Source organism: Talpa occidentalis, unplaced genomic scaffold, assembly GCF_014898055.3.
Source record: "Talpa occidentalis isolate TD23 unplaced genomic scaffold, MPIMG_talOcc4v2.1 talOcc4.14, whole genome shotgun sequence".
Classification (NCBI taxonomy): domain Eukaryota; kingdom Metazoa; phylum Chordata; class Mammalia; order Eulipotyphla; family Talpidae; genus Talpa; species Talpa occidentalis.
In genome coordinates this window covers 28,243,027-28,313,811 of record NW_023601433.1, presented here as the reverse complement: position 1 = coordinate 28,313,811, position 70,785 = coordinate 28,243,027, and the positions used below count along the sequence as shown (strand labels likewise).

The 70,785-nt window shown below is 48.8% G+C and overlaps 1 protein-coding gene, 1 pseudogene and 5 gene segments (V, D, J or C); all 7 read right to left on the bottom strand.

Moving 5' to 3' along the window:
• Nucleotides 1-3,480: 3,480 nt before the first annotated feature.
• On the bottom strand, nucleotides 3,481-8,981 carry LOC119244096 (uncharacterized). The gene is given in 4 exon segments (XM_037509806.1): nucleotides 3,481-3,777; nucleotides 7,335-7,653; nucleotides 7,655-8,298; nucleotides 8,976-8,981. Coding segments are annotated over 4 exon segments (1,266 nt in total).
• Nucleotides 8,982-19,936: 10,955 nt separating this feature from the next.
• Nucleotides 19,937-20,511, bottom strand: LOC119244095 (immunoglobulin lambda variable 4-3-like; annotated as a pseudogene).
• Nucleotides 20,512-27,245: 6,734 nt separating this feature from the next.
• On the bottom strand, nucleotides 27,246-27,969 carry LOC119244478 (immunoglobulin lambda variable 3-21-like). The segment is given in 2 exon segments: nucleotides 27,246-27,550; nucleotides 27,924-27,969. Coding segments are annotated over 2 exon segments (351 nt in total).
• A 13,173-nt stretch (nucleotides 27,970-41,142) lies between these two features.
• LOC119244094 (immunoglobulin lambda variable 4-3-like) lies at nucleotides 41,143-42,713 on the bottom strand. The segment is given in 3 exon segments: nucleotides 41,143-41,186; nucleotides 42,265-42,552; nucleotides 42,668-42,713. Coding segments are annotated over 3 exon segments (378 nt in total).
• Nucleotides 42,714-53,105: 10,392 nt separating this feature from the next.
• LOC119244093 (immunoglobulin lambda variable 3-25-like) lies at nucleotides 53,106-53,818 on the bottom strand. The segment is given in 2 exon segments: nucleotides 53,106-53,413; nucleotides 53,773-53,818. Coding segments are annotated over 2 exon segments (354 nt in total).
• Nucleotides 53,819-61,940: 8,122 nt separating this feature from the next.
• LOC119245230 (immunoglobulin lambda variable 4-3-like) lies at nucleotides 61,941-62,397 on the bottom strand. The segment is given in 2 exon segments: nucleotides 61,941-62,263; nucleotides 62,352-62,397. Coding segments are annotated over 2 exon segments (369 nt in total).
• Nucleotides 62,398-67,513: 5,116 nt separating this feature from the next.
• LOC119244092 (immunoglobulin lambda variable 3-9-like) lies at nucleotides 67,514-68,228 on the bottom strand. The segment is given in 2 exon segments: nucleotides 67,514-67,821; nucleotides 68,183-68,228. Coding segments are annotated over 2 exon segments (354 nt in total).
• Between the last annotated feature and the right edge of the window lie 2,557 nt (nucleotides 68,229-70,785).

Sequence of the window (70,785 nt, the reverse complement as noted above, 5' to 3'; positions counted from 1 at the left end):
CTTTGGGGTGCTGTGTCTGCCTTGTGCCCCACTCGTGGGGATCCCACTCCCTGAATTTCATGCTCCAGGTCTCAGTTCCAGAGCCCTCAGGTCCAGGACACGGGCTGTAGCCCAGTTCAGTGTTCCCAGAAATGGCACCTTTTGCACCCCAGTCCCGTGTCCAGGCGCCTGGTTTATGATTACTCAGTGAGGGACATTCACCTCAGTGAGGGCCCCCGTGCGTCTCCCCACAAGCCTAGGTCGCAGGCGCGGGGACCTGGGCAGCCGCGATCCGCGTATCCTTTTCAAGTGTGCAGCTTTTCTGCAGAAGCTGACCAGCTGGCCTGGGGCTGTGTGTAGGTCTCCGGGAGTCTTTATTTTTCTCTAATGGCACATGGTGCCTTTCGCTCACCTCCGCAGCGAATCCTGCAGGGTTCTCCACAGTTCCAGTTCATGGGGTGTGGTGGCTGAAATAGTTCCTTTCCACTCACAGTCCCGCTTGATGCGTAGTTTGTTCTTGTTGGTTCTTTTAGTTTTTTTTTGTTTTTTCCTCCTTTCTGTTGGTCAGAGAGTGCTGACTTTGTGGGTGGGGGAGGATAGCAGGGTTCTGAGCTTAATGTTGTACCCAACGTCAACCAGTGCAGCCCCCAAGGACACAGACAGCTGATGCAAGAGCATAAAAGAGTTTATTATGGGCTTGAGTCCAGGCTCACGACACATACTGATACAGCAGCAGAGGTCGAGAGCCCAGAACAGAGGAAGCAGGGGTGTATTATAGGGTCATGAGCCGCGGAAATTTTGAAAGAAGCTGGCAATTACTCATTGGCTACTACAAAGGCATTTTGGCACTGACGGTAATAGTTTCAAACTGATTGGGCGGTTAGTGATGCTGTCCCATTTATGGATGGGACTGCCCTCATGGCGGCTTGGGTGGTCTGCTTTGTCGTCACCAAGTGGAGTGAGGGTTGTGACTGCTGAAACTATCTCCGGAATGGGGCTGTACAAGGACTAACATATCAAGGCAGAGGATATACAAAATGGCGAAACCTTGGCTAAGCTTGGTTCCACATTCCCCCATTTTTTTTTTTTTTTGAAAAACAGCTAGTCAGCTAAGAAAATAACACAGCTACCAAGCCTTTTATCAGTTAGTCAGTCTCAGAATTATGGTTAAGTTCAGCCGCATAATGTGTCATTTTTTGTTCATTCACAGGTTTATAGGCCCAGCAAAGCTGAAAAATTGCCATCCGTATATAAAACATTGACTTTTTCTGGGTCATCTCAGACCACAACCTCCGAAAATCAGATGCTAAACCATCCACTTAGTCAGCAAGAGGTATTATCCTCAGCCACAAATGAGAATTACTCTGCTCAAACAAGAGATTTCTCTTTAGTTAGCTAGCCACAGAACAATTCATCTGGTCACTAAATATCAGCTATTGAAAAAAACAGGCTGCCGTCCACCAGTCTTAATGTTAACCCCTTCTCATTTTCTCCTTGCATAAGTGAATCTGCTGCCCTAATTAAAACATTCTCCGTTATTACTTGAAGGAAACAAAGGCCAACGTTAACACATTTCTTTCGTTGTTTTTATCTCTGAAGCCTTCCTAAACTGCTTAGCGGTCCTCTTTTGCACTGTCCCTAAAACTTGCTTAATCACCCTAACTTGCCCTATGTCTCATTCCTCCCCTTCTGCGAATGGAGCCCCTAACTGCAGTCAGGGAAAGGGGCATCGTTCTGATCAGTAACTGCTTCCTGCTAAAAGTGGGCGATGAGGGGATATAGTCAGGGCTCCGCTCCTCTGTATTGGGAGGGGTCTTGTTGCAGGGGTTGCAGGGGTGAGTCATATTGGCGTAAGGGGGCATATTGGGAGCGCAGGACCATTAACTGGACCGTGTTTACCTGTTGTCTAGTAAAGGCCACGAGTAGATTAATGACACAGGGCCCGATGGACAGAATTAAGAGGAGGGTAACAACTGGGCCCAGAAGAGGCAAGAGATAGGGCAGCCATCCTCCTAAGCCTTCCCAAAGAAATGTATTGCTGTCTTCTAGCTTTTTTCTCCAGTGTTGTAGTTCCTCTTATAATTGCTTAATTTTATTTCTAACTATTCCTGACTTGTTAGCATAGAAGCAACATTCTTCCCGCAGGTAGAGACAGATGCCTCCTTCCTTTGCTGTGAGAAGATCCAGCCAGCGACTGTTTTGCAGGACCACTGAGGCCAAAGAGTCTAACTGAGACTGTAACTCTAAAGTCGTGTCTGCTAGCTGCCCAGTGTCCCCCACCAGCTGAGCTGAAATTTTTTTGTAAAGGTTGACAGAGGTCCCAATTCCAGCAACTCCGGTACCTACTCCGGCTGCCACCCCCAGGCCAAGCAGTAGTGGGGCAATCACAGCCCAATTATGTACGGCAGGCACAGACTGGGTGAGCTGTATGGGAAGGCTTTGGTTGCCTGGGACCACTCCCACATAAGGCATGAGATATATTAAAATTCACATGCCCTACCGGTCAGTAGGGAGTATGGGGTAGGCTGTGGTGCCACAGAAGATAACAGTGCCCAGCGCCAGCAGGCACATAGAGGCAGAGCCATTAAAACTGGGTACCGTAGCTGCACTGACTACTGAACTGCAGAGCCCCTTATTTACTTGACCCACTCTTAAGGTCCCATTGTGACCAAGGCATGGCATCTGAGCAACTGTTGGGGAGAGCTTGACATTATTGATGGACAAGGTCAGGTTACACTTATGGGGTGGGCCCTCTAGGTTCATCCAATTGGTCCAGTTGTACACAGCAGGGATCGCTGTGTAACGGGGGGGTCCTTCTCTTAGACATAACCAGCAATCGCTGGCCAGGGTTGGGTTGGTCTTGTTTAAAAATTGTAGGGCTGAGTCTAACATGGCCTGTACTGTCTTTCCCAATTTAAGGGAACCCACCTGGCCTGGGATGTGTATCGGCTTGAACCACTGATCGTGTGTTTGGGCAACTTGTTCAAAAACCCTTTGAACTTCCTGCTTCTGTGCGTGCTCTTGCACCCCCCCCCATCTGTCATTCCCCAATGGGTTTGCAGAGTCCAACAAAAGGGTTTTCCTGCTTTAACAGGGCATACATATCCTGCATTATTTCCTAAGGATATGCCAGTCCAGAAAGTTCGATTGGACTCTGTGCACTGATAAAGAGTAGACCTTTCATAGCACTGTGAATGAACAAAGGTATAGGCTGAAAAACTGCCCCCTGCTTTACAATGATTGCAACTTTCATTTTTAGGCGGCATGTGATTTAAATGCTTCCAACAGACCACCCTCCCCACTATACCTGAACATCCATGGGTGGTGCCCTTAATCAGGGTCGCTGCAAACAGAGGAACTCCCTCAAGGCTGCAAGCACGCTTGCTAGCATAGCACTTGCTCTGAATATGACTGAATATGCCTTCGGTGGTGCACCATTGGCAGGGATCCCAGTCAGCCCTGACAAGGAAAAAACAAAGGAAGGACAGTAGGTAGCCAACATTACAGTTTGTTGTCATTTTTCACGGCGTGGGCAGTGGTCTGGGAGCGATGGGTTGCAGCCGGGATCGCCTGAAGAGTCAGCTTGAGTGGATTGGTGGGATGCTTCCGGGCTCGCCACTGCAGCTGGGAGTCATCAGTTGGTGCTGTCTTGACGTGCGAGTGATGAACCCAGGCCGCAATGCCGTCCACTTTGAGTGCGGTGGGTGTGGTCAGGAGGACGATGTATGGACCCTTCCACCGGGGCTGGAGGCCACGACCATCAGCCTTGTGTCGGTAGACAAGGACCAGATCTCCAGGCTGAAATTTGTGGGCTCTCTGAGAAGGTCCTCCCCTTCATAGAGCGCTCTGAGGTGGGGCCACACCTCCTGGTGAGCCTGCTGTACAGCCCATACAGAAAGAGAAAGTTCACAATCAGAAGGCAAGTCACAAGTTAACCGAGCACTGTGTGGTGTGGTTGTGGGGGGGCAGTTCCATAGATAATCTCGAACGGAGACAGATCCAGATGATAAGGGGAATTGTGAGCCCAGAAGAGGGCATAGGGGAGAGTCACCCAGTCCCCACAAGACCCCAAAGTTAATTTAGTTAAAGTTTCCTTTAAAGTTCTGTTCATTCTCTCCACCTGCCCTGAACTCCGATAGGCACAATGGAGCTTCCACTCTGCAACCAGGGCAGAAGCCACAGATTTTGATACCTGAGAGACAAAGGCTGGTCCACTGTCTGACCCAATGGTCACTGGAAACCCAAACCTAGGAAAAATGTTTTCCAACAGGATTTTGGCTACCACTCGAGCCAACTCACTGTCTTGTCGGGAACACCTCCGGCCATCCGGAAAACATGTCCACCGGGACCAGCAGGTATCGATAGCCAAATTTACCTGGTGTTACCTTGGTGAAGTTTATTTCCCAATGGACCCCTGTGCGCGTTCCTCGTGGCCTCATTCCTGGTTCACTGGTCATCTTGGTGGTGTTTACCATGGCGCACAACTGGCAGGATGCCACTACTCATCACACGGTACAGGTTGCGTCCCAGCCATGGAGGTTCCATTGCCTAATTAGATTAAGAATTTTTTTCTCTCCCAAATGCGTGGCTCGGTGCAAGCACTGAATGAGATCAGTGGCCACGTGTGCTGGCAAGATGGCCTTAGTTTCTTGGGTGTACCACCAGTGACCAAAAGGAAAAGCACCCGGTAGAGACTGTATGTAGTCAAAGTCCACAGTACTATACTCCGGGTCTGTCGGCAGCTGTGGGTCTCCTGGGTCTGGGAGTTTTACCGGCAGGGCATCCATCGGCATCAGAGCTGCCTCATCCGCCCGCTTATTACCTTGAGTTGGAGTCGAGGAGTCCTTTTGATGACCAGGATGATGCACTATAGCCAGCTTACTCGGTAGCCACAGCGCTGCCAGAAGATCCAGAATTTCTTGAGAGTTTTTAATGCCTTTGCTGTCAGCGGTTAAGAGCCCGCTCTCTCAATATATGGCCCCGTGTACATGGGCCGTGGCAAATGCGTATCTGCTGTCAGTTAAATCTTTTCCAGAGGCCAAGGTGAGAGCTTTGGTTAGGGCAATTAGCTCAGCCTTTTGAGTGGACGTCCCGGATGGCAAAAGTTCAGCCCATGTGACTTTCTGCATGGACACCACTGCCGCCCCTGCCGCTCTTCGCCCCTCGTGGATAAAACTGCTCCCATCCGTAAACCAAACCAGTCTGTCCGGCAGACGGTTATCTCTCAGATCAGGGAGTAGCCCTTGGACCTGGGCCAAGATATCAACACAGTCCAGATGGGCGTCCAGGTCAGGGGCAGGCAGGTGGGAGGCAGAGTTTAACCCCGTGGGTGGCGAAAAATTGACCCTCTCTGGGTTGAGCAATAGGATCTGGTAATTCGTGATTCGGGCATTACTCATCTAATTCTCTGGCGGCTGCTTGAGGACTCCTTCCACCACATGGGGGGTGGTTATGGAAGTAACTTGTCCCAGAGACAGCTTTTGGGAGTCCTTGAAAAGGAGGGCAGCCACTGCCATCATGCGTAAGCACGGTGGCCAGCCAGATGCCACCGGGTCTAACTTCTTAGATAAGCCACAGGACGCCTCCAGGGCCCAAGGACTGAGTGAGCACCCCTTTAGCCATGCCCTTTGCCTCGTCTATGAACAAATGGAAAGGTTTTGTAATGTCCGGAAGACCCAGGGCTGGTGAGGACAGTAAAGCCCTTTTTAAGGACTCAAAGGACTGCTGCATCTGGGGAGTCCACTGAAAAGTCACTTTTTCCCGGGTAACCTCATACAAGGGTTGGGCCAGGTCTGTGAATCCAGGTATCCATAGCCTGCAAAACCCAGTGGATCCCAGGAACTCATGTACCTTCCTTTTGGTGGTGGGTGTCGGCAACTGTAAGACAGTAGCTTCTCTGGCTTCCGTCAGCCACCTTTAGCCGTTTTTGAGGCGGTAGCCCAGATAGATTACCTTGGGCAGGCAATTTTATGCGGTATCCCATCTGGCCCAGTTCCATCAGTAATTCGGCTGTTCCTGTTTGGCAGGCATACTCAATTTCCGCTGCAAGTAACAGATCATCAACATACTGGAGCAAAGTTAGTTCGGGAAATCGGCTGCAGAGTTCTCGTAAATCCTCATGAAGGGCCTCTTCAAAAAGGGTGGGAGAGTTTTTAGACCCTTGAGGCAACCTTGTCCAAGTTAATTGTCCACTGATGCCCCGTTCCGCATCCTGCCATTCAAAGGCAAACATTTCCTGGCTTTGGGGTGCTAGTGGTAGACTAAAGAAGGCATCCTTTAAGTCCAATACTGTGTCCCACACATGAGTAGGTGGCAAGGCACTCAGCAAGGTATAAGAGTTTGGGATTGTGGGGTGGGTATCTATGACCCGTTTATTTACTTCCCTGAGGTCCTGTACCGGCCTGAAGTCTTGTGAATGTGGTTTTCGCACCGGTAACAAAGGGGTGTTCCATGAAGAATGGCATGTTTTAAGGATACTACTGTCCAATAGCCTCCGAATATGAGGCGTTATTCCTGCCTTGGCTCCTGCAGGCATAGGGTACTGTTTTACCCGAATGGGTTCAACCCCGGGCTTTAGCTGGACTATAATGGGTGGTCTGTGGGACGCCAGGCCAACGCCCACGGTTTCTGCCCAAACATGGGAGAAAGATTTCATCCACCACCTGGAAAGGGGTGGATGACCTGGCGCCACCAACAGGCGGTACTCGTCTTGAAGGGAAATTGTGAGGATGCGTAGGGGAGAGCCCTTAAAGTCCTTGATTTCGACACCTTCCTGTCCAAATGAGATTTGTGCTCCTACCTTGGTTAAAAGGTCTCTTCCAATTAATGGGTACGGGCATTCAGGGATTACAACAAAGGTGTGTGAGACCTGACCTTTCCCCAGGTCTACAGATCTTTTTGTGGTCCAGGAATACTGCTTGCATCCTGTAGGCCCTTGCACCCAAGACGTTCTGCTGGACAGTTTACCCAAGGGTTCCGTGAGGACTGAATGCTGTGCCCCTGTGTCCACAAGGAAATTAACGGGTCTCCCCTCCACTTTTAAGGTTAGCCGGGGCTCGGGGATGGTCGAGCTCTGACGGTCCTAGTCACTGTCATTTCTTGTGCCCCCGAGCACCAGGACAGGAGTGTCAGAAACGGCGGGGTTGTTTGAGGTTATTCCCTGTTTCTTTGGGCAATGTTTGGCCCAGTGTCCTTTTTGAGTGCAATATGCACATTGATCACACTGTAGGGTCCTGGTGTCCCTGCGGAGCTGGGGCGGCGGGAGGGGAGTAGCTTACCCGGGTCGTCTTTTTGAGTGACTGGAACAGGATTCTGGCCGTATCCCGAGTGTGGCGTGCGTTTTCAGCCGCCCTTACCTTCCGTTCTTCCTGGCGGATGCGGTCTCCCCTTTGCTCAGGAGTTTCATGGCGATTGTACACTTTTCCTGCCACCTCAATAAGATCTCGAATAGTTTTTTCTCCCAGCCTCTTTATTCTTTGTAGTTTTTGTTTAATGTCGGGAGCCGCCTGGTTAACAACGGCCATTACCACTGTGGCCTTGTTTTCCGCCGCCTCCGGATCCATAGGAGTGTATTGCCACAAAGCTTCCATGAGGCGCTCTAGAAAAGCTGCGGGGGTCTCCTCCCTTCCCTGCTGCACATCCCCTACCTTGGCCAAATGGGTGGGCTTGCGGGCTGCCGCGCAACCCTGCCATTAGAGTCTGGTGGTACACCCGGAGTCTCTCCTTACCTTCAGCCTGGTTAAAATCCCAGTCAGGTCGGGTCAAGGGAAACACTAAGTCTATGTGGGCCGCGTTCATGGTGGGCATGCCATCCTCTCCAGGGACTAACTTCCTGGTGTCCGTCAGTATACGATCTCTCTCCTCAGTGGTGAAGAGGACCTGCAAGAGCTGTTGGCAATCATCCCAGGTGGGCTGATGAATAACAGTGTCTAGGAGATTAACAAGGTCTTTAGGGTTGTTGGAGAAACGTGCATTTTGCGCTCTCCAGTTGTAGAGGTCACTGGTTGAGAACAGCCAGTAGTGCATGGGCTGGTTGCCCTGCTCATTAGGCAATCCTGCCACGCACAGGGGCAGGACGGTGGAATCCGGGGAATTCGCCTTCACTGAGCGGGTGCCTGCAGCCAGACCCTGCCCGCAAGCCCCGTCCGCCTCTGGGGGAGGGTGGTCAGCCGACCGCAGGGGTTGGGGAAGGTTACTACAAGGGTTATGATAGGGTGGCGGAAAAAGAAGTTCCTCCAGGGTAGAGTCTTGGAAAACCGCAGGTGCAGACGGGGTGTCGGGGTGTGACCCAAGCAGTTTAACTGGCAGTACGGGTTGTGCCTGTAATGACAAAAATGGCTTTAACCAAGCAGGGGGGTTCTGGATTAGATCTTTCCAGACTAAGATATACGGGAGTTGGTCAGGATGTCCAAATTTTCTTTCACGGGTGATGATTTCCTTCACGTGACGGATAATCTGCAAATCAAAAGTCCCCTCGGAGCCAACCAACTCCGAACTTTGGCCAATCGAGGAACAAAAGGTGATTAGAGGGGATTTTTTCATCTCCACACTGAGGTCCGACCCTCTGGACCTGACATCTTTAAAATGCTGTAAAACCACAGATAGAGGGGTAGATGGTGCTTGACCCATGATGACAAATGCTAGAAGTACAGTGGCTGTTGACACAAGAAACAGACCAAAGACTAATTTTTCAAAAGGCCCCCAAAAGGGGTATCTGCTCCCCCACAAACGGTAAGGCCTTCCTAACATGTGGTCCAGGGACGTCTCCCGTGGTCAACACCAGCGGCTTCCAAGTGCGTCCACTTAAGCCTGACCTGGCTATTAAACAGATTTTCAGGTTTGCAAACAATTACAGCCTTCACAGGTACAAAGTACAAAAGATACAGGTACTAGGTACAAAACAGCTTTTACAGGTATGAAGAACAAAAGATACAGGTACTAAGTACTACCACAGGTCTGCAGACTTGGAGATTACCTGGGCGAGTGTGGGAACTCACCTGCATGCTTTAGAATTCCTTTCGGTTGCTCAGTAGTTGGGGTCTGAACTCATTGATCCCAGACGAGCCCCCAAATGTTCTGCCCAACGTCAACCAGTGCAGCCCCCAAGGACACAGACAGCCGATGCAAGAACAGAAAGGAGTTTATTACGGGCTTGAGTCCAGGCTCACGACATGCACTGATGCAACGGCAGAGGTCGAGAGCCCCGAACAGAGGAAGCAGGGGTCTGTTATAGGGTCACAAGCAGCGTGAATTTTGAAAGAAGCTGGCGATTACTCATTGGCTACTACAAAGGCATTTTGGCATGCACAGTTACAGTTTCAAACTGATTGGACGGTTAGTGACGCTGTCCCATTTATGGATAGGACTGCCCTCGTTGGCGGCTGGGGTGGTCTGCTTTGTCGTCACCAAGTGGAGTGAGGGTTGTGACTATTGAAACTATCTCCGGAATGCGGCTGGACAAGGACTAACATTATCAAGATATCAAGGTGGAGGATATACAAAATGGCGAAACCTTGGCTAAGCTTGGTTCCACATTTTCCTGCCTTCTAGACCTCATTTATGGCAACTTTCTTCTTCGGGTAGTTTGCTGGAGTTGCCTGTTTATCTTCTGTGTCCCATTTCTCACTGAGACTGCTTTTCCTCCCCATTAACTTTTTTTGAATGGGAGATCTTACTCGCAGCGTTTCCTCTCTGCCATGTTGATCCTCTGTTTCCTTGTCCAGGAAATATTAGTGACCCCTGCTTCAATCTTGCACACATTCCTTTTGGGGTCTAAGGCATGAACATGGCACTGTCCCTGCTCTCGGATGTGCCCATATTGTGGATGGAGCAGAGCAACAACACAGCTGGTTTTCAGACACAGTAGATGATCCTCATTAACCCCTGTGTGTTGTCTCATCTATTTCAAACCTGGACACTGTTTACAGGTCCCTTCAGTCTGGATCAGCCATGTGGACCAGTTCTGGCTGAAGTGTTGTAAGTGTCATTTGAATGGGATTCTTTTCAATGAAGCTTTGCTGTGAATTAAAGATATCCTGGACTCATACAGCAGTTTTCTCTTGAATAAGGATGTATAGCTGGAGCTGCAGCAGCCACTCTGAAGTCTTATGTTAACAAAATAAGAAGGAAAGTCTCCACAGTGGGTTGGATGAACCAGAAAATAGAAGAATCTGGATCTCATTGAATTGGTGGTCATCTGTGGTCACCTGCCCCCCTCCTTGTACTGGCCACACCGACCTGAACAATGATGCCCGGGGTGCAGTGTTACTCAGGGGCCAGGAAGATGTTTCACTGGAGACTGGATCAGGCGCCCAGTGACCTTGGCATCACATGAGATCACACACCGGTGAGGAGACTCCATAATTTATAGAACAGTATTTGAAGAAAGAAAAGGTGACTTTTAAAACAAAATTTCAGAAATGGGATTTATCTTTCTTGTGGGAAAGTTTTTTAAATTTTTCACAAGTGTGAAATTTTGTCAGACTGAGTTAAATACATTCTACCTTTTGTGTCTACGTCACTTATTTTGAGATATAATTCAAATACATTGTTTTAACCATGAAAGTCAATATAATGCAGTAGGTTTTGGTATATTTATCATAGTGCTATTATCACTACAATCAGTTTTCCATAATTTTAACACTAAATGAACCCCATTCTCCAGTTCCTACCTCCAAACACCCCAGTTCAAAGCAACTGCTGTAAGTTTCTCTGTCTTTCTTTATATTTCTCTATCCAGGGCTTTTATACAAGTAGAGCCGTGTGGTGTGTGGTCTTAATGCTGACTCCTGTCATTGCACAGCATCTCCCAGCTTCAGTCCCACTGGAGCATGGAGCAGGATTTCATTCCACTTCATGGCTGAGGAATATTTTATGCTATGGACACACCCTGGTCAGTTGATCCATTATTCATTGACAGATTTTGGGGTGTTTCCACCATTTGGCTATTTGGAATACTAATCCTGCAACAAACATTTTATAGGCATATGTATATTTGACATCATTTTTTCTGTTTATGCAACGCATGCTTTCTCCTCTCAGGTGTAGTCCCCGTGTACAAGAAACATTTTTATACAAGTTTTCTGTAGGTATATGTTTTCACTTTTTTTGGGTCTATGCTGTGAACAGAGCTTTTGGACCATATGTTACCTTTAGAATTAGTCATTAGAGCAATTTCCAGACTGTTTACCGAAGTGGCTCTACCTTTTTCCATTCTGCTATGTGTGAGGGTTTCAATTCTTCCAAATTTGTGTCATCACTAGTTATTATCTGTTTTAGTTTACCACACTTGGTGTTAAAGTGGTACCTAAGTTTGGTCTGAATTGCATTTCCTTAATGACTGACGATGGAGAGCCCATCACGAGCTTATGGCTGCTTGCACATTTCCCCACAGAGAGATCTCCTTACTAAGATTAGCTCTGTCATACGGGTCATGTTCTTCTGTCCCCCATATTTTATTTTTATTTTTTATTTTTATATTCTCCATACAATTGCAACCCCCTTATTTTGACCCCAAGCCCTCCTTTCCCCACCACCCCCCGCCCTCAGAGTGTCTCTGGCTCATATTTTTTTGATTTTGATTTTTTCTTTCTCATAGTTATTCTTTTTCCTGGTCCTTTATTTAGGTTTTCTAGATTCCTGCTATGAGTGAGACCATCCGGTATTTTTCTTTTTCTTTCTGGCTTATTTGCTGAGCATGATCCCTTCCAGCTCCATCCATGTTGCTGCAAATTGTATGTGTTTATCTTTTTTGAATGCTAAGTAATATTCCATGGTGTATATGTACCACATCTTCTTGATCCAGTCATCTATTTTTGGGCATTTAGGTTGTTTCCAAAGCTTAGCTATTGTAAATTGTGCTGCTATAAGCATAGGGGTGCAGGTGCTCTTTGGAATTGATGTTTCTGTGTCCTTTGGGTAAATACCTAGGAGTGGAATTGCTGCATCATATGGAAGCTCTATCTTTAGTATTTTGAGGAATCTCCACACAGCTCTCCATAGTGCATGGACCAGTTTGCACTCCCACCAACAGTGCAGGAGAGTTCCTTTTTCTCCACATCCTTGCCAACATTTGTTGTTGCTAGTTTTTTTAATATGTGCCATTCTCACTGGTGTGAGATGGTATCTCATTGTAGTTTTGATTTGCATTTCCCTGATTACAAGTGATGTTGAACACTTTTTCATATGCCTGTTGGCCATTTGTATTTCCTCTTTGGAGAAGTTTCTTTTTAGCTCTTCTGCCCATTTTTTGACTGGATTATTTTCTTTTTTTTTTTTTTTTGTCTCATCAGCTCTTTGTAGATTTTTGTGATCAGTCCTTTATCATTAGTGTTGTGTGCAAAAATTTTCTCCCAGTTGGTGGGGTTTCTCTTTGTTTTGGTTATTGTCTCTTTTGCTGTGCAGAAGCTCTTTAATTTGATGTAGTCCCAGCTGTTTATCTTTGCCTTCACTATCACTGCTTTGGGTGATGTGTCTGTAAAGATGTCTTTGATGTGCATGCCATGTAGTTTTTCACCTATATTTCCTTCTATATATTTTATGGTTTCAGGTCTTATGTCTAGTTCTTTAATCCATTTGGAGTTGATTTTTGTTTATGGTGTGAGGTAGCAGTCAAGCTTCATTCTTTTGCATGTAGTGACCCAGTTTTCCCAGCACCATTTATTGAACAAACTTTCTTTGCTCCAATGCATAGTCTTTGCTCCTTTGTCAAAGATTAGTTGACCATAAATCTGTGGGTTTATTTTGGATTTTCTATTCGATTCCATTGTTCTTTGTGTCTGTTCTTGTTCCAATACCATGCAGTTTTGATGATTATGGCTTTGTAGTATAGTTTGAAATCTGGAAGAGTGATACCTTCATTCCCTTCTTTTTTTTCAGGATGGTTTTGGCTATTGGGGTTTTTGGTGGATCCATATGAATTTCATCAAAATTTTTTCTATTTCTTTGAAGAATGACTTGAAATTTTAATTGGAATAGCATTGAATCTGTAGATTGATTTTGGTAGAATGGGTATTTTGATAATGTTAATTCTTCCCATCCATGAGCTGGGGATTTCTTTCCATTTCTTTGCGTCTACTTCTACTTCTTTTAACAGTGTTTTATAATTTTCTTTGTATAGGTCCTTTACTTCTTTTGTTAGGTTTATTCCCAAGTATTTGATTTTGTTTTGTTTCAATAATAAAAGGAATGGTTTTCTTGATTTCTTCTTCTTCAGATTTATTGTTGTGTATAGGAAGGCTACTGATTTTTGTGCATTGATTTTGTATCCTGCCACTTTACTAAACTGATTGATTATTTGAATTAGGGTTTCTGTGGAGTTTTGGGGTTCTCTCTGTATATTATCATATCATCCACAAATAGTGATAGTTTGACTTCTTCCTTGCCTATTTGGATTCCTTGTATGTTTTTCTCTTGATTTATTGCTCTGGCTTGTACTTCCAGTATTATGTTGAAAAGCAGTGGTGAGAGTGGACATCCTTGTCTTGTTCCAAATCTTAATGGGAATGCTTTCAGCTTTTCACCATTGAGAATGATGTTGGCTGTGGGCTTGTCCTAGATGGCCTTTATGATGCTGCGGTATGTTCCTTGTATCCTGAGAGTTTCAAGGGCCTTTATCATAAATGGATGTTGTACTTTGGTGAATGCTTTCTAAGCATCTATGGATATTATCATACGGATTTTACACTTCTTTTTGTTGATGTGTTGGATTACATTGATTGATTTTCAGATGTTGAACCATCCTTGTGTCCTTGGAATAAATACTACTTGGTTGTGGTGAATTATTTTATGGATACATTGTTGGATTCTGTTGGCAAGGATTTTGTTGAGGATTTTTGCGTCAGTGTTCATTAGGGAGATTGGCCTGTAATTTTCTTTTTTTGTGCAGTCTTTGTTGGGTTTTGGTATTAGTGTAATATTGACTTTGTAGAATGTATTTGGTAGTATTCCTTCTTTTTCAATTTTTTGAAAGCATTTGTGTAGGATAGGCACTAATTCACTGCTGAACGTTTGGTAGTATTCATTTGTGAAGGCAACTGGGCTTTTGTTTTTGGGGAGTGCTTTTATTACTGCTTCAATTTCGCTGCTTGTAATTGGTACGTTTAGTTCTTTTATTTCTTCTTTGTCCAGCTTTGGATGATTATATTATTCTAGGAATTTGTCCATCTCTTCTAGGTTGATGAATTTGTTTGCATATTAGTGTTCATAGTAGTCTCTTATTATTTTTTTGATTTCAACTGAGTCTGTTGTGATTTCTCCTCTTTTATTTATAATCCTGTTTATATGTGTTTTCTCCACTTTTTCTTTGTGAGCCTTGCTAGAGATTTGTCTATTTCATTTATTTTTTCAAAAAACCAACTTTTGGTTTCATTGATCTTCTGGATTGTTTTTTTTTAATTTCTAATTTATTTATTTCTGCTTTGATTTTTATTATTTCCTTTCTTCCACTGGCTTTAGGGTTTTTTTGTTGTTCTTTTTCTAGTTCTTTGAGATGTGAGATTAGGTTGTTTCTTAGTTCTTTCTTGTTTGTTGATGTAAGCCTGTATTGCTGTATATTTTCCTCTTATTACTGCTTTTGTTGCATCCCATACATTCTGGAAAGTGGTGTCCTCCTTGTCTTTCAACTCAAAGTATTTTTTAATTTCTTCTTTGATCTCCTCATTAGTCCAACAGTCTTCCAGTAGTGTGGATTTCAATATCCATGAAGTGAGAGGGTTCCTTGTTTTCTTTTCATGATTTTTTTCTAGCTTGATGCCTTTATGATTAGAGAAGATGGAATGATTTTGATTTTCATGTATCTGTTGATGTTTGTCTTGTGGCCCAGTAGGTGATCGATTCTGGAGAATGATCCATGTGCATTTGAGAAAAATGTGTACTCAGATTTTTTTTTGGTGCAGTGTCCTATAGATGTCTGTTAAGTCCATGAGTTCTATGTCTTTATTTAGGGCTCTAGTGTCTTTGTTTATTTCTTGTCTCATTGATCTGTCCATTGGTGAGAGTGGGGTGTTGAAGTCTCCTACTATATATGTATTTTCTTTAATATCTGTTTTCAGAGCTGATAATAATTGTCTAATATATTTTGGTGCCCCTTCATTTGGTGAGTATATGTTGATGAGTGTTATATCTTGCTGATGTATTGTCCCCTTGATCATAATGTAGTGTCCCTCTATGTCTCTTTTTACTTTTTTTAATTTGAAGTCTATTTCATCTGATATAAGTATGGCTGTTCCTGTCCTCTTTTTTGGTCCATTTGCTTGTAGGATTGTTTTCTACCCTTTTACTTTCAGTCTGTGTTTATCTTTTGTGGTTAAATGTGTTTCCTGGAGACAGCAGAAGATTGGATTTTGTTTTTTAATTCAGCCTGCTACTCTGTGTCTTTTTACTGATGAGTTTAATCCATTTACATTTAGAGTTAATATTGATATGTTGGCATCTGTGTTTGCCATTTTGTTTGTCTTCTTTGTAATTTTATTCCTTGCTTTTTTGTGTTCTTCTTGTTCATTCCTCTGTTGTTTTGGCTTTAGGACTTCTCGTAGAATTTTTTGGAGTGGGGGTTTAGTTGTAATGAATTTCTTGAGTTTCTGTTTGTCTGAGAAGGTCCATATTTTTTCTTCGTAGAGGAAGGAGAGCTTTGCAGGGTAAGGTATTCTCGGTTGGTATTTGCTGTCTTGAAGATTGCTGAATATGTTACTCCATTCTCTTCTTGCCCGTAATGTTTCTTCAGAGAAGTCAGAGTTAACCTGATTGGTTTTCCATTATAAATTATCTGTTTCTTCCCCCTTGCCAGTTTCATTATTTTTTCCTTGTCTTGGACTGTTACAAGCTTTACTATTCGGTGTCTTACCGTAGTTTCCTTTTCATTATAGTAATTGGGAGTTCTCGTTTCCTGTATGTCTATATTCATCTCCATTATCATGCTTGGGAAGTTCTCTTCAATTATCTCCTTGAATAATTTCTCAGTTCCTTTGTCTCTCTCCTCACCTTCTGGAATGCCTATAACTCTTACATTTCCTCTCTTCATGGAGTCTGATAATTGTCTAAGAGTCTCCTCATACAGCTTTATTTGCACTTCTCTCTCCCTTACTGTTTTGGCTCTTTTTATTTCTGTATCTTGATAGTACTGATCTGTTCTTCCATTTCATCGATTCTGTTTTCATTGCTTTTCCCAGAGTTCTTTATCTCCTCTAGTAATCTTTTTATCTCCTGTGTTTCTTTCTTTTTTTCTTAAAGTCTCAATTTTATTCTTTAGTTCATTGATTATTTGCCTCAAATCATTTTTCCTTTTTATTTTCTTTCTGCTTTTTAATCAGGATGATTATTAATTCTCTATCTGATAGGCCAAGAAGTTCTTGCATGTCATTGTTGAGCTCTGGTAACTGTATTTCTTCTTGTGGTGTCCTTCTCCTACTGGCTTGCTTGGTTATTTATATTTTTTCTTCTCCCTGTTGTTTGCTTTCTAATTAGTTCTATGCATTGGGATGCTGTGCCACTGGTGTTGGCGGGCATCTTTAGGGGTGTTGGAAACTGTTTGCAAGACTGAGACCAGCACTGGTAGGCCAAAACTCTACCAGGGTGCTGATGTTGTGTTGCTGGGCTCTGTCACCTACAGTTCCCTCCCTCTGTATTTACTCAGTTCCAACAGGGAAACAGCTAGTTGGTGATTTAGTTCTGGTCACAGGTGGCGCTAGAGACCCTAACTTGCTGACCTGTGCTTTTTCCCAGTGGTTCTCTGAGTAGCGAAGGGGTGTTGCCCATCTTCCTGGTGCTCTGTGATTACCTGTACCATCACTACTTGTTTGTTCTGAGGGCTAGTCATGTGGTGGTTCTGAGTGTCCTTCTGGAGTGCAGTTCCTGTTTCCCCAAGTGTGTGTTGAGCTGAACCCTTCATGGATGTAGCATCTGGTGCTGTATCTGGGTGAACTGTGGATAGGGCTATCATTCCTCCCAGACACTGGGACTTAGGATTTGACACCAAGCCCCGACTCAGGTGTGGTCAGGGTTTGGTGCTATGGGTGCACCTTGGCCCATGGCTGCCCGGTATAGCTGCAGGATGTGCATTGCAGTCTATGTTGGCTGCTGCATGGTGCCCGCTAGGTGCAGCCATGTGCGGTGCCAGCTGCCAGCTGCATGGTCACGAGGGAGGCTTGATGGTTTTGCATGAGCCACTTGCTGGTAGGTTGCTGCAAGTGCTTTGGGGCTACTGGGCATGTGGAAGGGTGGCTGCAACACTGGCACTGCCTCCCTGTGGCTGTGGGCTGTGGGTGTGGCATGGACCAAGAGGTAGGCTTTGTGGTGTGACTGGTGCCTCTCACCCTGGTGGTGTGTGGTGTGCGGGCTGGGCACACTGGTCTGCAGGAGGCATCTCTGATGGCTGCTGTGGTGAAGGTGTGGGAGCAGGAGGCTGTGCCCACCTGCTGTAGACTTGCTTGTTGGGACAGAAAACACACCCAGGCTGAAGGGTTGCAGTGTCTCAGTCTCTGGCATGTGGGGAAGCACAGGCTGTGGTGGGGTCCACTACTAGATGGCACATGGGAGATAGAGTGAATCTGTTAGCATACAGGAGGTTGTTATCAGGGCCAGATCTGCTTGTCTGCCAGGTGTGAACCCCGTGATGGTGGCTCCTTGGCTCCCAGTCAGCTAGGTCATTTGGGTGGGCAGAGCCCTCATGAGGGACTTGCCTTCAGGGTCTGGTGTGTGAAGGGTGGGATCCAGGAAGGCACCAGCTACAATTATCAGCAGTGTTGCAGGAGGTTGCCACGATGGTACCGTGGTGACCCTGGATTACATTTTCAAATTCCTGTTCTCCCTGACCCCGGCTGTAAGGTGGTATTAGGGTCAAATGTTATTCACCAGCATGTCCAATAGCATCCAGACTGGTGTGATTACTTTTGTAGGGTAAATGAATTTCAGGCTTTTCAGGCCACTAGCCTCTGTGGCTCTCATCTGTGACCTTGATCCTGTTGGCGCAGAAGGCGCTTGGGCACATCAGGAGGGGCATAACTGCCTGATTGTGGGCACCTGGAGAAGGGGTGTGACACGCAGCCATCAGTGTGCACACCTGGCCTAGAGGTCAGGGCTATGAGGGTGGCATCATTCAGAGAAGGACGGCACTACGGGGAGACCTGCAAGGCTACAGAGGGAACAAGAGAGAATGCCAGTGGGGCCCAGAGAAAAGCAAGCTCAGAGATTCCTAGGGATTGGGGGGCTTGTAGCCTCCTGGCCCCACAGTCCCCCTGCCCGCCCTGGACATGGTTGGCCACTGCACTTTGAATCCCAGGCTCAAAGTCAGTCTGGTCACAGGTCTCCAGGGCTCAATCCTTGTCTCAGTTTTCTCCTTGGTTCCTGTGCTCACTGTGTGGCCTCAGTGCGGCAGCTTCAGGTGCTTGTCTTCATGTTTTAATCCAGACTTGCAGAGCCGGAGCCAGGCCACACACACATCTGCATGGAGCATCTTCAGTGTAAGTTTTGGGAAAAGTCCTGCAAGGACCCCTGTGCTCCACACTGCTCAGCAGTCACCTTCCCAGGACAAGAGCTGCCTGTGGTCTCCTCCTGCCCCTGCCCCTGTCATAACCATGACCATGAGAATCACATCTCATGGGCACTTGGTCCCTCGTCTGACCTGGGGTTGGCAGTGGCAGCTCCCTCCCTGCTTGGGCACAGGACAGAGAATGACCTTCACCTGCCTCCCATTTACATTCTCATCATAACGTCTACATCCATAGGAGGCTCCTGTGTCACTTTATTCCAAATTATAACCCACAAACCCCTGGTGGCGTGGATGTGTGAGACGTACATGGAGTGTGACACATGTCCCTGCAGTTCCCTGACGCCCTCTCCTACAGTGGAAGGACTGCAGGAAACCCCCACTGGAGGGGTGCATGGACACCTTGTTTGGGACACAGTGACTATAAAATTTCAGTCAGAATAACTGGTCACTGGAGTGGGGAGAGGGGAGGGTCCCTTTACCCCATGACTGTGCCATCCTGGTGTCAGGGTTCCCTGCAGGACTGAGCCCTGATGTCCATCTTGGGCTCTCCTCCCCTGCTCCCTGCCCACGCCTCCCCAGCCCCTGCACCCATCCTCTCCTGCCCACTTAGGAGTCACCCAGGCCCAGGCAGTCCCCAGACTCCCTCAGAGATATAACCTTGTGAGACAGTCAACAGGGGTCTGGCCTGATGCCCTCTGACCCAGCTAAGGTCAAGGCTGGGACCAGGGACACAATCACTATGTCTGCTGTGGAAAATAATGTGTGTCCAGTGACCTGCTCCCCACCTAACCAAGTACATTTGATGTGGGTCCCTCACAAGGTTGAGACACGGTGGGTCTACATTTCTACCATGAGCATCCACTCTCCCCCATCCCTGCTGCTTGCCTCCCTTGATGTGTCCTGGTCAGTCCTACAAAGTCCTGTGGTGGATGTGGAGTCATTTTCCGCATCACAAGCTGATAATCTACCCCATTAGAGATGCCAATGAGCCCCAATTCTCCTGCTGCAGACCTTCTCACAGGCTCTTTGACGCCCAACTAGTCCCCAGTCTGGACCCTCCATGGGGTTCACTCTGTCCAGCCTCCCTCTGAGTCAGATGTTTTCTGGTGAACTCAGTCCTGACAGGAATCCTGCTCTCTCCATGGGGACCAGGAGGCAGGACACTCCCTGCAGACAATTCGCTGAAACTCTGAGTGTCCACACTCTTCTCTGAGCAGAGCCCATGCTGTGGGCACAGGGCTGTGAGCCCTGGGGTATGGTTATTGTGCCCACCCTCTCTCAGAGTCAGGATCCTTCTTGTCTCTCCCAGCATCACCCCACGGGCCTGAGGGAGGACACAGATGCTGTGTTGTCCAAATGACCTCAGTGATGACCCATGTCCCTCACTGTCCTTCTGTCTGGGAGGAGGTCAGAGCCACAGGGATGGAAGGAGGAGTCGAGATCTCAGGGTCCTGCAGAGCGACAGGGAGTAGCTCACCCTGAGTAGCTCACCCTGATCCCTGTGGGGAAGAGGGGGCAGGGGAGGGAGTTTTGGCCTCACTTCCCCTTTGTCTGTGTCACTGTGGCTTAACTGTTTTGCCTACCAATATAATTGCCTGTGCCACAGTAATACTCAGCCTCGTCCTCAGGCTGGATGTTGGAGATGGTCAAGTAGCGGTCAGCCCCTGAGCTGGAGCCTGAGAAGCGATCGGGGATCCCCTGCTCCTTTACGATGCTTCCATCACTCTTCACATAAATCACATTCCGTGGGGCCCTCTCTGGCAGCTTTTGAAACCATTGAATGATGTAGGAGCGCTGCTCCCTGCTCAGGGTGCAGGTCAGCTTGACCGAGGCTCCCAGGGAGGCAGATGCAGAAGGGGCCTGGGTCAGCACAGGCACAGCACAGAGACCTGGAATAGAAGACTCAAGAATCATGGTGAGTGAGATTGGACAGATGCCCCTCGTGATTGTGTATTTGCAGGATATACGAGAGGGGGACCCCTGAGTGTCTGGGCTGCTCTGACCTGAGGAGACCATGAGGGGCAGGAGTAGAAGGACACCCAGGCCATGGTGGAGGCTTCCAGGAGCTCTGGCCTGAGGCTGCCCAGCTGCACTGGACTCTCCAGGCTCCTGTCTTATCCTCCCTGCCTGCAGCTCCAGGAGGCGGGGCAGCCAATGCAAATCTCTCTCCAGTCCCCAGGGTGTGTGTCTCAGTCTTGTCTGAGCCCTGAACCTAAGGGCCTATGCTGGTGATTTCCTGAATTTAGAAAAATGGCAGGTGTGGGTTTCGTTGTCGGAGCTGATTTTACAGCAGATGTGTCTTCAGAGGGAGCATCAGTCATGCCCAGTGCACTTGAGCACAGCCCAGTGTCTGGACTAATTAGGTCTCCAAACCAGGACCACAGCGCCCCCTGGTGCCAAGATGAATGTCATCCTGCATGTGCTGACAGTCACCAGCATGACTGCTTCTGAGCCTGATGGAGACCAGGCCCTGGGTGAGCGTGACATGGGCCCCTCACCAGACACTCGGAATAACCAATGACAGCCTTTGCTCCTGTGATTTTCTCAAAATGCCCAAGAAGTAATGGGTGGCCAGAATTGCCACCTCAGAGCCCATTGTTCGCTCTCCTGCCCTCCCCGCACTGGGCATGTAGTTTTCCTCCTTGCCTCATCCCAGGCCTTCTGGGCCCTCCTGTCAGGGACCCACTTCTGTATTCAGGTGTCTGACCTCCCATGTCTATGCAGTGAACACTCAGCTGCTCACGGGGCTGGAATCTGATTCCCAGTTAAGTCTGAGTCTGTCTGTGGCCAGAGGTGGGGACCCTCCTTCTGTTCCCTCCATGGTAGAAAACAGATTCTGTGTGGGTTGGACATGGGGACCTGAGACCTTGGTCAGGCTCCATGTTTCTGGTTCCTTTCCTGATATTTTAGGTTGAGGATCCTTTTCCAACTAGGTCAAAGGCATGGTTGTGGGACAACTGTCAGGTAGGCACAGGAGCCGATTTTTTCTAAGGTATAGTGTTGACATGTGTGCTTTCCCTAATATCCCTAACAAATGTATTTGTCCTCAGGCTCCTGCTGCTGAAAATATACAATGTGACTCACTGACACATGCTGAAACGCTGCACCTGGACCCCCTGAGAGGCCACTGTGCCCTGGGCATAGACACCCCTGACACGCTGCCCCTCCCAGTTGTGTGTAAAGAGGTGACTGAGGCTGGACAGGGCCACAGGCCTCAGGCCCGTCCATCTTGCTCCCTGCCGAGCACCCCACACAGCCCCCCCTGACGCCTCCTCCCCTCCATGTGTCCCTCAGAGTCTCCAGGGCCTGCTGACTCCTCAGGGCCAGTCCTCACACCTTTGCTTATTTGTCTCAGTGCAGCGTGGGCCAGTTGTTAGCACAGTCCTGGCGATTGGACTTTCCTAAAATCTTGGAAACTCTAACTCTGTGGAGAACGACAAGTCATCGACTTCAGTAACATTTCCTGATGATCAGCCACCATCTAGATCGATTCCAAAATATAACTGTGATTGTTCATGAGATTTATGAAAATGACTTTCTCTTGAAAGGGATCCTTATATCACATTATGAGTAATTTACAAGGACACCTAAGGGATTGTTTCCCTAATACAAATCCACATGCTTCATACAGGCCAATTATGTTCCCACATGGGAATGCTGGGACAGAGAATCTGCTGTGGGCTCAGTCCCTTTTCTAGTTCTGATTTGAGTAATTTGCACGTTACTCCATGCCTCAGCTTCCCCATCTGTGAAATGGGTGAAATGAGAGCAATTATTTTTGGGATTGCTACTGAAGGATTTAATAAGCATGAATTGTTTTCAATGGTTAGACATGTGTTAAGAACATAAAAATTTTTTCTTCCTCCTCTATTAAAATTCTTATCCTCATACTGTTACAGGGCAGGGAGAGGGGCAGCCCAAACCCTGCAAATCTGCCTATTCTAAATGGGTTCTGCCATCTGCCACATTAACACAAAACATATGAGACTTTAATGGGAAGGAACTTTAATAAAACTAGGAAACAATACAGGAAAGGCAAAGAGTCTAGTTTCTAAATGAAGCACCCAAAGATACCGTCCCCTCGTGGGTAAAAGTCCATCCAAATGGGATCGGCCCAGAGCAAGGCCCCAAAGCCTGCCACAAGTCTAAAGCATCTTCCTGTGGGGACCCACAGAAAAGGGTCAGAAACAACCAGACAAGCCCGGAAGGAAAAGAGCAAAATCAACATCAAGATAAAAGCTGCCATTGTCACCTCCCCACGGGTCTCACCCGCATCTGTGTCACCCAGTCCACGACCAAAAGACAAGCTCAGTTTCTTCACGTGTCTCTAGGCTCCATGCGCCTCCTCCAGGTCTCCTGGCTCCATCCTGCTTCCTTCCTCAGTCTCTTCTGCAGCTTCTCCTCTCCCTGCTCATCTCCACCCTCCCTTGGGTGGGGCAGGGAACCTGGAACCTCCCCCTTTCCTGGGGACCACCCTGTTACAATATCTCCTAATATAAATATAGATACTGAGCATAGAGGAATAAGTAAAGTGAGGGAAATAAAAATTTTGGATTTGACACATTGACTTTTTTTTTTAAGGGTAATATCAAACTGCACAGGCACAACACACACTCACATTCACACTCACACTCATAAACAGGCTAACCTATTTAATGCCCTTTGCATAGATAGCAGAAGTAATATCCTCTCAGATACCCATCCTACTTACTAGGCCTTTATGCCCATGAGCAGGATCATGGTTACCTAAAAAACATGTCATGGGGTGTCCTGGCAGAACTAGGGCACATCTGCCTCATGCTTGACCAGACTCTGTGCAGAGTATTATTTCATTACCATTGTGACCACTCCATTCTGAGAGAGGGGCCCTCATCCCATAGATCTGCAAACCTGTCCTGCATGAGGGCATCACACAGCCCGGTGAGCAATGAGGCCTGAGGAGGCTCGGGGTGAGCTGCTATCACTGAGGTGAGGCAAGCTGGGGCACAGGTAGCAGAGTCACCTGATTCTGATCCTTCCTAGTCGGTCCACAGAGTCGCGTGGCGCTGCAGAGGCTCTGAGGGATCCATGAGCAGAGCAGTGCTGAGCTGGCTGGAGACCCAGGACCTGCAGATGGAAAAGAGAACAGCGGTGTCCTGGGGGCTCCTCATCCAGTTAGCAGCTGTACCAGACCCCTCCTCCACTGAGACAACAATGGGCTTGTCTCTTTGTCCTGATGGGAGGCCAAGGAGGACACCTCATCACCTGTCAGAGGTTTGTCACCATGTTAAGGTAAGAGAGCAGGATGGAGCCATGGACAGTCATTTAGTGGAGGGTCAGGGTCCTTGTGGGCCTCCAGTCCTGCCCACCTGATTGATCGCAAGAGCTTGGTGGTGCAACCTCCATCTGCAGTGTCCTCAAGGAGGGGGAGGACTTGACCATGGAGGAAATGGGTTGTGGGTTGAATTGGGTCGACAAGCTAAACCTATTCGCCTGGTCCTTACAATATGGGTCATCTGGAGACAGACACTGCCAAGGGAGATCCCATGGAAGAAGGGGGCAGAATCTACAAGCTGAGGAAACACAGCAAAGTAGCCATTGCTGAAGAGAGGCACAAACCACATTCTCTTCAGAGTACACAAAAATCCAAACAAAGCAAACCAAAACCAACCTTGCCAATGCCTTCATCGATATTATCCTCAGACCTGAGTCAACACATCTCACTTGTCAGCCCCAAGTATGTGGGTCTCTGTCACTGCAGTCCTAGAACTGACCAGTCACCCCAAGAGCCTGCCCTGAAGGTGTCAGCTGTCTATCCTTCCAGAACCTTCTGTCTCTGGCATCACCAGCCCCAGGGTTGAACCTGCTGCCTGTGCTTCTCTGCCTCAATGTCTGACCGTCCTCCCAGGAGCCTGTCTCCAGTGCCCAGGCAACACACCATCCTTTGTGGTTGGAGATCCTTTGAACCCCTGCGTGCTCTTTCTGGGGTCACAGTAGGGAGCGATGCCCATGGTCTCCAGAGTCCTGTCCAGTCCTACAGAACAGTCTGCTGGTTCCATGTGAGTTGTTAGCATGAGTGTAGAATCAGGCACTAGTTTCCTGGGTCCTGCGCACAATCTGAAATTTCACAGTGTGTCTCTATGGGATGGAGTTGTGAGGAGGGGTGACCTGTGCTGAGGGATTGCCAGGGTGTAGTGTCCTACACCCTGAATATTCAGTCAAGTGTCTCACTGGTCTTTATCTTGTGGATGGATCCATGGAGATGGGACTTTGGAACAGAACAAAGAAGGATAATTTTCAGATTACGACGTCGGATCAGTTGCCCAGGGACAGGGGGTGTCATAATACAGGAGTTGGCAGATAGGGAGCAATTTGACAGCAGAAGTGGACTCTTTGATATAGAACCCAGGCCTGTTCAAGTTTCACTGAGCATTACTCCTCTCCCTCATAATTGGGTTGTTTTATTTCCTTGTTGCTGAAGGTGTCCTAATTTCTTAGTTTGGTGCCTTTATTGTTGCCAACAAGGTCTGAATATTTTTAGGCATTATTTCTTCAAAGGCCTGTTCTACCTACACAACCCAAGCTTCTCTCACTATCCCCTCCCTTACCCACGCTCACTGAATTCGACCTCCAACTCTAAATAATCTGGTCATTGATTGCATTTGCTGTCTTTATTTCTGCACCTAGCAGGTTCCCTCACCACCTGACCTCAGGAAGGTGGAATATCTCAAAGTAGTGACTTCTGATACGCTCTCCAAATTATTCCTTCTGGGCACCTTCTGAGACAGTCTGAATAAATGACTGTAGCAATTATTACAGCTCATATGTCCTGCTCTTTGCAGGGCATTGTGATAGGGCACCAGGTGTGGTGAATTTCCTGTTAGGTCCCGGGTGCTTTGCATTCCCTCTCCCTGTGCTTTTGAGAGACACCGGAAATTCTGTTTTCCTGGGCACAGGGATTTCTATTTTCCTTTACACTTTCCAGGTGGCACCTGAGCAGCCTTTGATTTGCGTGAATCCACTACATGTTAAGGCGAATTCTCATGATTTCTCAAACTGACTTTGGACCATTGTCCTCTGCCTGGGGAGCAGGCACTAGTGATGGGGTGGGGGTGAAATCAGTGGGGGTTACGCTATTGTCCTTGGGTGGGTCTTCTGCCTTGTATTGCCAGCAAGGCACAGAGCAGGTTTTCTATGATCCAAGAAGATGGGTAAAGGAGAGTCCTGGAGGCCTCGGTGACTTTTTCATGCTTTGAGCTTTTCACATCATTTGTAGTGCAGCAACCAGGTACATGGCAGGTAGGAACCCCCCAACCGCCCCCACCCCTCCACCGCATCGGTGAATGTTTGCCCTTTCTGGACTCTTTGTGTTTGCTCATGGTCTCTGTTCCTCTGCTCCTGCTGCTGTTTATGTGTCTTCTACAACTGTCATCCCTGTGACGCCGCCCTTCTATGCCCAACCTCTCAGCCCACGTGAGCCCACGTATGCACAGCCACACCCTACTCCAGGTGTCTGCCATCAGGCACATGTGCATGCTCACAGGTTAGGGTCTTAGATGCCAATGGTGGGAGGGGGGGAAATCCTGACAATTTCCTCTTACCCTACACTCCTCTAGCAGTTTCCTCCCACACTATCTTATCTGGGCTCTTAGGAAATTTTCCAGACTCTGCAGTGGTCTCTGTGCTGTTCTTTGTCCTCCTAAGGTCATTTGACATGCAGGTCCATGCATCGGTTTTGGGTGATGGGCTGGAAGGATGGCGGCAGGTAGTGCAGACATCGCCATATGTGCTTATAACTGAGACTCAGCTGGGAGACCCTGCAGGGTCCTCATGATGGAAGCAGGGCCTGGGACCTGGCATCAGGGCATCATTGGCCCTGAGTCTCTCAGAGAGGAGGCATCAGCAGGGAAAAAGCTTCTCTCAGACCAAGGACTCCCAAGAGGGCAAATTGGTGAGCAGCCAGAGGCCCCCTGCGTGTTGGAGGAGGTATGTTGCATGTGTGTGTGTGTGTGTGTGTGTGTGTGCATATCAAGACTTAAGAGGTCCTACATTCATTCTCCAGTGTCCACTACAATGGTTTTCTCTATTCTAATTTCAGAGGCGCACTGGAGTGTGCTGCTTCAAGAGGTTGTGGGAGGTGGGAGGTTCTGGGGATTCATGAGGACATTTGGCCAAAACTCCCAGTCACCATGCTAAGGACATCAAAAGGCCGTGACAACTTGTTGAACACACAACACAAGGTGTCCATGCGGCTGCTTCGGCCGTGAAGCCTGAGGGGCCAGTGTCGAAACCTGAGCCTCGCCCTGTGTACCCTCAGGTTTCAGACCAACATCTGAGGCCCAGGAGCCACAAGACTCCCATATCATGGCACTGCTCACATCTAGGCCAGCAAGTCATATGTTTGCTTTGCTTCTGCCTGTTCCCTATAAAAGCCTTTCCTCAGTTCCCTTGCAGGAGTGTCCTGACTGTGAAGTTTTGTGTTACTCGCTCAAATATAGTGACTATTTCTTGAGTGACTCATTTTATGTTTTAACACAACAGAGAAATGTTCCTCTTTCTGTCCTTCATGTCATCGCTGTATCTTCAATTCAAAGACTTGCCGGGACACCCTGCCCTGAGCCCTAATCCACTCCTGACACACACACTGCAGACCGGCCTTGGGGCTGGCGGAGGGGGAGACTGGGGACTTAGATCTGGGGCCAGGTCAGAGCTGCTCATGGCTGTGTCTCCATCCCCCTGGGGCTGCAGGAGAGTGTGACCCAACAGGGAAGGGGTTTGTGTCTCACTTCCCCATGGCTCTGTGTCACTGTGGACGATCACTGCTGCTGTCCCACACCCCACAGTAATAGTGAGCTTCGTCCTCGGCCTGGGTTACGCTGATGGTCAGGGTGGCCGTGTTCCCTGAGTTGGAGCCTGAGAACCGGTCAGGGATCCCTGAGGGTCGGGTGCTATCATACATGACCAGCAGAGGGGCCTGGCCTGGCTTCTGCTGGTACCAGTTAGCAACTTCCTCTTCAATGTTGTTTCCCTGACACGTCATCCTGGCCGTCTGTCCCAGAGACACCGACATTGAGGGTGGCTGAGTCAGCTCATAGGAGACCACAGAGCCTGCAGGGAGAAAAGGAGAGGGGGGTTAATGAGCAGGACTCATTCCCAGAACATCTCCACTTGCCTGGCCTGGACTCAGATCCAGTGATTTCTGGATCCCCTGGATACCCATCCCTAGTCTCATCCTTAGAGTCCTATGAGCCTGGATGTGTATGACGTTTATGACATATGATTAAATTCCCCACCACTTCTCCTAGCAGACACAGGCCCTCAGGCTCACACCAAGCAGTGAGCACAGCAGGGTCTACCCATACCAGGCCCCTCCTAAGCAGAATCATGGGATTCTGGCCCCCACGGCAGCCCCACTAAGTAGAGTCAGTGCCAGGCTTGTCCCTCAGCCTGGCCTGGGGTGCAATGAGCCTGGGTAAGGTACCTGTGCAATGAGCCAGGAGGCCCAGGAGGAGAGGGGTCCAGGCCATGTTGGGGTTCCTGATCCTGCTCCCTGAGGCTGAAGCTGGGCAGTTTCCCCCCAGGCCTGTCTTATCCCCTTGCTGGAGAGAGCTGCTGGGTGTGCAAATCAGCCAGGGTCAGGCTGCTGCTCGGGGAGTTCTGTGGTTTCAGAGAAGACTCAGGGATATTATTCTTAGAGTCCCCACCCTCAGCTTAGGGATTCTCCTTCCCTGCTGGTCTTATGGTCTGTTTGAATCTCCTCCGCAGACTCTGTCCTGGCCTCTGTGCTGGAAGGCCCTTCCCGGGCAGAGTTCAGCGTGTATCTGTCTGTGTTTTCTGGTTCTTGTCTGTAGGCGCCATGAGGAGGCTTAGTGGGGGAAGTTCCCACCCCAGGATGCTGTTTTGGAGCAGCAGAACAGAATAAACCTCCTCCCTTGCACAGCACACGTGGTGCCATGGAGATTTTAAATTTTCCTCCCGTTGTCTGAGGCTGGTGATAGGGACTGTTGTCCAGTATTTCCAGAGTTTGCTCAGGTCAGATAGATGTCATGTCCTTCCAGGAAATGCTTGGTGACCCCTTGCAAACTCTATTAGCAGCTGACTGAATGTTCACCCTAATTAACTATACTTCTTGGGAAAGATATTAATAATAAAAGTATTAATTTATAATCAAGGGAACAGAAGTTTTTGCAGCAATACTGGGTGCCAGGCTCCCATCTAGGATCTGGATGGTTTTTTCTGGCAGGTCAGGAGTGTCTCTGAGCAAAAGGTAGGAGGCGGAATGTGTGAGTACAGAGAAGTTGGAGTGAAGAAGCAAAGTCATTTTAGCTTGTCCGGCTTGTGTGTGTTTGGGAGATGATTCCTGATGTGTCTGACCTTGTGCAAGTGAAATTGGTAATTCAACAAGTTCAGATCAGGACTTGAAGTCTGAAGATGGTGCATGATTGTCAAGGATGAGACTGTAGGAAAATGTTACTGAATTACTCTGGTGTTCCCTCATGGTGACTAACCCTCCTGTCACATCCTTCAGGGTTTTTGAAACACCCTGACACATGTGGCTCTTTCCTGACCCCTGGTGGGCACCCTGCATTGGCTGCAGGAGGCTCCAGGCATCAGCTGCTGGGGTGTGCATTCAGAGGCATCATCTCAGGTGGTGATTTCCTGTCCGTGGGCTGCACTTTCATATGTGGCCTCTGTTTACCTCAAGATCAGGGACAGAGGCCTCAGATCAACAAGGAAAATATGAGCACGTTTACTTAGAGGAGGGACGTGCACGACTCACCTGAGACACCTGGAAGAACTATCATTTCACAGGTGGCACTGGGGAGAAGAGGATTCAGGGAATGACTCTTCATGGTGCCAGCTGTGTGTGCAGTGCCATTATGGGGTCTTGGGGTGACTGTACCCAGGACAGAAGGGAGAACACCTGTCCAGGAAATATTTGTGACCCTCACTCCAATCTTGGACACACTCCTTCTGCTCTATGGCATGAACATGGCACTGTCCTTGCTCTTGGGAGTTTCCATATTGTGGATGGAGCAGAGCAAGAGCGTCGCTGGTTTTCAGGCACAGCAGATGGTCCTCACGAGTCCCTTGTTTGTTGCTCATCTATTTGAAAGTTGGACACCGTTCACAGATTCCTTGTCTGGATTGACAACGTGGCCCAGTGATGGCTGAAGTGTGATAAATGCCATTTGACTGTGATGCTTTTCAATGAAGATTTGATGTGAATGAAAGGGTCGTACTAGATTCATACAGCAGCTTTCCCCTTGAATGAGGATGTGATAGCTGCAGCTGCAGCAGCCACTCCCAGGTCTTACGTTAACAAAAGGAGAACAATGTCTCCATACGGTATGGTTGAAGGAGAGAATAAGCCGGATCTGGGATCTCATGGAATGGGTGGGTCTCTGTGGAAAAGCCATCTCCCTCCAGAGTTATTATAGGATAAAAAAATGCCTTTTGTATTTGCTGCGCATGTAAAAGACCTGTCATTTCCTGACTATTGGGAAAATGATTCATAGAAATCAATCCATTAATGAAAATGATGGTAAGGATGAGCAACCAGGTAATTAATATCAAATAGGTGTTGAGTGATGACAGGCTGGAGGGGCCCTTTGGAGCTGCTGTCAGGAGAAAAGATGGAACAAGTAGTAGGAAGTGTCTCCAAAGACCCTGGATTCAGTATCTGTGAGGATGACGTCAAGGCCAATTCACCCTCACAATCCTGGACCATCAAAACTTATCTAACTCCATATATGCATATCTTTTTCTTTTCAAAAACAGAGGTTCCTATTGGGATTCTTGGCCCCACCCTTGTGTCTGCACAGAGCCAGTCTGCAGGGGGACATGCTCCCCTTCAAGGCCGGTGGAGAGACAGTGGGCAGCATCTGAGAGTGGCGTGTTGGGGCCTGGAACCCTCTCCAGGCACAGGGGTCTGAGGCAGCAGAGCCCAAATGCAACCACTGGGTGGGCGCAGGGACCTCTCTTGTGAACCCCTTGTTGGGAGAGTCTTCTCGCGCTCCTGGAGCGGAGCATGAGGTCAGACAACCTGAGCATGTGCTAAACATGACTGACCTCCAGCTAATTTCCAAGCCCATAGGAAACAAAGCACGCTGTGCAAAATGAAATTACTTGGGAAAAAACCTTTCCATGTCGGGGCTGATTTTGGTCTGACTAATGAAACCCTGCCAGGCTTTTCTTTGCTCCGGCCTAGCTTTCCTCCCTTTTCCTTTCACTGCCATAAGCCTGTCTTAGCTCCAAGATGGTGGAGACAGATTTGAGCCTTGAGTCACCTGTGTCCTTGTGGCCTCAGTTTCAGGTGCTTGTCTTCCTTGTTGTTAATCCAGAGTGTAGTGGAAAAGCTCCACTCCTCAGCGATGTCTTTCCTATTCTCCCTATTGCCCCAACACTGTGGTGTCTTCCTTAGTAAGAACCATCAAGGGAAAAGGAGGTGGGGTTTAATGTGTAGGGCCCATTCCCAGAGCACCTGCACTTGCCTGGACTCACATCTAGTAGTTACTATTCCCTGGGTGTCCCCTTCCTTCAGCCTCATCCTCAGTGTCTCCTGAGCCTGGCTGAAAGATGTATGGTGGTGATTTTTGAGAAATGAATGAACACCATTTTCCCTAATCTTGGGAGGCACAACCTCTCAGGATCACACATAACAGTGAACACAATGGGGTCTACCCACAATACATTCCCCCCAGATCATGAGAATCCTGCCTCCATAGGCAGCCCTCACTGAGCTCAGAGTAACAATCAGGCTTGTTCCAGAGCCTGGAGGTGCATGAGGAGAGGGGTCCAGGCCATGGTGGGGTCCCTGATCCTCTTCCCTGAGGCCTGGCAGGTTTCCCCTTCTCCCCCAGGCCTGTCTCATCCCCTGTTTGAGAGAGCTGCTGGGTGTGCAAATCAGCCAGGCCTGGGCTGCTGCTTGGGGGGCTTTGTGGATTCAGAAAAGACTCAGCTCCCAGAGACACAGAGTGGTGGGGCCATTCTCTGGAGTCTCCACCCTCAACTCAGGGGTCCTCCCTCCCTGCTGGTCTCGTGGTCTGGCTGAATCTTCTCCCTTAGACTCTGTCCTCTTCTTTCTCTGGGCGGGTCCTGCCACAGCAGAGCTCAGCTGACGTCTGTGTGTTCTGATCCTGTTCTGGGACTGACATTTCCAGGCTGAGATTGGGTCAGATCCTCCTCTCCCCACAGCCACTGAGTAGCAGATCCTGAATGAGGATCGTTCCTCACTCGCACACACTCATGAGACATTGAGGTCCATCATTTCTCCTGCTTGGGCTACTGGGAAAGACACTGGGCTGTGCCTCAGTACCCTCGTGTGCACTCAGGTCACATAGAGATCACGGGGTCCAGAAATGCTGCATGAGAGTGAGGCCTGGCAAGGGCTCTGAGAGCTGTGCCCCCTGTGAGATCACTATAATCCAGTGTGTTTTGCTAATGAGGTAAGATTTTAAGTGACAAGCTGTCTTCATTTGTAATCAAGACAACATAAGTTTATCAAACACCTGCTGTGCCCAACACTCATCCAGGGCCTGGACAGTGAGGTCGTTTTAGCAGGACTGAGCTATGGGTGGAGGAACAGAAATGTCTGAATACGAGCCAGAGAAACAAGCCATTTCGATAAGCCCCAGACAGCAGCCTGGAGGAGTCTGAAATGGGGACATCACTGACAAGGGTGATCCCTGTCACTCAGGTTTTAGCTCTGGTGGCTGATGCTCCCCATGTCACAGCTGCCTGGAGGCTGGAACAAGCAGGATGCAGGTGGCTCTCTGCTGCCCCCTGGTGGCTCCCTGCACTGGGGGCAGCAGGCACAGAAGCTTCCAGTGTTCAGGTTTGGATTCAGAAGGTGCAGTTCAGAAGGGGATTCCCTGAGACATGAAATGCTAGTCTCATCGGTGAATTACTCTCTATGTGGCCTCTATTTTCCTCAAGACTAGCCACAGGGTGTTCAATTGATCACATGGAAAACAAACATAATGTGCCCATGGGAGAAGAAGGGCTGGGCCTAAATGAGATCCTGCATGTCACCATCAGGTCGTGGACTTGGCACTGGGGACACCTTCCTGGGGCAGATGCCAGAATCTGAGAACATAGGTGGCAAATGGCTGGTGGATGCCACTGCAGGTGGTGCCCCAAGACTTGACTCAGGGGTGGGATCAGCTGGCAGGAGGTTTATAGGGAGAGTACGTGGGCCACCCTGGTGCCAGAGATGGGTCAGGGCAGGATGGGCAGAGGGAGGGCTCAGTGGGACCTTCATCCTCAGAGATCCCACAGGACTCTGCTGCTCGGATGCTCGTTCTGAGCCCTCCTAGGCAGCTGCGGTCTCGTCTTCAGACCCTCCCACTGATAAGGCTCAGAGGCATGACTCTAGGGCAGGGACACGGTCCAGGTGGAGGTGGCTCCCTTCATGGGGAGGGCTGGCCCATGATGCCAGGCTGTCTGCAGGCAGCTCTGCAGCTGGTGGAGCAAAGAATCCTCCATTCCAGAATGGGTTTGCTGCTGTTACAGACTGTCCACCACACCAACCCTCTTGAGATCTGGTGGTTTCCAATTCTTAGCATTCAGCAAAAGTGGAAGAGCATGAAAACTGTCAGCTAATAGACTGTTGACAATAAAATTTGTCCATCGATGACCAAGGTTTTTGGCATGGAACATGGGAGGAGCTCAGGTCGGTGAGAGACACTGTATCACACAACTCCTGCTCATGACACTGATCTTTCTCTGAGTCTCATATGAAAGTAAAGCAAGAACAGACTGAAGTCAGACCGTGCTGCATTATAAAGATATTTCAGTGAGAGCCGATCAATGAACCAGCACTAAAATATAATTATTTATGATACTCTTAATATTTTTGTTGCTCTGATTAAATTTTTCTACTAAAAGTTATGCTGATATCTCTAGGAGGAAGAGAATCAATGAACACTTAAAAATCCCAGGAGAGAAAACACATTTTTAACTGTCTATTTTTATAACAAATTTATAAAGGAAATAAATGAGTGATTTCTAGTTATAAAAATATGCATAGATCAAGTGACTAAGAAGTGTAGTATGGAAATAAAGCCAAGTAGGAACGGAGAAACAGTTGTGAATGATAGAGAAGAATTTTTTAAAAAGAGTGGCCCCCAAACATGATTATATTTGTTTCTATTCACTGTGTGTAAAGGAGTGACATGAACATTTTACAGATTTCTGAAGAAAACACTGCAAATTTCTGATGAAAATGTAGATGTCAACATATAAAGGACCCAAGGAGGCTTGAGACATAGCTGTTTCCACCACATCTGCCCAAGGGGGCCCTTCTCCAACAGGCTGGCCTTGGGCTCCAGTGCAGGGTGATCCTAAACTAATAACAAGAATGACCACCAGAGTGAGGGGCCGCCCAGAGCCAGACACTGTCCTTCCTGAATCTTGACTCCTCTCAGCACTCCTGGGACAAGTGAAGACATTGCGCCTGGATAGGCCTGGTTATCGAGAGGCCTTGGCTTGAGGGTCCTTGTATACCTGGATGCTGACAAGAGTCTCAGAGCTCAAAACAAACACCCACCCTCTCTATTTCAGCAGGGGAAGAGCAGCCCTGAGAACAAAGAAGCTGCTCAGAGTCTCCCAGACTAAAGGGCCACCTTAGGGTGCCACTGAGGTCTGTGGGAGTGAGCGCCAGGCCTGGGAGGGAGGTTCTTGTCCCACTTCCCCATCTGTCTGTGTCACCGTGAGTAACGCCAGCTGCTCCCACTGCCATCACCTGCTGTACAGTAATAGTCAGCCTCGTCCTCGGCCCGGGTCCCGCTGATGGTCAGGGTGGCGGTGTTCCCCAAATTGGAGCCAGAGAACCGGTCAGGGATCCCTGAGGGCCAGGTCCTATCCTTATAAATGACCAGCACAGGGGCCTGGCCTGGCTTCTGCTGGTACCAGTAAGCTTTTTTTCTTCCAATGTTGTCTCCCTGACACGTCATCCTGGCCATCTGTCCCAAAGACACCAACATTGAGGTTGGCTGAGTCAGCTCACAGGAGACCACAGAGCCTGTAAGAAGAAATGAGAGGGGGGCGAAATGTAGGTCCTATTCTCAGGAGGCCCCACTCTCCTTAGACTGAGGATCCCAGATTCTTAGATGTGCCTTCCCTCAGCCCAGTCCCAGTGTCCCATGAGCCTGGTGGTGAATGGAGGCCTCAGCCAAAGAGAAAACACTCCCCTTCTCCTGGCAGCCAGAGCCCCTCAGGCTCACCCCAAACAGCCTTGGTGGCTCAGTACCCAGGCTCCCACCCTGCACAGGGTCATGAGCATCCTGGCCCTTTAGGCAGCCCCTGCTGAGCTTGAGTCAAGGCCAGGTTGGTGCCAGAGCCCTGGAACTGGGATGCAGTGAGCCTGGTAAGATACCCCTGCAGTGAACCAAGAGACCCAGCAGAAGTGGTGTCCAGGTCATGGTGGGGTCCCTGATCCTGCTCCCTAAAGGTGAGGCTAGGCAGGTTCCCCCCAGGCTTGTCTTATCTGCTTGCTGGAGAGAGCTGCTGAGTATGCAAATCAGCCAGGGCCAGGCTGCTGCTTGGGGAGTTTTGTGGTGTTAGAGAAGACTCAGCCCACAGAGACTTAGGGAGAGGGGTGATTTCTAGAGTCCCCATCTCAGCTTAGGGATCTTCTTTCTCTGCTGTCTCATGGTCTGGTTGATCTTCTCCCCTAGTTCTGAACTGGCCTCACTGCTGAGCAGCCCCTTCCCAAGCAAAGCTCAGTGTGGAGTCTGTGTTTTCTGATCCTCATCTGTAGGTGAGTTTATGAGGCTTAGTTGGGCCACCCCAGGTGCAATACCCAAAAACAGGGAAATGGAATATACCTCTTCCCTTGAACAGCTCATATGGATCACTGATATTTTTAAATTTTCCTCCAGGTTCCTGAGGCCGGTGATAGGGGCTGTGCCTCAATATCCCCAGAGTGTGCTCAGGTCACATAGATGTCATGTGCTCCCAGCAAATGCTTGGAGCCTCTGTGCAAACTCTAAGAGCAGCTGAAATGAACGTTCATTCGATTTAAGTATATTTAATTGCTTGGGAAAGGTATTAAGTAATGGATGCCTCAATTTATAAGGAAGGGAAAAAGATTATGAGCAAGCATGAGGTGCCAGGCTCTCCTCCAGGAGATGGATGATTTTGTCTGGCAGGACAGGAGGGTTTGCGAGCAAAGGAAGTGCGGCACCTCTGTGACCACAGAGAAGGCAGGGGTGAGTACATTGGCTTCATATTAGCTGGACTGGGCTTGTGTGTGTTTGGGGGGACAATTACTGTTGTGTCTGAACCTGTGACAGTGAAATTGGCAGTTCTACAAGTTCAGATCAGTTCATGGAATCTGAAGAGGACACATGATTGTCAAGGATGACACTGTAGGAAAATATCACCCATTTACTCTGGTGTCCAACCCTCCTGTCACAACCTCTAGGGTGCTTGAAACACCCTGACACATGTGGCTCTTCCCTGCTCTCTGGTGGCCACTCTGCACTGGCTGCAGGAGGCTCAGGGGCATTAGCTGTTCAGGTGAGGATTCAGAGGCAGCATCTCAGGTGGTGACTCCCTCATCCGTGGGTTCGTTACCCATGAGTGAATCCCTGTTCCATATGTGGCCCCTGTTTACCTCAAGATCAGGTACAGAGGCCTCAGCTCACCTGTGAATATCTGAACATGTCTATTAAGAAGAGGGAAGTTCAGGACCCACCTGAGGACACCTGTAAGGACTGTCAGGTCACAGGGTGGCACTGCAGAGATCAGGAGTCAGAGAATGGCTTTTCATGGTGCCAGCTGTGTGTGACGTATCATCATGGGGCCTCAGTAGTGACTGTGCCCAGGATAGACAGGAGAACATCTGTCCAGGACATACTAGTGACCCCCACCTCAGACTTACACACATTCCTTCTGAGGTCTATGGCGTGAGCATGGCCCTGTCCCTGCTCTCAGGAGTTCCCATATTGTGGATGGAGCAGAGCAACAACAATAGGTGGTTTTCAGACACAGCAGATGGTCCTCACTAATCCCCTGTGTTGTCTCCTCTATTTCAAACCTGGACACTGTTAACAGGTCCCTTCAGTCTGGATCAACTATGTAGCATAGTTCTGGCAGAAGTGTTGTAAGTGTCATTTAAATAGGATTCTTTTCAATGAAGCTTTGCTGTGAATTAAAGATATACTGGACTTATACAGCAGTTTTTTCTTGAATAAAGATGTGTAGTTGCAGCTGCAGCAGCCACTCAGAGGTCTTATGTTCACAAAATAAGAAGTAAAGTCTCCACAGTGGGTTGGATGAGCCAGAAAATGAGAAGAATCTGGGATTTCATTGAATTGGTGCATATCTGTGGTTACCTCCGCCCTCTTTGTAGTGGCCACACTGACATGAATAATGATGCCTGGGGTGCAGTGTTACTCAGGGGCCAGGGAGGTGTTTCACTGGAGACTGGATCAGGCACCCAGCGACCTTGGCATCACATGAGATCACACACCAGTGAGGAGACTCCATAACTTTATAGAACAGTATTTGAATAAAGAAAAGGTGATTTTTGAAATAAAATGCCAGAAATGGGATTTAACTGTTGGTGGGAGTGCAAACTGGTCCAACCACTAAGGAGAGCTGTGTGGAGATTTCTGGGCCTACTAAACATAGAGCTTCCTTATGATCCAGCAATTCCACTCCAAGGTATTTACCCAAAGGACACAGAAACATCAATTCCAAAGAGCACCTGCACCCCTATGTTTATAGCAGCACTGTTTACAATAGCTAAGCTTTGGAAACAACCCAAATGCCCAAAAATAGATGATTGGATTAAGAAGATGTGGTACATATACACCATGGAATATTACTCAGCATTCAAAAAAGATAAACACATGCAATTTGCAGCAACATGGATGGTGCTGGAAGGGATCATGCTCAGCAAAATAAGCCAAAAAGAAAAAGAAAAATACTGGATGGTCTCACTCATAACAGGAATCTAGAAAACTTAAATAAGGGACCAGGAATAAGAATAACTATAAGAAAGTAGAAATCAAAATCAACAAAAAACTATGAACCAGAGACACTCTATGGGGCGCGGGGGGCAGGGAGGGGAGGAATGGGGTCAAAATAAGGGGGTTGCAATTGTATGGGGAATATAAAAATAAAATTTATAATAAAAAAATAAAATGCATGTGAAGATTGCCAAATTTTTTTTTTCACAAGAGTGAAATTTTGTCAGACTTGATTGAAATACATTCTACCTTTTGTATCTCCTTCACTTATTTTGATATATAATTCAAATACATTGTTTTAACCATGAAAGTCAATATTATGCCGTAGGTTTTGGTATCTTTACCATAGTACTATTATCACTACAATCAGTTTTCCATAATTTTAACACTAAATGTACCCCATCCTCCAGTTCCTGCCTCCAAACACACCAGTTCAAAGCAACTGTGGTAAGTTTCTCTGTCTTTCTTTATATTTCTCTCTTCAGGGCTTTTATACAAGTGGAGCCGTGTGGTGTGTGGTCTTAATGCTGACTCCTGTCATTGCACAGCATCTCCCGGCTTCAGTCCCACTGGAGTATGGAGCAGGATTTCATTCCACTTCATGGCTGAGGAATATTCCATGCTATGGACACACCCTGGTCAGCTGATCTATTCATTCATGGACAGATTTTGGGGTGTTTCCACCTTTTGGCTATTTGGAACACTAATCCTGCAACAAACATTTTATATGTGTATATGTATTTGACATCATTTTTTTCTGTTTGTGCAACGCATGCTTTCTCCTCTCAGGTATAGTCCCCGTGTACAAGAAACATTTTTATACAAGTTTTCTGTAGGTATATGTTTTCACTTTTTTGGGGTCTATGCTGTGAACAGAGCTTTTGGACCATTTGTTACCTTTAGAATTAGTCATTAGAGCAATTTCCAGACTGTTTACCAAAGTGGCTCTACCTTTTTCCATTCTGCTATGTGTGAGGGTTTCAATTCTTCCAAATTCGTGTCATCACTAGTTATTATCTGTTTAAATTGACCACACTTGGTGTTAAAGTGGTACCTAAGTTTGGTCTGAATTGCATTTTCTTAATGACTGACAATGGAGAGCCCATCATAAGCTTGTCTGTTTGCACATTTCCCCACAGAAAGATCTCCTTACTATGATTAGCTCTGTCATACGGGTCAAGTTCTTTTGTCCCCCCATCTTCCTGGTGCTCTGTGATTTCCTGGACCATCACTACCTGTTTGGGTCCTGAGGGTTAGTCATTTGATGTGATGAGTGTCCTTCTGGAGCGTGGTTCCTGTTTCCCCAAGTTGTGTGTTGATCTGAGCCCCTTCATGGATGTGCCACCTGGTGCCGTATCAGGGCAGCCCTGTGGGTAGGGCTGTCTTTCCTCCCAGACACTGGCACTTAGGATTTGACCCCAAGCCCCCACTCAGGTGTGTTTCAGGGTTTGGTGCTGTGGGTGCAACTTGGCCCATGGCTGCCCGGTATAGCTGCAGGATGTGCATTGTAGTCTATGTCGCCTGCTGCATGGTGCCCACTGGGTGCAGCCATGTGTGGTGCCAGCTGCCAGCTGCAGGGTCTCGAGGTAGGCTTGCTGTTTTGGCGAGAGCCTCTCACTGGTAGGTTTGCTGCATGTGCTTTCGGGCCACTGGGCTTGTGGTAAGGGTGGCTGTCGCACTGGCACTGCCTCCCTGTGGCTGTGGGTTGTGGGTGTGGCATGGACCAAGAGGTGGGCCATGTGGTCTGACTGGAGCCTCTCACCCTGGTGGTGTGTGGTGTGCAGGCTGGGCCTACTGGTCTGCAGTAGGAGGCTCTGAAGGCTTGAGGCTGCTGTGGTGAATGTGTGGGAGCTGGAGGCTGTGCCCCTCTGCTGAACACTTGGTTATTGGGGCAGAGCACACAGACAGGCTGAAGGGGTGCAGTGTCTCAGCCTCTGGGATGTGGGGGAACACAGGCTGTGGTGGGGTCTACTTACTATCTGGCATGTAGGAGATCGAGAGAATTTGGTAGCACACAGGTGGTTGTTATCAGGGCCAGGCCTGCTTGTCTGCCAGGTGTGAACCCCATGATGGTTGTTCCTTGGCTCCCAGCCAGCTTGGTCATTTCCACGGGTGGGCAGAGCCTCAGGAGGGACTTGCCTTCAAGATCTTGTGTGTGAAGGGTGGGATCCTGGATGGCCCCAGCTATACTGTTATCAGTAATGATGTAAGAGGCTGCCACTATGGTACAAGTGGTGACCCTGGATTATATTTTCAAATTCCTGGTCTCCAAGCCTCTGGCTATAAGGTGGGTATCAGGGTCAAATGCTATTCACCAGCAGGTCCAATGGCATCCAGATAAGTGTGATTACTTTTGTAGGGTAAATCAATTTCAGGCTTTTAGGCCACTAGCCTCTGTGGCTCTCATCTGTGGCCTTGATCCTGTTGGTGCAGAAGGCGCTTGGGTGCATGGGCGAGGGGCATGCCTGCCTGATTGTGGGCACCTGGAATAGGGCTGTGACATTCCTCCATAAGTGTGCACACCTGGCCTAGAGGTCAGGGCTATGAGGGTGGCATCACTCAGAGAAGGACGACACTATGAGAGGAGACCTGTGAGGCCACAGAGGGGACACGAGAGAACGCCAGCGAGGGCCCAGAGAAAAGCAAGCTCAGAGATTCCTGGGGATTGGGGGCCCCGCAGTCCTCCTGCCCACCCTGGACATGGTTGGCCACTGCACTTTTAATCCCAGGCTCAAAGTCAGTCTGGTCAAAGGTCCAGGGCTCAATCCTTGTCTCTGTTTTCTCCTTGGTTCCTGTGCTCACTGTGTGGTCTCAATGTGGCAGCTTCAGGTGCTTCAGGTGCTTGTCTGCGTTGTTTTAATCCAGACTTGCAGAGCCAGAGCCAGGCGCACACATGCCTGCATGGAGCATCTTCAGTGTAAGTTTTGGGAAATGTCCTGCTAGGACCCCTGTGCTCCACACTACTCAGCAGTCACCTTCCCAGGACAAGAGCTGCCTGTAGTCTCCTCCTGCCCCTGCCCCTGTCAACGTTAGGGGCATGAGAGAATCACAAGAGAATGAGAATCACGTCTCATGGGCACGTGTGTCCCGTCTGACCTGGGGTTGGCAGTGGCTGCTCCCTCCCTGATTGGGCACCATTAACAGGATAGAGAATGACCTTCATCTGCCTCCCTTGTACATTCATGTCATCACATCTACATCTGCCTGTTGGTCCATAGGAGGTCCCTGTGTCACTTTATTCGATATTATAACCCACAAACCCCACGTGGGGGTGGATGTGTGTGACCTATGTGGAGTGTGATACATGTCCCTATGGTCCCCTGACTCCCTCTCCTACAGTGGAAGGACTGCAGGAAACCCCCACTGGAGGGGGGCATGAAGACCTTGTTTGGGACACAGTGACTATAAAATTTCAGTCAGAATAACTGGTCACTTGGGCCTCCCCGGTGGTGCAGCGGTTGAGTGCTGGGTTGCGAAGCTGCCCGCAGCCTCTGTAGTGCTGGTTCGATTCCCGGCTGCTCCCCGGCCACCGGAGGAGGGTCCCACATGGCGCGCAGACCTCTCCTGCCACCTGCTGCTCCCCTCAGCAGTGTACTTTGGTCCTTCTGCCTGCTCTGCTCCCCGCTCTGGCTCTGGGGAATTCTCTCACCCTCCTGCACCTCTGACTGTACCCAGTACTTACATAATTAAATAAACAAATCTTAAAAAAAAAATAACTGGTCACTGGAGTGGGGAGGCGGGAAGGGTCTCTGAGCCCCATGACTCTGCGGTCCTGATGTCAGGGCTCCCTGCAGGACTGAGCCCTGAAGTCCATCTTGGGTTCTGCTCCCCTGCTCCCTGACCAACCCTCCCCAGCATACCCCGCCCTCCTCTCCTGCCCACTTAGGAGTCACCCAGGCCCAGGCAGCCCCCAGACTCCCTCAGAGCTATAACCTTGTGAGACAGTCAACAGGGGTCTGGCCTGATGCCCTCTGACCCAGCTAATGTCAGGGCCAGGGACCAGGAACCCTTAGTCACTATATCAGCATGTACAGTGACCTGCTCCCCACCCAACGACGAACATTTGAGGTGGTTCCCCCACAAGGTTTAGATATGGTGGGTCTACGTTTCTACCGTGAGCATCCACTAGCCCTCATCCCTGCTGCTGGGCTCCTTTGATGTGTCCTGGTCAGTTCCTAGAAAGCCTTTGGGCAGATGTTGAGCCATTTTGGCCATCACAAACTGATAATCTACTCCATTAGAGACCCCAACGAGCCCATATTTTCCTGCTGCAGACCTTCTCACAGCCTTTGACACCCAACTGGACCCCGTCTGGACCCTCCATGGGTTCACAACTCTCTGTCCAGCCTCCCCTGATCAGATGTTTTCTACTGAACTTCAATCCTGACAGGAGTCCTGCTTCCACCATGGCAAACAGGAGGCCAGACACTCACTGAGCACAATTCACTGAAACTCTGAGAGTCCACACTCTTCTCTGAGCAGAGCCCATGCTGTGGGCACAGGGCTGTGAGCCCTGGGGTATGGTCATTGTGCCCACCCTCTCTCAGGGTCAGGATCCTTCTTGTCTCTCCTAGCATCACCCCATAGGCCTGAGAGAGGACACAGATGCTGTGTTGTCCAAATGACATCAGTGATGACCCGTGTCCCTCAGTGCCCTGCTGTTTGGAGGGAGGTCAGAGCCACAGGGATGGAAGGATGTAGTCAAGATCTCAGGGTCCTGCAGAGGGATGGGGAGTAGCTCACCCTGAGCCCTGTGGGGAAGAGGGGATAGGGGAGGGAGTTTTTGGCCTCACTTCCCCTTTGTCTGTGTCACTGTGGCTTAACCATCTGAATAGCTCACACCACAGTAATACTCAGCCTCGTCCTCAGGCTGGATGTTGGAGATGGTCAAGTAGCGGTCAGCCCCTGAGCTGGAGCCTGAGAAGCGATCGGGGATCCCCTGCCCCTTTTCGTGGCTTCCATCACTATTAACATACATCACATACTGCGGGGCCCTCCCTGGCAGCTGTTGATACCATTCGATTCCATAGTTGCTGTGCTCCCTGCTCAGGGTGCAGGTGAGCTTGGCCGAGGCTCCCAGGGAGGCAGATGCAGAAGGGGTCTGGGTCAACACAGGCACAGCAGAGAGACCTGGAACAGAAGATTCAAGAATGATGGTGAGTAAGATTGGACAGATGCCCCTCGTGACTGTGTATTAGCAGCATATACGGGGAGGGGGACCCCTGAGTGTCTGGGCTGCTCTAACCTGAGGAGACCATGAGGGACAGGAGGTAGAAGGACACCCAGGCCATGGTGGAGGCTTCCAGGAACTCTGCCCTGAGGCTGCCCAGCTGCACTGGCCTCTCAAGGCTCCTGTCTTATCCTCCCTGCCTGCAGCTCCAGGAGGCGGGGCAGCCAATGCAAATCTCTCTCCAGTCCCCAGGGTGTGTGTCTCAGTCTTGTCTGAGCCCTGAGCCTATGGGCCTCAAGCTGGTGATTTCCTGAATTTAGAAAAATGCCAGGTGTGGTTTTCATTATTGTTGGAGCTGATTTTATAGCAGAACTGTCTTCAAAGGGAGCTTCAGTCATGCCCTGTGACTTGAGCACAGCCCATTGACTTTGTTTAATTAGGTCTCCAAACCAGGACCACAGCGCCCCCTGGTGCCCAGGATGAATGTCATCCTGCATGTGCTGACAGTCACCAGCATGACTGCTTCTGAGCCTGATGGAGACCAGGTTCTGGGTGAGTGTGACATGCGCCCCCTCACCAGACACTCGGAATAACCCACTGGAGCCTACACCTGCTTCTACTAAATGGGGAAGCAGGGAGATGGTAAGTGATTTTCTCAAATAACCTAGGCAATAGGAGTGTGTTAGAATTCCCAACCTCTTGAGCCCATTATTCACCCTCCTGTCCTGCCCTCACCTGGCCCCAGGTCTTCCCTGTTCCCTTATCCCAGTCTACTGGGCCCCTCCTGTCAGGACCCAGCTTCTGTATTCAGGAGTCTGTCCTCCTTGCATCTATGCAGTGAACACTCAGCTGCTCACGGGGCTGAAATCTGATTCCCTGTCAATTGTGAGTCTGTGCACAGAGGTGGGGACCATCTTTCTGTTCCCTGTGGGCAGACAGCACAGATCCTGTGTGGGAAGGACATGGGGACCCAAGATGCCTGCTCAGTCCTCATAATACCGTGAGGATCCTTTTCCAAATGGGTCCAGGCCAGGGGGTTTGGAGAACTGTCAGGAGGAACATAAGATTTTTTTTTTTAACTTATTTATTTATTTATATATACGTGGGAGGGTGAGAGGATTCACCAGAGACAGAGCGGGGAACAGAACAGGCAGACTGACAAAATACACTGCTGATGGAGCAGCGGGTCTGACAGGAGATGTCTGCTGTGCCATGTGGGACCCTTGCCGGTAGCGGGATCCAACAGGCACTGCAGAGGCTTCAGACAGTTTCACAGGGCGGCTCTCAACTGCCTGCGCCACCAGGGGAGGCCCAAAAGTCATTTCTTTTTAATAAACATTCTGAAATTTGCACTTTCTTGTAATATCCTGAACAAATGTATTTGTCCTCAGGCTCCTGCTGCTGAAAATGTATAATGTGACTCACTGACACATGCTGAGACACTGCACCTGGGCCCCCTGAGAGGCCCCTGTGCCCCTGGCCATAGGCACCCCTGACACGCTGCCCCTCCCAGTTGTGTGTAAAGAGGTGACTGAGATTGGACAGGGCCACGGCCTCAGGCCCGTCCATCCTGCTCCCTGCCGAGCACCCCACACAGCCTCTCCCCTGAAGCCTCCTCCCCTCCACATGCCCATCAGAGTCTCCAGGGGCTGCTGGCTCCTCAGGGCCAGTCTCACACCTTCACTCTGGGTCTCCGTGGAGTGTGTGGCCAGTTGTTAGCACCATCCTGGGAGAACAGAATTTCCTAAAGTGACCTGAGCTTGGGAACTCCTGTGGAGAGGACAAGTCATCTGACTTCAGTAACAATTCCTGATGATCAACGACCACCTAAATCTATTCCAAAATATAACTTTATGATTTGTCGTGGGATTTATGGAAATGACCTTCCCTCTGAAAGGGATTCTTCTTTCACAAGATAACTAATTGACAAGGACACTAAAAGGGATTGTGACGCTAATACAAGTCCACATGCCTCATACAGGCCCAATTATGTTCCCATATGGGAATTCTGGGACAGAGAATCAGCTGTGGGCTCAGTCTGTCTTCCAGTTCTGACTTGAGTAAGTTGCACATCACTCCATGCCTCAGTTTGTCATAAGATATATGGGAATTACCTCTCTGAAAGGGATTGCTATATCACAGTATTGTAATTAACAGGGACACATGTCATTCCTTATGCTGACTCATAATACAAGTGTTTGATGCTGACACTCAGTGTTAACATTATCATTGTATTGAATGTCTTGTCTTTGAGAGCGGGAGTAGTGTGGACACATGTTATAACATCCCTCATTTCTGGGTGGCCTCAGGATCGTGGTTTGTGTGGAGAGTAAAGCTGTCATGCCCCCTCATGAGGCCTCTGCTTTGAGGGGCCCTCCATGGCTCCTGTGTCTGAAGGGACAGTTGCCTCAAGAAAACACACCCACCCCTCTGCTTGGTCCTCCTGTGGTGACTTCAAGAAAGTAGGGGTTGTGGAGCAAGACACGTGGAGATCCTGGGAGAGACTTGCTGTAGTTCTGAAATAACCACTACATTTATCTATCTATCTATCTATCTATCTATCTATCTATCTATCTATCTATCTATCTATCTATTTATTTTTTTGTGGGACTCTCACCGGCGGCTGGGGAACAAGCCAGCGCTGCAGAGGCTGTGGGCAGCCTTGCAGCCCAGTGCTCAACCGCTGAGCCACCAGGGGAGGCCCAATACCCACCATATTTAAGAGACTAAGTATAAAACAGTGTAAATACAGCATATTTATATTGAATACTTATGAAAATAAAACTTTTTTTAGTATTTTAGTTAAAATTAATATGAACTACTTCTACCTGGTCCTCTATCTTTTAAATACATAAACCGGAATATTTAGATTATATTTGTGGTTCACCTTTTATTTACATTAGACAGAGTAGCATGGCAAAGCCCCACTATCATTCACTTGACTCAGGAGCAAGTGAATCAAAGACCCCAGTCGACATTAAGGAGAGACCTTGTCTCAGCTGTGAAAGCACAAACAGAGCTGACAGGTTGGTGCTGAGGAGCAGGTATCTGGGGCCAGACAATCTGCTGTGGGATCAGTGTTTTCTAGTTTTAACATGAAGTAAATTGCACATCATTCCATGCCTCACTTTCTCCATCTGTAAAATGGATGAGATGAGGGCCTTTATTCATAGGGATTGTTACTGAAGGGTTTACTAAATATGAGTTTCTTTGGCACTTATTATGTGTTAAGTACATGTGACTATATTCTGTACCTTCCCTATTATTCTTATGCACAGCTATTCTTTTTTTTTAAAGATTCATTTATTTATGAATGCAAGAACTGGGCTACAGGCCAGAGGTGTGCAGGGTGAGAGGATTCACCAGAGACAGACTGGGGAGCAGAGCAGGTGGATTGACTGAAATATGCTGCCGAGGGGAGTAGTGGGTGCATCAGGAGAAGTCTGCTGTGCCATGTGGGTACCCTGGCTGGAGATTGAACTCATGCTACAGAGGCTGCAAATAGCTTCATGGTCTGTGTCTTAACCCCTTGCACCACCAGGGAGGCCCTCCATAGCTATTCTAATACAATACAAAGAGAGTAATCATGGTGAAATGAGTAACCTGAAGGAAATAAGATTTTATATTTGAGACATTGACATGGTTTTTATTTCACAGTAATACCAAACTGTGTGGGCGTGCACACAGACACACAAACACAACTACAGGCCAACATATTCAATGCCCTTGGCATAGAGAGGAGGAAGTAACATCCTCCCAGGCCCCTGTCCCCCTCACTAGGATTTTATACCCAAGGTCAGTTCATGCATCCCCAATATAGACATTGTGGGGTGACCTAACAGAACTAGGGCGCAGCTGCTTCGTGTTTGTCCAAATACCGTGAGGCGTGTCATTGCATCCACATTGTGACCACCCAATCTAAGCAGGTGTCCCTCGTCCTGCAGAATCTGCAGCTCCATTCTGCATGAGGCTTATCTAGTGTGTGTCCTCTGCCCCCTGCACAGAGGGCATCAAGTGGCCTGCAAGGGCACGTGACACCTGAGGAGGCTCAGGGTGGGCTGGTGGCATGAGGGGAGGGGATCTGGGGCACAGGTAGCGGAATTAACCTGATTCTGATCCTTCCCAGAGGGCTACAGAGGCACGGAGGGTGGTAGAGGCACTGAGGGATCCATGAGCACAGCAGAGCTGAGCTGGCTGGAGACCTGGGACCTGCAGAGGGAGAAGTTGCAGCAGGGGTCCTGGGGGCTCATCCAGGAAGTAGCTGAGGTGTTTCTCCTCCCCAGTGATACAGGAGACAGTGGGCTTGTCTCATTTATGTCCTGATGGGAGGGCACTGGGGTCACCTCGTCACCTATTAGAGATGTGTCACCATGTTAAGGTAAGAGGCAGGATGGAGCTGGCAACAGTCATTGAGGGGAGGGTCAGGGTCCCTGGGGGTCATCAGTCCTGCCCACATGATTGATACCCCAGAGCTTGGTTGGTGTAACCTCTACCTGCAGTGTCCCCAAGGAGAGGTTGAGCCCGACCATGGAGGAGACAGTGTTGGAGGTTGAATTGGGTGGACAAGCTTATCCAGTTTTCCTGGTCTTTATAAGATGGATCAACTGAGACAGGCTCACAAGGCTGCCATGTGAGGAATGAGGCAGAATTCACAAGCTGAGGAAAAGCAGCAGGAGTCGAAGAGAATCATGGACCAGATTCTCCTCAGTGTTCTTAAAAATCTGAGACAAACAATATGAAAACCAACCCTGCCAAATCCTTGATCAGATATTCTCCTCAGAACTGAGTCAATGAGTCTCTTTTGTCAGCCCCTAGTATGTGCCTCTGTCACTGCAGCCCTAGCAATGACCCTGTCACCCCAGGGTGTCAGCGTTGAATCTTCCAGGACCCTCTGTCTTGCCATCACCGCCCCGGGACTGACCCTGCTGCCATGTGCTTCCCTCCCCTTAGCGTCTGACCCTCCCCCAGGGGCCTGTCTCAGCGCTCAGACAGCAACCTGTCCTCTGTGGCCGAGACCCTCTGTCCCCTGCCTGCTCCTTCTGGGGTCACAGTGGGGAGTGATGTCTGTGGTCTCCAGGGTCTGTCCTGTCCCACAGAACGTTCTCCCATCTCCATGTGATTGTCAGCATGATTGTGAAGATTCAGTCACTATTTTTCTAGTGCCAGCAGACACAGGGCAGCTTCACTATGGATTCAGGCAGAGGATGGAGAGAGTCCTGGAGCCCTCAGTGGATTTTTCAGGCTTTAATGCTCTCAGGAACCAGTGCACAGGCACACCAGGTTGGGAGGCTGCATGCAAGGAGACAGGGACGGGCTGGGCAGGGAGGTGCTGGGAGGCAGGCAGGCAGCCGAGCCTCCTTGTCCCCCATGAATCTTTGTACTGTTTCTCTGGGCTTCTCCGGCGTTCTCTCTCTCTCTCTCTTTCTCCCATGTCACCTCGTGGTCACACCTCTTTGTCAGTCATGCTGCTTGTCCTGTCATGGCCGCTGCTACCACAGCGGAACGTTTATCCTCAGGTCTCGTTTCAGGTGTGCACACTTACACATGTGTGTACACCAGTCCCCCAGGTGTGCACAACCAGGCCCTTGTGTCCCGTGCCCCTGGTCCAAGCGCCTTCTGCATTAACACGATCAGGCCCAGGTGATAGCCACAGAGTCTAGTGGCATAAAAAGCCTGATAATTCATTAACCCTTCAAACTAGTTTCGTGGGGCCTGTGCACCTTCTGCCCTCACAGAAGTGATCTCCAGGTGAGAGGTGTCAGGAGAGGTGACCTGGGGGAGGGATTGCCAAGAGGGACAGGGTCCTGGGAGAATATTCAGTAAAGCATCTCACTGGGTCTTTTGATGTGGATGGATGCATGGGGATGGGACTTTGAAACAGAAGACACAAGGATAATTTTGCGTGAACGAGGTCTGTCAGATGCCCAGGGATGGTGGCGGTAGGGGTGAGATTGCCTGGGAGTGTGGGATAGGCAGGGATTTGCTGGCAGAGGAGGCCTCTTTGATGGTGGGACCCAGGTGTATTCTGGCTGTTGGTTTCACCTGGCATTACCTCCCACTCCCCATAAATTCATTATGATAATTTCTTCTTTGTTTTCTTCATTTTCTGGTAATGAATGTTTTCTAAGTCTGGATTGACACATTTAATATTTCCATCAAATTCTGAATATTTTTACTCATTACTTCTTTAAAGAATAGTTTTAGCTACAGCCCCAGCCTTGTCTTCTGGTTGCTTCCAGTTACTCACATTCACCTGAATTTGACCAATAACTCAAAGAGAATCTCATCATTTATGCATTTTCCTCTATTTCATTTTGAATGTTTTCTACTGGCTGTGTTACCAATTTCACTCTTTTAATTCATAATTTCTAATGTGTTACTCCAGCCACTGTTTATTTAATCTCAGACACTGTATTTTATTTCTAGGAGTTCAATGTGATACTTTAAAATGTCAAGTGTAGTACAATAATGACTTTCTATGCCTCTGTCAATATTCTGTCATCCGGGCATCTTCAGCACCAGTCTGGGTTAAGACTGTTGCACTTAGTACAGCTAATATGTCCTGATTCTTTGCAGGACATGTTGATAGACGCCTGGTGTGGTGAATTTTCTTTTTTAAGTCCCGGATGTTTTGCATTCTCTCTCCCTGTGCTTGTGCTAGAGATTTTTTTTTTTTTTTTTTTAATTCAGTAAAGCTGCTCGGACACATGGAATTCTTTCTACTTGCCTTTACACTTTCAAGGTGGCACCTGAGCAGCCTTTGGCTTGTGTGAATCCCCTGTGTTAAGACAAATTTTTCCGATTCATCAAACTGACTTTGGAGCGTTGTCCTCTGTCTGGGGAGCAGGCACAGTGCTGATGTGGGTGTGAGCTTGCAGGGAGGGGTCACTCTGTTGTCTTTGGGTGGTTCCTCCACGTCCTCAAGCAGTTTCCTCCTACATTGGTCTCACCAGTGTCCTAGGGGTCTTTCTAGAACTTTGGAGGTGTCTCTGTGCCGCTCTTGGGCCTCCCAAGGCTCATTTGACATGCAGAGTCCATGCTGTCGGGGTTTTTTTTTATTAATTATTTTTAAAATTCTTACATTATTGTTCATTTTTAAACAATATTTGCTTCCCCCAACTCAGGTGTAGTCCTTATAGAGTTTCCTTCACCAATGCACCCATGCACATCACCTCAGCCCCTTGTGCTCCTCCCTCCCTCCCTCTCATCCCTCTCCCTCCTCCTCCCCTGCAGGATGTCCCTGGTTTATAATTGTCTGTTTTTGCTTTGTTGTGCTTTGCACTGTTATTATTTTTTACACTTATGTCTTATTTGATTTCCCTATAAGTGAAACCATTGATATTTTTCTTTTTCCTTCTGGCTTATTTCACTGAGCATAATTCCTTCTAGCTCCATCCACATGCTGCGAATGGCATGAGTATTTTTTTTTTTTTTGATTGAGGAATAATATTCCACTGTGTATATACACCCCATCTTCTTGATCCAGTCAACTATTTTGGTGCATTTGGGTTGTTTCCAGGTTTTGCCTATTGTAAAAAGTGCTGCAATAAACATAGGAGTGTAGGTGTTCTTTTGAAACAATGTTTTTGTGTCCTTTGGGTAGATCCCTTTGGGTAGATCCTAGGGATCCTAGATCCCTAGGAGTGGAATTGCCAGGTCATATGGTAGCTCCATTTTTAGTAGACTGAGGAAACTCCAGACACTGGTCCAGTGGCTGGACCAGTTTGCGCTCCCACCAGCAATGTAGGAGAGTTCCTTTTTCACCACATCCTCAGCAACATTTGTTGTTGCTGGTTTTTTTGATATGTGCCATTCTTACTCATGTATCTCAATGTGGCTTTTATTTGCATTTCCCTGATTATCAGGGATGTTGAACATTTTTACATATACCTGTTGGCCATTTACATTTCCTCTTTGGAGAAATGTCTTTTAAGTTCTTCTGCCCATTTCTTGACTGGATTGTTTATTTTGTTTTTGTTGAGTCATGTGAGTTCTTTTTATATCTTTGCGATCAGTTCCTTATCAGCTGAATGGAGTGCAAAGATTTTTTTCCCAATTATTGGGGTGTCTCTCTGTTTTGGTTAATGTCTCTTTTATTGTACAGAAGCTTTTCAGTTTGATGTATCCCGGGTGCCTATCTTTTCCTTGAATTTCTTTGCTTTGGGTGATGAGTCTTTAAAGAGTTTACTGATATGTACGTCTTGTAGTGTTTTACCTATATTTTCTTCTGTATATTTTATGGTTCCAGGCCTTATGTCCAGTTCTTTTATCCATTTTGAGTTGATTTTTGTCATGCTGTGTGTATCAGGACCTAAGATATTTTAGGTTCATTTGCCAATGTCCATTGCAATCGGGTTTTAGGTGATTTTTTTTTTTTTTTGGAAGGAAGATGTACTACCCATGACGTGGTATAGGAAAATGGAGTTAAGCCAGACATTGTCCTGCCTTCCACTGCCAGCCTCTGTGGCTGTCACCTGTGACCTTGCTTTCCTCCTAGGTCTCATCGCCCACACGTGATAACGTGTTGGTGCAAAAAGTACTGGGTGCATGGGCACGGGGCACGAAATGTCACCCAGACCAAAATGTCCCACATGCATATAATTGGGGACACCCAGGCCAAGAAGGGAGAACACAGGGTGCCCACCTACTAGTGCTGATGCCCAGGGAAGATCATTATCACCAGACTGAGATGAGTTGAGATGAGACTGAGATAGAAACTGAGAGGAGAACCAAGAGAGTATGGAGATTTATGTGGTGCTGGGACTCAGTGGCTGCCTGACTCCCAGCCCCACTGTCTTGCTGCCTGCTGGTCAGCCAGTGCTCAGTTCCTTCCTTCATATTTAAAGGCCTGTCAAATCTATCCACAGCTCTAAAACTATCTTTTCTGTCTTCCTGAATCCACAGAACTGCCCGTTGCTGTGTCTTCAACCTCCTGGTGCTGGAGGACAGTGTGACCCAGATGGGGAAGGAGTGTGTGTCCCAGTTCCCACATAAACCTGTGTTACTGTGAGTTCAAGTCACCATGATCCCACACCTGACAGTAAAAGTCAGCCTTGTCCTCGGCCCGGGTCCTGCTGATGGTCAGGGTGGCCGTGTTCCCTGAGTTAGAGCCTGAGAACTGGTCAGAGATCCCTGAGGGCTGGTTGTTATCCTCATAAATGATAGTCACAGGGGCCGGTCCTGGCTTCTGTTGGTACCAGTTAGCATATTCACCTCCAGTGTATCTCCCTGACATGTCATCCTGGCCGTCTGTCCCAGAGACACAGACACTGAGGGTGACTGAGTCAGCTGATAGGAGACCACAGAGCCTGCAAGAGAGAAAAGGAGTGGAGGGTTAAAGTGCTGCACCCATTCCCAGAGCACCTCCACTTGCCTGGCCTGGACTCGGATCCAGTGGTTGTCTCTGTCCCCATGGTTCCACCTTCCTTCAGCCTCATCCTCAGTGCCAATTCTATAAGCCTCAGATCACAGCCATGGAGTCTGAAATGAGGACATCATTGACAATTGTGATGACTGTCACTTAATTTTAGCTGATGGTGACTGATGCTCCCCATGTTACATGAGGGCATCATTGCCTCTGAGTCTCTCAGAGAGGAGGCTTCATCTGGGAAACAGCTTCCCTCAGACCCTGGACTTCCATGAACACTCAGGTGTGAGCGACCAGGGGCTCCCACAGTGTCTGAAGAGGTGCTCTGTGTGTGTGTGTGTGTGTGTGTGTGCATTTCAAGTCCTAAGGGTCCTACATTCATTCTCCACTGTCCACTACAATGGTTTTCTCCATTCTCATTTCAGAGGAGCACTGGAGTGTGGCACTTAAACAGGCCAGGTCAGGTGGGAGGTTCTGGGGATTCATCCAGGACATTTGTCCCAGTCACCACGCTCAGGAAATCAAAGGACCGTGACAACTTGTTAAACACACAACACAAAGCGTCAATGAGGCTGCCTCGGCCGTGAAGCCTGAGGGGCCAGTGTCAGCACCTGAGCCTCGTCCTTTGTACCCTCAGGTTTCAGACCAAAACCTGAGGACACATAATCACAACTGCCATGGGTCTCCCTGTCACGGCACCACTCACATCTAGGCCAGCAAATCATAACTTTGCTCTGCTTCTGCCTCTTCCCTGTAAAGCCTTTCCTCACTTCCCTTGCGGGGAGTGTCCTGACTGAAGTTTTGTGTTGATCATTCAAATACAGTGTTTCTCAAAAGTTGTGACTATTTCTTGAATGACTCATTTTATGTTTTAACACCACAGAGAAATGTTCTTCTCTCTGTCCTTCATGTCATCGCTGTATCTTCAATTCAAAGGCTTGCTTGGGACAGCCTGCCCTGAGCCCTCATCCACTCCTGACACACACACTGCAGACCGGCCTGGGGGCTGGTGGAATGGGAGCCTGGGGACTCAGATCTGGGACCCGGAGCAGAGCTGCTCATGGCTGTGTCTCCATCCCCCTGGGACTGGAGGAGATGTGACCAGATGGATAAGGGGCTTGTGTCTCATTTCTCCATGGCCACGTGTCACTGTGGAGGATCATTGATGCTATACCACACCATACAGTAATAGTCAGCCTCGTCATCTGTCTGAGTCCCGCTGATGGTCAGGGTGACCGTGTTCCCAGAGCAGGAGCCAGATAACCAGTCAGGGATCCCTGAGGGCTGGGTACTATCCTTATAAATGACCAGCACAGGGGCCTGGTCTGGATGCTGCTGGTACCAATGAGCATATTCATTATCAAAGCTGTCTCCCTGACACGTCATCCTGGCCGTCTGTCCCAGAGACACTGACACTGAGGGTGGCTGAGTCAGCTCGTAGGACACCACAGAGCCTGCAAGGGAGAAAAGGAGAAGGGGGTTAATGTGCAGGACCCATTCCCAGAGCATCTCCTCTTGCCTGGCCTGATCAGACCCTGTGGTTTCTGGATCCCCTTCCCTTAGTCTCATCTTCAGTGTCTTCTGAACCTGGATGTGTATGACATTATGACAAATGATTAAATTCCCCACCACTTCTCTTAGCAGGCACAGGCCCTCAGGCTCACACCCGGCAGTGAGCACAGCGGGGTCTACCCATACCAGGCCCCGCTTAAGCAGAATCATGGGAATCAGGCCCTCAATGCAGCCCCCCTGAGCACAGAGTCAGTGCTAGGCTGGTCCCTCAGCCTGGACCTGGGGTGCAAGGATTAGGTACCTGTGCAGTGAGCCAGGAGGCCCATGAGGAGAGGGGTCCAGGCCATGATGGGGTCCCTGATCCTGCTCCCTGAGGCTGAGGTTGGGCAGGGTCCCCCCAGGCCTGTCTTATCCCCTTGCTGGAGAGAGCTGCTGGGTATGCAAATCAGCCAGGGTCAGGCTGCTGCTTGGGGAGCATTGTGGTTGCAGAGAAGACTCAGGGATATTATTTTTAGAGTCCCCACCCTCAGCTTAGGGACTCTATTCTTTTCTGGTCTTGTGGTCTGGTTGAATCTCCTCCCCAGACTCTGTCCTGGCCTCTGTGCTGGAAGCCCCTTCCGGGGCAGAGCTCAGGGTGGAGTCTGTCTGTGTTTTCTGGTTCTGGCCTGTAGGTGCCATTAGGAGGCTTAGTGGGGGGGTTTCACCCCAGAGCACAGTACCCGATAGCAGACAGAATAATCCTCTTCCCTTGCACAACACACACAGCATCATTCAGGTTTTAAATTTTCTTCCATGTTGCCTGAGGCTGGTGATAGGGGCTGTGCCTCAGTATCCCCAAGTTTGCTTCGGTCAGATAGATATTATGTCCTCCCAAGAAATGCTTGGTGACCCCTGTGCAAACTCTAATAGCAGCTGAGATCAATGTTCACCCTAATTAAGTGTATTTAATTCTTGTATAATATATTACTAATAAAAGTATCAATTTATGGGCCTCCCTGGTGGCGCAGCAGTTGAGCACTGTGTTGCGAAGCTGCCCGCAGCCTCTGCAGTGCCAGTTCGATCCCCAGCTGCTCCCGGGCCACCAGGTGAAGGTCCCACATGGTGCGCAGACCTCTCCTGCCCCCGCTGCTCCCCTCAGCAATGTATTTTGTCAGTCTGCCTGCTCTGCTCTCCACTCTGGCTCTGGTGAATTCTCTCACCCTCCCGCACTTCTGACTGTACCCAGTGCTTGAATGAATGAATGAATGAATGAATGAATGAATAAATAAATAAATAAATAAATAGCAAAGAGGCTTTGTCTTTAAAAAAAAAAGTGTCAATTTATAATCAAGAAAACAAAAGTTTTTGCAGCAATCACTGGGTACCAGGCTCTCCTCTAGGATGTGGATGGTTTTCTGTCAGGGCAGGAGGGTCTCTGACCAAAAGGTAGGAGCAGAATGTGTGAGTACAGAGTTGGGTGTGAAGAAGTAAAGTCATTTTAGCTAGTCTGCCTTGTGTGTGTTTGGGAGATGATTACTGATGTGTCTGAACTTGTGCCAGTGAAATTAGTAATTCAACAGTTCAGATCAGGTCTTGAAGTCTGAACATGGTGCATGATTGTCAAGGATGAGACTGTAGGAAAATATTACTGAATTTCTCTAGTGTTCCCTCATAGTGACTAACCCTACTGTCACACCCTCCAGGGTGTTTGAAACACCCTGACACAAGTGGCTTTTTCCTGCCCCATGGTGGCCACTCTGCACTGGCTGCAGGAGGCTCAGGGACATCAGCTGCTCAGGCATGCAGAGGCATCGTCTCAGCTGGTGATTCCCTGGTCCATGGGTTGCACTTTCATATGTGGCCTCTGTTTACCTCAAGGTCAGGGACAGAGACCTCAGATCAATAAGGAAAATATGAGCATGTTTACTTAGAGGAGGGTGGTGCAGGACTCACCTGAGACACACCTGGAAGAACTATCAGATCACAAGGTGGCACTGGGGAGAAGAGGATTCAGGGAATGGCTCTTCATGGTGCCAGCTGTGTGTGCAGTGCCATCATGGGGCCTTGGGGTGACTGCACCCAAGACAGATAGGAGAACATCTGTCCAGGAAATATTTGTCACCCTCACTCCAGTCTTGCACACATTCCTTCTGGTGTATGACATGAACATGGCACTGTCCCTGCTCTTGGGAGTTTCCATATTGTGGATGGAGCAGAGCAAGAGCATCCCTGGTTTTCAGACACAGCAGATGGTCCTCATGAGTCCCCTGTGTGTTGGCTCATCTATTTGAAAGCTGGACACTGTTCACAGGTTCTTGACAGGATTGATAAAGTGGCCCAGTTTTAGCTGGTATGATAAGTGCCAATTCACCGTGATTCTTTTCAATGAAGATTGGTGTGAATTAAAGGGTCATACTTGATTCATACAGCATCTTTCCCCTTGAATGAGGATGTGATAGCTGCAGCTGCAGCAGCCACTCCTAGGTCTTATGTTAACAAAGGAAAACAATGTCTGCGTACAGTGTGGTTGACCCAGAGAATAAGCCAGATCTGGGATCTCATGGAATGGGTGGGTCTCTGTGGAAAAGCCATCTCCCTCCAGAGTTCTTGTAGAATAAAAAAATGTCTTTTGTATTTGCTGTGCATATAAAAGACCTGTCATTTCCTGACCATTGGGAAAATGATTCATAGAAATCAATCCATTAATAAAAGTGATTGCAAGGATGATTAACAGGTAATTAATATCAGATAAAAAATGACCAGTAGGTGTTGATAATGACAGGCTGCAGAGGGGCCTTTGGAGCTGCTGTCAGGAGAAAGATGGATCAAGTAATAGGAAGTGTCTCCAAAGACACTTGATTCAGTTTCTGTGAGGATAAAGCCATGGCCAATTCACCCTCACAATCCTGGACCTTCAATACTTATCTAACTCCATATATGTGTATCTTTTTCTTTTCAAAAACAGGGGTTCCAATCAAGGTGCTTGGCTCCACCCCAGGATCTGCCCAGAGCCAGTCTGCAAGGAGACGTGTTCCCCTTCCAGGCTGGTGGAGAGACACTGGGCAGCATCTGAGAGTGGAGTGTTGGGGCCCGGAGACCTGTCCAGGAACAGAAGCCTGATGCTGTAGAGCCCACATGCCACCACTGGGTGGGCCCTGGGGCCTCTCTTGTGAACACAGGTTCGAAGTGTCATCTCATGATCTGGAGCAGATATGGGTTCAGACATCCTGAGCATGCGATAAACATGGCTGACCTGCTAATTTCTAAACCACTGATACCAAAACACCCTCACTCAAAAGATAAATTATTTGGAGAAAAAACCTCTCCATGTCTGGACTGATTTTTGTCTGACTAGTGAAACTGTGTTAGGCTCATACTTTATCAGCCCCAACTTTCCTCCTTTCTTCCGTCACTGCCATAATCCTGTCTTAGCTCCCTTATCCCAGATGGGGGAGACATATGTGAGCCTTGAGTCCCCTGTGTCCTTGTCTGCCAGCTCAGAGGCAACTCTTTCTATTGTCAGTAGTCAGAGTCAGAATATTGGCTTCCATGTGTGCTGGCAGTGAGACCATTGCCCTGCAACAGGGAACGTTCTGGGTTTTCTGAGGATGAAAACCAGTGACACTCTCAGATGCTATGATCAAAGCCAGTTCAGTCCCACTGTGACAGGTTTTCATGAGAGCTTTGGGGCAGTGATCAGGGTGTCATCAGGGGGAATCTGCAGGTGACACATCCGGGTCTCCAGCAGCAGAGCAGCTTAGAGGGGACCACCAGGACCAGCCCTGTTTGGACTCAGGTGGGTTGAGTCCAGCCCCTTAGCTGATCCTGTTGGGATCCTGGGCTGAAGACAGGGGAGTGGTCACCTACCCCTCTCTTTGTACTGATGCCCATAATGTGGCCAGGTGAGGATAAAAGAGCTGCTTGTGCATTCTGTCCTGGGCTCTCTCATAGGTCCTCTAGTAACACTGTGGGCGGCGTGTGTACTGGACTGCAGAGGCCACACCGACATGAACAATGACACCGGGGTGCAGTGTTACTCAGGGGCCAGGAAGGTGTTTCACTGGAGACGGGATCAGGCACCCAGCGGCCTTGGCATCACATGAGATCACACACTGGTGAGGGGACTCCGTAACTTTATAGAAAAATATTTGAAGAAAGAAAAGGTGAATTTTGAAATAAAGAAATGGGATTTATCTCTCTTGTGGGAAAGTTTTTTAAATTTTTCACAAGTGTGAAATTTTGTCAGACTTGAATGAAATATATTCACCTTTCATATCTACATCACTTATTTTGCGATATAATTCAAATACATTGTTTTAACCATGAAAGTCAATATAATGCAGTAGGTTTTGGTATCTTCACCATAGTGCTATGATCACTACAATCAGTTTTACATAATTTTAATACTAAATGAACCCCATCCTCCAGTTCCTGCCTCCAAACACCACAGTTCAAAGCAACTGTCTTTCTTTATATTTCTCTATTCTGGGCTTTTATACAAGTGGAGCCGTGTGGTGTGTGGTCTTAATGCTGACTCCTGTCATTGCACAGCATCTCCCGGCTTCAGTCCCACTGGTGCATGGAGCAGGATTTCATTCCACTTCATGGCTGAGGGATATTCTATGCTATGGACACACCCTGGTCAGTTGATCCATTCATTCATGGACAGATTTTGGGGTGTTTTCACCATTTGACAATTTGGAACACTAATCCTGCAACAAACACTGTATATGCATATATATATTTGATGTCATTGTTTCTGTTTGTGCAACGCATGCTTTCTCCTCTCAGGTGTAGTCCCCGTGTACAAGAAACATTTTTATACAAGTTTTCTGTGGGTATATGATTTCACTTTTTTTTTTTGGGTCTATGCTGTGAACAGAGTTTTTGGACCATATGTTACCTTCAGAATTAGTCATTAGAGCAATTTCCAGACTGTTTTACCAAAGTGGCTCTACCTTTTTCCATTCTGCTATGTGTGAGGGTTTCAATTCTTCCAAATTCATGTCATCACTAGTTATCATCTGTTTTACCTGCACTTGTTGGTGTTTAAGTGGTACCTAAGTTTGGTCTGAATTGCATTTCCTTAATGACTGACAATGGTGAACCCCTCATGAGCTTATGGCTGTTTGCACTTTTCCCCACAGAAAGATCTCCTTACTATGATTAGCTCTCTCATAAGGGTCATGTTCTTCTGTCCCCCATCTTCCTGGTGCTGCTCTGTGTTACCTGGACCATCACTACCTGTTTGGGTCTTGAGGGTTAGTCATGTGCTGGTGATGAGTGTCCTTCTGGAGCGCGGATCCTGTTTCCCCAAGTTGAGTGCTGAGCTGAGCTCCTTTATGGATGTGCCCCCTTGTGCCATATCGGCACACTGGCACTTAGGATTTGACCCCAACCTGCACTCAGGTGTGTTCAGGGATTCATGCTGCGGGTGCAAACGTGGCCCATGGCTGCCTGGTGTAGCTGCAGGATGTGCCTTGTGAGTCTAGGTAGCCTGCTGTGTGTTGCCCGCTGGGTGCAGCCATGGGCAGTGCCAGCTGCCAGCAGCAGGGTCACTAGTGAGGCTCGCTGTTTTGGCGAGAGCCTGCTTGCTGATAGGTGCGCTGCAAGTGCTTTGGGGCTGCTGGGCTTCTGGCAGGGATGGCTGCAGAAGTGGCACTGCCTCCCCATGGCTGTGGGTTGTGGGTATGGCATGGACCAAGAGGTAGGTCTTGTAGTGTCACTGGAGCACCTCACCCTGGTGGTGTGTGTTGTGCGAGCTGGGCCCACTGGACTGCAGGAGGTGGCTCTGGAGGCTGGAGGCTGCTGTGGTAAAAGTGTGGGAGCCAGGCTTGCCCCCCTGCTGAAGACTTGGTTGTTGGGGACAGAGCACACACACATGCTGAAGGGGTTCATTGTCTCAGCCTCCAGGCTGTGGGGGAGCACAGGCTCTGGTGGGGTCTACACTAGCTAGCACGTGGGAGATCGAGTGAATTTGCTAGCACACAGGTGGTTGATATCAGGGCTAGGTTGTTATCAGGGCCAGGTTGTTATCTGCCAGGTGTCACACCCGTGATGGTTGCTCCTTGGCTCCTAGCGAGCTTGGTCATTTCCATGGGTGGGCAGAGCTCTCAGGAAGGACTTGACTTCAGGGTCTGGTGTGTGAAGGGTGGGATCCAGGAAGGCACCAGTTACACTGTTATCAGCAATGTTGCAAGAGGTTGCCACGATGGTACCAGTGGTAAGCCTGGATTATATTTTCAAATTCCTGGACTCCCAGGCCCATGCTGTCAGGTGGGTGTCAGAGACAAATGCTATTCACCAGCAGGTCAAATGGTGACCAGCCTGTGTGATTACTTTGAGGGTAAATGAAATTCAGGCTTTTTAGGCCGCTAGCCTCCGTGGCTCTCATCTGCGGCCTTGATCCTGTTGGAGCAGAATGCGGTTGCATGCATGGGCGAGGGGCATGCCTGCCTGATTGTGGGCACCTGGAATAGGGGTGTGACATGCCTCCATAAGTGTGCAGCCTGGCCTAGAGGTCAGGGGTATGAGGTGGCATCACTCAGAGAAGGACAACACTACGAGAGGAGACCTGTGAGGCCACAGAGGGGACATGAGAGAACGCCAGCGAGGGCCCAGAGAAAAGCAAGCTCAGAGATTCCTGGGGATTGGGGGGCTTGTAGCCTCCTGGCCCCGCAGTCCTCCTGCCCGAGCTGGACATTGTTGGCCACTGCACTTTGAATCCCAGGCTCAAAGTCAGTCTGATCACAGGTCTTCAGGGCTCAATCCTTGTCTCTGTTTCAGTGCGGCAGCTTCAGGTGCTTGTCTTCATGTTTTAATTCAGACTTGCAGAGCCGGAGCCAGGCGCACACACACGTCTGCATGGAGCATCTTCAGTGTAAGTTTTGGGAAAAATCCTGCAAGGACCCCTGTGCTCCACACTGCTCTGCAGTCACCTTCCCAGGACAAGAGCTGCCTGTGGTCTCCTCCTGCCCCTGCCCCCGTCATAACCTTGACCATGAGAATCGCATCTCATGGGCACGTGGTCCCCGTCTGACCTGGGGTTGGCAGTGGCAGCTCCCTCCCTGCTTGGGCACCATTAACAGGACAGAGAATGACCTTCATCTGCCTCCCATTTACATTCTCATCATCACGTCTATATCTGCCCTTTGGTCCAGAGGAGGCTCTTGTGTCACTTTATTCCAAATTATAACCCACAAACCCCAGGTGGGCATGGATGTGTTTGATGGACGTGGAATGTGACACATTTCCCTGCAGTCCCCTGACTCCCTCTTCTACAGTGGAAGGACTGCAGGAAACCCCCACTGGAGGGGTGCATGGACACCTTGTTGGGGACGCAGTGACTATAAAATTTCAGTCAGAATAACTGGTCACTGGAGTGGGGAGAGAGGGAGGGTCTCTTTGCCCCATGACTCTGCGGTCCTGGTGTCAGAGGTCCCCACAGGACTGAGCCCTGATGTCCATCTTGGGTCCTGTTCCCTGCTCCCTGACCACCCCTCCCCAGCCCCAGCACCCCTTCCTCTTCTTCTCACTTAAGATTCACCCAGGCCCAGGCAGCTATAAGACTCCCTCGGGGCTATAACCTTGTGAGACAGTCAACAGGGGTCTGGCCTGATGCCCTCTGACCCAGCTAAGGTCAGGGCCTGGGACCAGGGACACTTAGTCACTATGTCTGCTGTGGAGAATCAGCATGTCCAGTAATCTGCTCCCCACCCATTCAAGTACATTTGAGGTGGGTCCCCCATAAGGTTGAGATATGGTGGGTCTACATTTCTACTGAGAGCATCTACACGCCCTCATCTCTACTTTGGCTCCCTTGATGTGTCCTGGTCAGTCCTATAAAGTCCTATGGGTGGATGTGGAGCCATTTTCAGCATCACAAGCTGATAATCTACCCCATTAGAGACTCCAATGTGCCCCTATTCTCCTGCTGCACACCTTCTCACAGGCTCTTTGAACCCAACTGGAACCTAGTCTGGACACTCCATGGGGCTCAGAACTCTCTGTCCAACCTCCCTCGGAGTCAGATGTTTTCTGCAAAACCTCGATCCTGACAGGAGTCCTGTTCCCTCCATGGGGACCCGGAGGCAGGACACTCCCTGCAGACAATTCGCTGAAACTCTGAGTGTCCACACTCTTCTCTGAGCAGAGCCCAAGCTGTGGGCACAGGGCTGTGAGCCCTGGGGTATGGTCACTGTCCACACCCTCTCTCAGGGTCAGGATCCTCCTTGTCTCTCCCAGCATCACCCCACAGGCCTGAGGGAGGACACAGATGCTGTGTTGTCCAAATGACCTCAGTGATGACCGGTGTCCCTCAGTGTCCTGATGTCTGGGAGGATGTCAGAGCCACAGGGATTGAAGGAGAAGAGTTAAGATATCTGGATCCTGCAGAGGGATGAGGAGTAGCTCTCCCTGAGCCCTGTGAGGAAGAGGGAGAGGGGGAGGGAGGTTTTGGCCCCACTTCCCCTTTGTCTGTGTCACTGTGGCTTAACCGTATTGCCCACCAATAGTATAGCCTGTGCCACAGTAATACTCAGCCTCGTCCTCAGGCTGCATGTTGGAGATGGTCAAGTAGCGGTCAGCCCCTGAGCTGGAGCCTGAGAAGTGATCGGGGATCCCCTGCCCCTTTTTGTGGCTTCCATCACTCTTCACATACATCACAAACCACGGGGCCCTCCCTGGCAGCTGTTGATACCATATAATGTAGTAGTTGCTGTACTCCCTGCTCAGGGTGCAGGTGAGCTTGGCTGAGGCTCCCAGGGAGGCAGATGCAGAAGGGGTCTGGGTCAGCACAGGCACAGCACAGAGACCTGGAACAGAAGATTCAAGAATCATGGTGAGTGAGATTGGCAGGAGTTACCGGGGAGCGGAATCCCTGAGTGTCTGGGCTGCTCTGACCTGTGGAGACTATGAGGGGCAGGAGGTAGAAGGACACCCAGGCCATGGTGGAGGCTTCCAGGAGCTCTGCCCTGAGGCTGCCCAGCTGCACTGGCCTCTCCAGGCTCCTGTCTTATCCTCCCTGCCTGCAGCTCCAGGAGGCGGGGCAGCCAATGCAAATCTCTCTCTGTGTGTCTCAGTCTTGTCTGAGCCCTGAGCCTAAGGGCCTCAGGTGATCCTGACCAAGTACTCAGATCCTTATGTCCAACGCACATGGAATCTGTGTTTTCTGCTGTGGAGGGAGCAGGAGGAGGGTCCCCACCTCTGGTCACATACAAACTCAGACTTAACTGGGAATCAGATTCCAGCACTGTTAGCAGCTGAGTGTTCACTGCATAGACTCAGGGAGGACAGATGCCTGAATACAGAAGCTGTGGCCCTGACAGGAGTGCTCAGGAGGCCTGTGATGAGGGAAGGAGGTAAACATGATGTCAATTATGTCTCTGCATGGTAATTCTGGGACAGAGAATCTGTTGTGGGTTCAGTCCCTCTTCTAGTTCTGACTTGAGTATTGCATGACACTCCATGCCTCAGTTTTCCCATCTGTGAAATGGGTGAAACGAGAGCAATTATTCTCAGGATTGTTACTAAAGGATTTAATAAGTATGAATTATTTTCAGTGGTTAGACATATGTTAAGAACATAGACGATTTTTCTTCCTCCTCTATTAAAATTCTTATCCACATATCTCCTAATATAAACATGGATACAGAGCATACAGGAATAAGTAAAGTGAAGGAAATAAAATGTTTTGGATTTGACACATTGACATGGTTTTTACTTAACTGTAATGCCAAATTGCACAGGCACCACACACACTCACACTCATTAACAGGCTAACCTATTTAATGCCCTTTGCATAGATAGCAGAAGTAATATCCTCTCAGATCCCTGTCCTACTTACTGGGCCTTTATGCCCATGGGCAGGATCATGGTTCCCTAATACACATGTCACAGAGTGTCCTGGCAGAACTAGGGCACATCTGCTTGACCAGACTCTGTGCAGACTGTTATTTCATTACCATTGTGACACCCCATTCTGAGAGAGGGGCCCTCACCCATAGATCTGCAAACCTGTCCTGCATGAGGGTATCACACAGCCTGGTGGGCAATGAGATCTGAGGAGGCTCGGGGTGGGCTGCTATCACTGAGGTGAGGCAAGCTGGGGTGCAGTAGCTGAGTCACCTGATTCTGATCCTTTCCAGTCGGTCCACAGAGTCGCGTGGCGCTGCAGAGGCTCTGAGGGATGAATGAGCACAGCAGTGTTGAGCTGGCTGGAGACCCAGGACCTGCAGATGGAAAAGAGAACAGCGGTGTCCTGGGGGCTCCTCATCCAGTTAGCAGCTGTACCAGACCCCTCCTCCACTGAGACAACAATGGGCTTGTCTCTTTGTCCTGATGGGAGGCTGAGGAGGACACATCATCACTTGACAGAGGTTGTCACCATGTTAAGGTAAGAGAGCAGGATGGAGCTGTGAACAGTCATTTAATGGAGGGTCAGTGTCCTTGTGGGTCTCTAGTCCTGCCCACCTGATTGATCCGCAAGAGCTTGGTGGTGTAACCTCCACCTGCAGTGTCCTCAAGGAGAGGGAGGTCTTGACCGTGGAGGAAATGGGTTGTGGGTTGAATTGGGTCGAAAAGCTAAACCTATTCGCCTGGTCTTTACAATATGGGTCTCTGGAGACAGATACTCCCAAGGGAGAGCCCATGGAAGAAGGGGGCAGAATCCACAAGCTGAGGAAACACAGAAAAGTAGTCATTGCTGAAGAGAGGCACAAACCACATTCTCTTCAGAGTACACAAAAATCCAAACAAAGCAAACCAAAACCAACCTTGCCAATGCCTTCATCGATATTATCCTCAGACCTGAGTCAACACATCTCACTTGTCAGCCCCTAGTATGTGGGTCTCTGTCACTGCAGTCCTAGAACTGACCAGTCTCCCCAAGAGCCTGCCCTGAAGGTGTCAGCTGTCTATCCTTCCAGAATCTTCTGTCTCTGGCATCACCAGCCCCAGGGTTGAATCTGCTGCCTGTGCTTCTCTCCCTCAATGTTTGACCAGCCTCCCAGGAGCCTGTCTCCAGCACCAAGGCAGCAAACCATCATATGTGGTCAGAGATCATTTGTCCCCCTGCCTGCTCCTTCTGAGTGGAGCGAACCCCAGGGTCGCCAGTGTGGAGCGAACCCCAGGGTCGCCAGGGTCCTGTCCTGTCCCACAGAACAGTCTGATGTTTTCATGTTAGTTGTCAACATGACTGTGTAGAATCAGGCACTCATTTCCTGGGTCCTGTGCACAATCTGAAATTTCACAGTGTGTGATGGAGTTGTGAGGACGGGTGACCTGTGTTGAGGGATTGCCAGAATGTAGCGTCCTGAGAAAATACTCAGTGAAGTATCTCAATGGGTCTTTATCTCGTGGATGGATCCATGGGTTGGGACTTTGGAACAGAACACAGAAGGATAATTTTCAGTTTAAGATGTCAGATCAGTTGCCCAGGGACTTGAGGACAGGGGGTTGTCATAATACAGGAGGTGGAGGGTAGGCAGCAATTTGGTAGCAGGAGTGGCCTCTTTGATGTAGGACCCAGGCCTATTCAGGTTTCACTGAGGATTACCCCTCTCCCTCATTATTGGTTTGTTTTATCTCCTTGTTGCTGAAGGTGTCCTAATTTCTTAGTTTGGTGCCTTTATTGTTACCAAAAAGGTCTGAATATTTTTAGGCATTATTTCTTCAAAGACCTGTTCTACCTACACAACCCAAGATTCTCTCACTATCCCCTCCATTGCACACACTCACTGAATTCGACCTCCAACTCTAAGATAATCTGGTCATTGATAGCATTTACTGTCTTTGTTTCTTTTGAGTATTTTCTACTGTTGTGCCATCAATTTCAGTAGGTTTTCACTTCTAACATCTACTATGCTGTTACTCCAGACACTGCATTGTTTAGTCTCAGATATTTAGTTTCAATTCTAGGAGTTCAGTTGCCATCTCTTACATGGTTCTTCTTGTCTGCACCTAGCAGTTTCCCTCACTCCCTGTCCTTAGGAACGTGGACTAACGCAAAATAATGACTTCTGGTACACTCTCCAAATTGTATGTTCTAAGCATCTTCAGAGAAAAATGACCATAGCGCTTCTTACAGCTCATATGTCCTGTTCTGTGCAGGGCATTGTGATAGGGCACCAGGTGTGGTGAATTTCCTGTTAGGTCCCAGGTGCTTTGCATTCCCTCTCCCTGTGCTTTTGAGAGACACTGAAAATTCTGTTTTCCTGGGCACAGGGATTTCTATTTTCCTTTACACTTTCTAGGTGGCATCTGAGCAGTTTTTGATTTGGGTGAATCCACTACATGTTAAGGCGAATTCTCATGATTTCTAAAACTGACTTTGGACCATTGTCCTCTGCCTGGGGAGCAGGCACTAGTGATGGGGTGGGGGTGAAATCTGTGGGGATCACGCTATTGTCCTTGGGTGGGTGGTCTGCCTTGTATTGCTAGCAAGGCACAGAGCAGGTTTTCTATGATCCAAGAAGATGGGTAAAGGAGAGTCCTGGAGCCCTAGTGGCTTTCTTAGGCTTTGAACTTTTTCACATCATTTGTAGTGCGGCAACCAGGTACATGGCAGGTAGGAACCCCCCAAACACCCCCCACCCATTGGTGAATGTTTACCCTTTCTGTGCTCTCTGCGTTCTCTCATGGTCTCTGTTCCTCTGCTCCTGCTGCTGTTTCTCTGTCTCCTACCACTGTCATCCCTGTGACGCCGCCCTTCTATGCCCAACCTCTCAGCCCACATGCGCCCACGTTTGCACACCCACACCCTACTCCAGGTGTCTGCCATCAGGCACACGTGCATGTTCACAGGTGTGGGTCTTAGATGCCAATGGTGGGAGGGGGGGGAAATCCTGACAATTTCCTCTTACCCTACACTCCTCTAGCAGTTTCCTCCTGCACTATCTTATCAGGGCTCCTAGGAAACTTTCCAGAGTCTGCAGTGGTCTCTGTGCTGTTCTTTGGCCTCCTAAGGTCATTTGACACGCAGGTCCATGCATCGGTTTTGGGTGATGGGCTGGAAGGATATGGCAGTTACTGCAGACACCGCCATATGTGCTTATAACTGAGACTCAGCTGGGAGACCCTGCAGGGTCCTCCTGATGGCGGAGGGGCCTGGTGTGGCATCAGGGCATCATTGGCCCTGAGTCTCTCAGAGAGGAGGCATCAGCTGGGAAAAAGCTTCTCTCAGACCAAGGACTCCTAAAATGGCACATCTGTGAGCAGCCAGAGGCCCCCAGCAGTGTTGGGGAGGTATATTGTGTGTGTGTGTCTATGTGTGTGTGTGCATATCAAGACTTTAGAGGTCCTACATTCATTCTCCAGTGTCCACTACAATGGTTTTCTCTATTCTAATTTCAGAGGCGCACTGGAGTGTGCTGCTTCAAGAGGTCGGGGAAGGTGGGAGGTTCTGGGGATTCATCAGGATATTTGGCCAATACTCCCAGTCACCACGCTAAGGACATCAGAGGGCCGTGACAACTTGTTAAACACACAACACAAGGTGTCCATGAGGCTGCCTTGACCATGAAGCCTGAGGGGCCTGAGTCAGCACCTGAGCCTCGTCCTGTGTACCCTCAGGTTTCAGACCAACATCTGAGGTCCAGGAGCCACAAGACTCCCATACCAAGGCACCACTCACATCTAGTCCAGTCATATCTCCGCTTTGCTTCTGCCTGTTCCCTATAAAAGCCTTTCCTCAGTTCCCTTGCAGGAGTGTCCTGACTGTGAAGTTTTGTGTTAATCGCTCAAATATAGTGACTCATTTTATGTTTTATTGAGTGACTCATTTTATGTTTTAACACAATAGAGAAATGTTCCTCTCTCTGTCCTTCATGTCATCACTGTATCTTCAATGCAAAGACTTGCTCGGGACACCCTGCCCTGAGCCCTAATCCACTCCTGACACACACACTGCAGACCAGCCTGGGGGCTGGCGGAGGGGGAGCCTTGGGACTCAGATCTAGGACCCGGGTCAGAGCTGCTCATGGCTGTGTCTCCATCCCCCTGGGGCTGCAGGAGAGTGTGACCAAGACAGGGAAGGGGTTTGTTTCTCTCTTCCCCATGGCCCCGTGTCACTGTGGATGTTTACTGCTGCTGTCCCACACATGACAGTAATAATCAGCCTCGTCCTCAGCCCCGGCCCCGCTGATGGTCAGCATGGCCGTGTTCCCCGAATTGGAGCCAGAGAACCGGTCAGGGATCCCTGAGGGCCACTTGTTTTCACTGTAAATGACCAGCACAGGGGCCTGGCCTGGCTTCTGCTGGTACCAGTAAGCACTTTTTCTTCCAATGTTGTCTCCCTGACATGTCATCCTGGCTGTCTGTCCCAGAGACACCGACACTGAAGTTGGCTGAGTCACCTCATAGGAGACCACAGAGCCTCTAAGGGAGAATGAGAGGGGGGCGAAATGTAGATCCGATTCTCAAGAGTCTCCCACCCTCCTTAGACTGCAGACCCAGGATTCTCTGGTTCCTAGGGTGCGCTTGTCTTCAGCCCAGTCCCGAGTCCCATGAAACTGCTGGTGAATGGAGGCCTCAGACAAAGAGAAAACACTCCCCTTCTCATGGCAGTCAGAGCCCCTCAGGCTCACACCAAACAGCCCTGGTGGCTCTGCACCCAGGATCCCACCCTGCACAGGGTCATGAGCATCCTGGCCCTGAGGCAGCCCTTGCTGAGCTCAGAGTCAAGGCCAGGCTGGCCCCAGAGCCCTGGGCGGGGTGCAGTAAGCTTGGTTAGGTACCTGTGCAGTGAGCCAGGAGGCCCAGCAGAAGTGGGGTGCAGGCCATGGTGGGGTTCCTGATCCTGCTCCCTGAAGGTGAACCTGGGCTGGTTCCCCCCAGGCCTGTCTTATCCCCTTGCTGGAGAGAGCTGCTGGGTACGCCAATCAGCCAGGGCCAGGCTGCTGCCTGGGGAACTTTGTGGTTTCAGTGAAGACTCAGCCCCCAGAGACTTAGGGAGAAAGGCGTGATATCTAGAGTCCCCACCAAGGCTTAGGGATCCTCTTTCTCTGCTGTCTCATGATCTGGTTGAATCTCCTCCCCTAGTTCTGTCATGGCCTCAATGCTGGGCAACCCCTTCCCAAGCAAACTCAGTGTGGAATCTGTGTTTTCTGATCCTCATCTGTAGGTGCATTTATGAGGCTTAGTTGGGCCACCCCAGGTGTAATACCTGAATATAGAAATGGAATATACCTCCTCCCTGGAATAGCTCAAATGGAGTCATTGATGATTTTAAATTTTCCTCCAGGTTGCCTGAGGCCGGAGATAGAGGCTGTGCCTCAGTATCCCCAGAGTGTGCTCAGGTCAGATAGATGACATGTGCTCCCAGCAAATGCTTGGAGCCTCTGTGCAAACTCTAAGAGCAGCTGAAATGAATGTTCACTCCATTAAGTATATTTAATTGCTTGGGAAAGGTATTTAGTAATAAATACCTCAATTTATAAACAAGGAAAAAGGATTATGGTCATCCATGTGGTGCCAGGTTCTCCTCCAGGAGATGGATGATTTTGTCTGGCAGGACAGGAGAGTTTGCGAGCAAAGGGAGCGTGGGGCCTCTGTGACCACAGAGAAGCAGGGGTGAGGGCGGTGGATTCATGTTAGCTAGACTGGGCTTGTGTGTGTGTTTGGGAGGGAAATTACTGTTGTGTCTGTATCTGTGCCAGTGAAATTGGAAAATCTACAAGTTTAGATCAAGTCATGGAATCTGAAGAGGGCACATGGTTGTCAAGGATGACACTGTAGGAAAATGTCACCCATTACTCTGGTGTCCAACCCTCCTGTCACATCCTCCAGGGTGCTTGAAACACCCTGACACATGTGGCTCTTCCCTGCTCTCTGGTGGCCACTCTGCACTGGCTGCAGGAGGCTCAGGGGCATCAGCTGTTCAGGTGAGGATTCAGAGGCAGCATCTCAGGTGGTGACTCCCTCATCCGTGGGTTCGTTACCCATGAGTGAATTCCTGTTCCATATGTGGCCCCTGTTTACCTCAAGATCAGGTACAGAGGCATGTCTATTAAGAAGAGAGAAGTTCAGAACCCACCTGAGGTCACCTGTAAGCACTGTCTGGTCACAGAGTGTCACTGGGGAGAACAGGAGTCAGGAAATGCTCTTCATGGTGCCAGCTGTGTGTTCAGCGCCATCATGGCCTCGGTGGTGACTGCACCCAAGATAGAGAACATCTGTACAGGAAATATTAGAGACACCCCTGCAATCTTGCACACATTCTTTCTGGGGTCTAAGGCATGAACATGGCTCTGTCCCTGCTCTGAGACTTCCCATATTGTGAATGGAGCCGAGCAACAACACAGCTGGTTTTCAGACACAGCAGACAGTCCTCATTAATCCCCTGTGTTGTCTCATCTATTTCAAACCTGGACACTGTTAACAGGTCCCTTCAGTCTGGATCAATCATGTAGCATAATTCTGGCAGAAGTGTTGTAAGTGTCATTTGAATAGGATTCTTTTCAATGAAGCTTTGCTGTGAATTAAAGATATACTGGACTTATACAGCCATTTTTCTTGAATTAGGATGTACAGTTGGAGCTGCAGCAGCCACTCGGAGGTCTTATGTTAACAAAATAAAAAGTAAAGTCTCCACAGTGGGTTGGATGAACCAGAAAATAAGAAGAATCTGGGATTTCATTGAATTGGTGGATATCAGTGGTCACCTGCCCCCTTCTTTGTAGTGGCCACACTGACATGAACAATGATGCCCGGGGTGCAGTGTTACTCAAGGGCCAGGAAGGTGTTTCACTGGAGACTGGATCAGGCACCCAGTGGCCTTGGCATCACATGAGATCACACAGCAGTGAGGAGACTCCGTAACGTTATAGAACAGTATTTGAAGAAAGAAAAGGTGATTTTTGAAACAAAATGTCAGAAATGGGATTTATCTTTCTTGTAGGAAAGTTTTTAAATTTTTCACAAGTGTGAAATTTTGTCAGACTTGAATGAAATACATTCCACCTTTTGTATTTACATCACTTATTTTGAGATATAATTCAAATACATTGTTTTAACCATGAAGGTCAATATAATGCAGTAGGTTTTGGTATCTTACCATAGTACTATTATCACTACAATCAATTTTACATAATTTTAACACTAAATGAATCCCATCTTCCAGTTCCAGCCTCCAAACACCTCGGTTCAAAGCAACCATGATAAGTTTCTCTTCTTTCTTTATATTTCTCTATTCAGGGCTTTTAACAAATGGAGCCCTGTAGTTTGTGGTCTTAATGCTGACTCCTGTCATTGCACAGCATCTCCCGGCTTCAGTCCCACTGGAGTATGGAGCAGGATTTCATTCCACTTCATGGCTGAGGAAATTTCTATGCTATGGACA